The sequence below is a fragment of the Sorghum bicolor genome, chromosome 5 (genome assembly GCF_000003195.3).
Source record: "Sorghum bicolor cultivar BTx623 chromosome 5, Sorghum_bicolor_NCBIv3, whole genome shotgun sequence".
In the NCBI taxonomy this organism is placed as follows: Eukaryota; Viridiplantae; Streptophyta; class Magnoliopsida; order Poales; family Poaceae; genus Sorghum; species Sorghum bicolor.
In genome coordinates, this window is record NC_012874.2 from 46708858 (window position 1) to 46780946 (window position 72089).

Below are 72089 nucleotides of genomic sequence, written 5' to 3' on the forward strand. Positions count from 1 at the left end.
GAAATCAATTTGGATACACCCGATGGACCTCCTTGATGATGTGTGTCACATGGAATCTTGCTTCAGTACACTTGGAGATATTGTTAGTTTTGGTGCAAGATAGGTGCACAGTTTGCACCTAATGCACCATAGTCTAAGAAACCATTTTGGACGCACTTGTTGGCACTTCGACGTGAAGGGGCTCAAGTGGATGCTCGGTTTGATCTATTTGGAGATAGTGCTAATCTTGATGCAAGATAGAAGCATGGTCTGCATGGAACGTACCATATGCTTAGAAATTAATTTGGACACAACCGATAGAACTCTTTGATGACGTGTGTCATATGGAATCTTGCTTTGGTGTGCTTAGAGATAGTATTAGTTTCGGTGCAAGATATGTGCACGGTTTGCGCCTAATGCAAAAAAGTCTAATAAACCATTTTGGAAGCACCTGTTAGTACTCCTTGGTGAAGAGGCTCAAGTGGAGGCTCGGTTTAGTCTGTTTAGAGATAGTGCTAATATTGATGCAAGATAGGTGCACGATTTGCATGGAACATACCTTATGCTCAGAAATCAATTTGGACGCACCAGATGGAACTCCTAGATGACATGTGTCTTATGGAATCTCACTTCGGTCCGTTTAGAGACAGTGTTAGTTTCAGTGCAAGATAGGTGCACGGTTTGCACCTAATGCACCATAGGATAAGAAACCGTTTTGGACGCACCCGATGGTACTCCTAGGTCAAGGGGCTAAAGTGAAAGCTCGGTTTGGAGATAGTGCTAATCTTGATGCAAGATAGATGCACAGTTTGCATGGAATATACGATATGCTCAGAAATCAATTAGGACGCACCTGATATAACTCCTTGATGATGTGTGTCATATGGAATCTTGCTTCGGTTCGTTTAGAGACTATTAGTTTTGGTAGAAGAAATGTGCATGGTTTACGCCTAATGCACCATAAGCTAAGAAACCATTTTAGACGCACTTGATGGTACTCGTAGTTGAAGAGGCTCAAGTGGAGGCTCGATTTGGTCTGATCGGATATAGTGCTAATCTTGATGCAAGATAGTTGCACAGTTTGAATGGAACGTACCATATGTTAAGAAATCAATTTGGACGCACACAATGGAACTCCTAGATGACGTGTCTCACATGGAATCTCACATCGCTCTATTTGGAGACAATGTTAGTTTCGATGCAGATAGGTGCATAGTTTTGCCTAATGCACCATAGTCTAAGAAACCATTTTTGACGCACCTGTTTGTACTCCTAGATGAAGAGGCTCAAGTGGAAGCTCGGTTCAGTCTGTTTGGAGATAGTGCTAATCTTGATGCAAGATAGGTGCACGGTTTGCATGGAACATACAATATGCTTGGAAATCAATGTGGATGCACCCGATGGAACTCCTTGATGACGTGTGTCATATGGAATCTCGCTTTGGTCTGTTTAGAAACAGTGTTAGTTTCGGTGCAAGATATGTGCATCCTTTGTGCCTACTGCACCATAGTCTAAGAAACCATTTTGGAAGCACCTGTTGGTACTTCGGTGAAGAGGCTCAAGTGGAAGCTCGGTTTGATCTGTTTGGAGATAGTGCTAATCTTGATGCAAGATAGGTGCATGATTTGCAAGGAACATACCATATGCTTAAAAATCAATTTGGACGCACCCAATGGAACTCCTAGATGACGTGTGTCATATGGAATCTTGCTTTTGTCTGTTTGTAGACATTGTAAGTTTTAGTGCGAGATAATTGCACAGTTTGCGCCTAATGCACCATAGTCTAAGAAACCATTTTGGACGCACTATTTGGTACTCTTGGATGAAGAGGCCCAAGTGGAAGCTTGGTTCGGTCAGTTTAGAGATAGTGCTAATACTTATGCAAGGTAGGTGCATGCTTTGCATGGAACATACCATATGCTTGGAAATCAATTTGGATGCACCCGATGGACCTCCTTGATGACATGTGTCACATGGAATCTTGCTTCAGTCCACTTGGAGATATTGTTAGTTTTGGTGCAAGATAGGTGCACAGTTTGCACCTAATGCACCATAGTCTAAGAAACCATTTTGGACGCACTTGTTGGTACTCCGAGCTGAAGGGGCTCAAGTGGATGCTCGGTTCGATCTATTGGGAGATAGTGCTAATCTTGATGCAAGATAGATGCATGGTCTGCATGGAATGTACCATATGCTTAGAAATTAATTTGGACACACCGATAGAACTCTTTGATGACGTGTGTCATATGGAATCTCGCTTTGGTGTGCTTAGAGATAGTATTAGTTTCGGTGCAAGATAGGTGCACGGTTTGCACCTAATGCACCATAGGATAAGAAACCGTTTTGGACGCACCCGATGGTACTCCTAGGTCAAGGGGCTAAAGTGAAAGCTCGGTTTGGTCTGTTTGGAGATAGTGCTAATCTTGATGCAAGATAGATGCACGGTTTGCATAGAACATACGATACGCTCAGAAATCAACTAGGACGCACCAGATATAACTCCTTGATGATGTGTGTCATATGGAATCTTGCTTCGGTTCGTTTAGAGACTGTTAGTTTTGGTAGAAGATATGTGCATGGTTTACGCCTAATGCACCATAAGCTAAGAAACCATTTTAGACGCACTCGATGGTACTCGTAGTTGAAGAGGCTCAAGTGGAGGCTCGATTTGGTCTGTTCGGATATAGTGCTAATCTTGAAGCAAGATAGTTGCACAGTTTGAATGGAACGTACCATATGTTTAGAAATCAATTTCGACGCACCCAAAGGAACTCCTAGATGACGTGTGTCACATGGAATCTCGCTTCGCTCTGTTTGGAGACAATGTTAGTTTCGATGCAGATAGGTGCATAGTTTGTGCCTAATGCACCAGAGTCTAAGAAACAATTTTTGACGCACCTGTTTGTACTCCTAGATGAAGAAGCTCAAGTGGAAGCTCGATTCGATCTGTTTGGAGATAGTGCTAATCTTGATGCAAGATAGGTGCACGGTTTGCATGGAACGTACAGTATGCTTGGAAATCAATGTGGATGCACCCGATGGAACTCCTTGATGACGTGTGTCATATGGAATCTCGCTTTGGTCTGTTTAGAAATAGTGTTAGTTTCGGTGCAAGATATGTGCATGGTTTGTGCCTACTGCACCATAGTCTAAGAAACCATTTTGGAAGCACCTGTTGGTACTTCGGTGAAGAGGCTCAAGTGGAAGCTCGGTTTGATCTGTTTGGAGATAGTGCTAATCTTGGTGCAAGATAGGTGCATGATTTGCAAGGAACATACCATATGCTTAAAAATCAATTTGGACGCACCCAATGGAACTCCTAGATGACGTATGTCATATGGAATCTTGCTTTTGTCCGTTTGTAGACATTGTAAGTTTTAGTGCAAGATAATTGCACAGTTTGCGCCTAATGCACCATAGTCTAAGAAACCATTTTGGACGCACTATTTGGTACTCTTGGATGAAGAGGCCCAAGTGGAAGCTTGGTTCGGTCAGTTTGGAGATAGTGCTAATACTTATGCATGGTAGGTGCATGCTTTGCATGGAACATACCATATGCTTGGAAATCAATTTGGATGCACCCGATGGACCTCCTTGATGACGTGTGTCATATGGAATCTTGCTTCAGTCCATTTGGAGATATTGTTAGTTTTGGTGCAAGATAGGTGCACAGTTTGCACCTAATGCACCATAGTCTAAGAAACCATTTTGGACGCACTTGTTGGTACTCCTAGGTGAAGGTGCTCAAGTGGATGTTCGGTTCGATCTATTTGGATATAGTGCTAATCTTGATGCAAGATAGATGCATGGTCTGCATGGAACGTACCATATGCTTAGAATTTAATTTGGACACACCCGATAGAACTCTTTGATGACGTGTGTCACATGGAATCTCGCTTTGGTGTGCTTAGAGATAGTATTAGTTTCGGTGCAAGATATGTGCACGGTTTGTGCCTAATGAACCATAGTCTAAGAAACCATTTTTGACGCACCTATTTGTACTCCTAGATGAAGAAGCACAAGTGGAAGCTCAGTTCGGTCTGTTTGGAGATAGTGTGATGAGGACATCAACACCATCGTTATATCCGCACCTACACCAGTTGGTCCTCTTACTCATGCTCATGCCCGTCAACTCAACCTTCAAGTAAGTTCAGTTTTAAACTCTTGTAAATCATATTTAGACAATGGAGACACGTGCACTTTCGTGTTTCTCAGGAATAATGGACAAGATCAGTAAGGGAAGGTTCAACTGCATTCGGAATTTGAGGCAACACCAACTTCAAGGGCTGATTGCATATGGAAAGAGTGATAACTTAACAAAGGTGATTGTAGATCAGGTCCAAGCCTCCACAACATCCTCTATCAAGTTACCACGTCGCTTCTAAAGCAAGGAAACAAAGAGTCCAAACCCAACACGTTCTGGGAGTTGGATTCGGACTGGAAAATAACTCTAACTTGTATGGATCACCACGGCGTCATATGGACTCCAACTGGGACGTTCCTATACTTGTTGGAAAGCTCATGAAGTCTACTTTCCAATAGGTCTAACCACATATCTATGCAGCTTATGAGTCGGGCGCAGTCCTTGTTTTTGAGCCGACACCTTTTTCTGTTTTGGTGCTGCGTCACCCTATTTTGGACCAATGGCCCATGTATCAAGTTGAGTCCATTAGGGACGCGTCCTAGGGTTGGAGGATGACTCTAGCACCCCTTTGGTCGTCCTCCCCTCTATTTATTTACATCTAGAGCCGCCATGAACAACTGGGTTTTGATTAGATAAAGTTTAGCCTTCGCTACTTGCTTGTAAACGCGCGTGCTGATCCAGCCGCCCGTCTTCTTGTTTTTGAAACCCCACTTCATTAGAGATTGAGTTTGAAACCTTCATTTATATCTAGTAATTTAGTACTTGTTCTACTTGTTCTTGCTGGTTCTTCGATTGCTTGCAGGACGAGTGCCCTAGTGGCCGGGTGTTGCGCTCCACAAGATCGTGACAGCCATTGGAGGCGGTGTATTGGTTGCTAAGGCGCGGCCTTAGAAGGCTGTAGTCGGGCCGTGAACATCATCTCCATTCACTAATCGAGTTATCCAGCGCCTCTCATCGAAAGATGAGGCGAAAACCCTAGTGGGTTCACATCATAGTGCTAATCTTGATGCAAGATAGGTGCACGGTTTGCATGGAACATACAATATGCTTGGAAATCAATGTGGATGCACCCGATGGAACTCCTTGATGACGTGTGTCATATGGAATCTCGCTTTGGTCTGTTTAGAAACAATGTTAGTTTCGGTGCAAGATATGTGCATGGTTTATGCCTACTGCACCATAGTCTAAGAAACCATTTTGGAAGCACCTGTTGGTACTTCGGTGAAGAGGCTCAAGTGGAAGCTCGGTTTGATCTGTTTGGAGATAGTGCTAATCTTGATGCAAGATAGGTGCATGATTTGCAAGGAACATACCATATGCTTAAAAATCAATTTGGACGCACCCAATGGAACTCCTAGATGACGTGTGTCATATGGAATCTTGCTTTTGTCCGTTTGTAGACATTGTAAGTTTTAGTGCAAGATAATTGCACAGTTTGCGCCTAATGCACCATAGTCTAAGAAACCATTTTAGACGCACTATTTGGTACTCTTGGATGAAGAGGCCCAAGTGGAAGCTTGGTTCGGTCAGTTTGGAGATAGTGCTAATACTTATGCAAGGTAGGTGCATGCTTTGCATGGAACATACCATATGCTTGGAAATCAATTTGGATGCACCCGATGGACCTCCTTGATGATGTGTGTCACATGGAATCATGCTTCAGTACACTTGGAGATATTGTTAGTTTTGGTGCAAGATAGGTGCACAGTTTGCACCTAATGCACCATAGTCTAAGAAACCATTTTGGACGCACTTGTTGGTACTTCGACGTGAAGGGGCTCAAGTGGATGCTCGGTTCGATCTATTTGGAGATAGTGCTAATCTTGATGCAAGATAGATGCATGGTCTGCATGGAACGTACCATATGCATAGAAATTAATTTGGACACAACCGATAGAACTCTTTGATGACGTGTGTCATATGGAATCTCGCTTTGGTGTGCTTAGAGATAGTATTAGTTTCGGTGCAAGATATGTGCACGGTTTGCGCCTAATGCAAAAAAGTCTAATAAACCATTTTGGAAGCACCTGTTAGTACTCCTAGGTGAAGAGGCTCAAGTGGAGGCTCGGTTTAGTCTATTTAGAGATAGTGCTAATATTGATGCAAGATAGGTGCACGATTTGCATGGAACATACCATATGCTCAGAAATCAATTTGGACGCACCAGATGGAACTCCTAGATGACATGTGTCTTATGGAATCTCACTTCGGTCCGTTTAGAGACCGTGTTAGTTTCAGTGCAAGATAGGTGCACGGTTTGCACCTAATGCACCATAGGATAAGAAAGCGTTTTGGACGCATCCGATGGTACTCCTAGGTCAAGGGGCTAAAGTGAAAGCTCGGTTTGGAGATAGTGCTAATCTTGATGCAAGATAGATGCACGGTTTGCATAGAACATACGATATGCTCAGAAATCAATTTGGACGCACCTGATATAACTCCTTGATGATGTGTGTCATATGGAATGTTGCTTCGGTTCGTTTAGAGACTATTAGTTTTGGTAGAAGAAATGTGCATGGTTTACGCCTAATGCACCTTAAGCTAAGAAACCATTTTAGACGCACTCGATGGTACTCGTAGTTGAAGAGGCTCAAGTGGAGGCTCGATTTGGTCTGTTCGGATATAGTGCTAATCTTGATGCAAGATAGTTGCACAGTTTGAATGGAACGTACCATATGTTAAGAAATCAGTTTGGACGCACCCAATGGAACTCCTAGATGACGTGTGTCACATGGAATCTCACATCGCTCTATTTGGAGACAATGTTAGTTTCGATGCAGATAGGTGCATAGTTTGTGCCTAATGCACCATAGTCTAAGAAACCATTTTTGACGCACCTGTTTGTACTCCAAGATGAAGAGGCTCAAGTGGAAGCTCGGTTCGGTCTGTTTGGAGATAGTGCTAATCTTGATGCAAGATAGGTGCATGGTTTGCATGGAACATACAATATGCTTGGAAATCAATGTGGATGCACCCGATGGAACTCCTTGATGACGTGTGTCATATGGAATCTCGCTTTGGTCTGTTAGAAACAGTGTTAGTTTCGGTGCAAGATATGTGCATGGTTTGTGCCTACGGCACTATAGTCTAAGAAACTATTTTGGAAGCACCTGTTGGTACTTCGGTGAAGAGGCTCAAGTGGAAGCTCGGTTTGATCTGTTTGGAGATAGTGCTAATCTTGATGCAAGATAGGTGCATGATTTGCAAGGAACATACCATATGCTTAAAAATCAATTCGGACGCACCCAATGGAACTCCTAGATGACGTGTGTTATATGGAAACTTGCTTTTGTCCGTTTGTAGACATTGTAAGTTTTAGTGCAAGATAATTGCACAGTTTGCGCCTAATGCACCATAGTTTAAGAAACCATTTTGGACGCACTATTTGGTACTCTTGGATGAAGAGGCCAAAGTCGAAGCTTGGTTCGGTCAGTTTGGAGATAGTGCTAATACTTATGCAATGTAGGTGCATGCTTTGCATGGAACATACCATATGCTTGGAAATCAATTTGGATGCAACCGATGGACCTCCTTGATGACGTGTGTCATATGGAATCTTGCTTCGGTCCATTTGGAGATATTGTTAGTTTTGGTGCAAGATAGGTGCACAGTTTGCACCTAATGCACCATAGTCTAAGAAACCATTTTGGACGCACTTGTTGGTACTCCTAGGTGAAGGGGCTCAAGTGGATGCTCGGTTCGATCTATTTGGAGATAGTGCTAATCTTGATGCAAGATAGATGCATGGTCTGCATGGAACGTACCATATGCTTAGATATTAATTTGGACACACCCGATAGAACTCTTTGATGACGTGTGTCATATGGAATCTCGCTTTGGTGTGCTTAGAGATAGTATTAGTTTTGGTGCAAGATATGTGCACGGTTTGCGCCTAATGCACCATAGGCTAAGAAATCATTTTGGATGCACCTATTGGTACTCCTAGGTGAAGAGGCTCAAGTGGAAGCTCGGTTCGGTCTATTTGGTGATAGTGCTAACCTTGATGCAAGATAGGTGCATGGTTTGCATGGAATGTCCAATATGCTCGGAAATAAATTTGGATGCACCCGATGGAACTCCTAGATGATGTGTGTCATATAGAATCTCGCTTCAGTCTGTTTGGAGACAATATTAGTTTCAGTGCAATATAGGTGCACAGTTTGCACCTAATGCACCATAGTCTAAGAAACCATTTTGAACGCACCTGTTCATACTCCTAGGTGAAGAGGCTCAAGTGGAAGCTCGGTTTGGTCTGTTTCGAGATAGTGCTAATCTTAATGCAAGATAGGTGCACTGTTTGCATGAAACATACCATATGCTCAGAAATCAATTTGGACGCACCCGTTGGAAGTCCTAGATGACGTGTATCATATGGAATCTCGTTCGGTCTGTTTGGAGAGTGTTAGTTTTAGTGCAAGATAAGTGCACGGTTTGCGCCTAATGCACCATAGGCTAAAAAACCATTTTGGACACACCCGATGTTACTCCTAGGTGAAGAGACTCAAGTGAAAGCTCGGCTCAGTCTATTCGGAGATAGTGCTAATCTTGATGCAAGATAGGTGTACAGTTTGCATAGAAAGTACCATATGCTCAGAAATCAATTTGGACGCACCTGATGGAACTCGTAGATGACGTGTGTCATATGGAATCTCTCTTTGGTCTGTTTTAAGACAGTATTAGTTTTGGTGCAAGATAGGTGCACAGTTTGTGCCTAATGCACCACAGTCTAAGAAACCATTTTGAACGCACCTGTTGGTACTCCTAGGTGAAGAGGCTCAAGTGGAACCGGTTTGGTCTGTTTCGAGATAGTGCTAATCTTAATGCAAGATAGGTGCACAGTTTGCATGAAACATACCATATGCTCAGGAATCAACTTTGACGCACCCGTTGGAACTCCTAGATGACGTGTCTCGTATAGAATCTCGTTCGGTCTGTTTGGAGAGTGTTAGTTTCAGTGCAATATAGGTGCACGGTTTGCGCCTAATGCACCATAGGCTAAAAAACCATTTTAGACACAACCGATGGTACTCCTAGGTGAAGAGGCTCAAGTGAAAGCTCGGTTCCGTCTATTTGGAGATAGTGCTAATCTTGTTGCAAGATAGGTGTACAGTTTGCATGGAAAGTACCACATGCTCAGAAATCAATTTGGACACACCTGATGGACCTCATAGATGACGTGTGTCATATGGAATCTTAGTTTGGTCTATTTGAAGACAGTGTTTGTTTTGGTGCAAGATAGGTGCATAGTTTGCGCCTAATGCACCATAGTCTAAGAAACCATTTTGGAAAATCTGTTGGTACTCAAAGGTGAAGAGGCTCAAGTGGAAGCTTGGTCCAGTCTGTTTGGAGATAGTGCTAATTTTGATGCAAGATAGGTGCATGGTTTGCATGGAACGTACCATATGCTTGGAAATCAATTTGGACGCACCCCGATGGAACTCCTAGATGATGTGTGTCATATGGTATCTCACTTCGGTTCGTTTGGAGACAGTGTTAGTTTCGCTGCAACATAGGTGCACAGTTTGCGCTTAATGCACCAAAGTCTAAGAAACCATTTTGGACGCACCTATTGGTACTTCTAGGTGAAGTGGCTAAAGTGTAAGCTCGGTTTAGTCTATTTGGAGATTGTGCTAATCTTGATGCAAGATAGGTGCACAGTTTGCACGGGACATACCATATGCTCGAAAATCAATTTGGACGCACCCGTTGGAACTCCTAGATGACATGTATCATATGGAATCTCGTTCGGTCTGTTTGGAGAGTGTTAGTTTCAGTGCAAGATAGGTGCACGGTTTGTGCCTAATGCACCAGAGGCTAAAAACCATTTTGGACACACCCGATGGTACTCCTAGATGAGGAGGCTCAAGTAAAAGCTCCGTTCGGTCTATTTGGAGATAGTGCTAATCTTGATGCCAGATAGGTGTACAGTTTGCATGGAAAGTACCATATGCTCAGAAATCAATTTGGACACACCTGATGGAACTCGTATATGACATGTGTCATGGAATTTCGCTTTGGTCCGTTTGAAGACAGTGTTAGTTTTGGTGCAAGATAGGTGCACAGTTTGCGCCTAATGCACCATAGTCTAAGAAACCATTTTGGAAAATCTGTTGGTACTCAAAGGTGAAGAGGCCCAACTGGAAGCTTGGTCCGGTCTGTTTGGAGATAGTGCTAATTTTGATGCAAGATAGGTGCATGGTTTGCATGGAACGTACCATATGCTTGGAAATCAATTTGGACGCACCCGATGGAACTCCTAGATGATGTGTGTCATATGGTATCTCACTTTGGTTCGTTTGGAGACAGTGTTAGTTTTGCTGCAAGATGGGTGCACAGTTTGCTCTTAATGCACCAAAGTCTAAGAAACCATTTTGGACGCACCTATTGCTACTTCTAGGTGAAGAGGCTGAAGTGGAAGCTCGGTTTAGTCTATTTGGAGATTGTGCTAATCTTGATGCAAGATAGGTGCACAGTTTGCACGGGACATTACCATATTCTCGGAAATCAATTCGGACGCACCCGATGGAACTCCTACATGACGTGTGTCATATAGAGTCTCGTTTCGGTCTGTTTGGAGACAGTGTTAGTTTCGGTGCAAGTTAGGTGCACAGTTTGTGCCTATTGCACCATAGGCTAAGAAACAATTTTGGACGCACCCGATGGTACTCTTAGGTAAAGGGGCTTAAGTGAATGCTCGGTTTGCTCTGTTTGGAGATAGTGCTAATCTTGATGTAAGATAGGTGCACGGTTTGCATGGAATGTACCATATGCTCAGAAATCAGTTTTGATGCACCCGATAGAACTCTTAGATGACGTGTGTCATATGGAATCTCACTTCGGTCCACTTGGAGATAGTGTTAGTTTCGGTGCAAGATAGGTGCACGGTGTGCATGAAACGTACCATATGCTTGAAAATCAATTTGGACACACCCGATAGAACTCCTAGATGATGTGTGTCATCTCATATCTCACTTTGGTCAATTTGGAGAATTGTTAGTTTTCGTGCAAGATTGGTGCACGGTTTGTGCCTAATACACCATACTCTAAGAAACCATTTTGGACGCAACTGATGGTACTCCCCGCTGAAGAGGCTCAAGTGGAAGCTCGGTTCGGTCTATTTGGAGATAGTGCTAATCTTGATGCAAGATAGTTGCATAGTTTGTATGGAACGTACCTTATGCTCAGAAATCAATTTGGTCGCATCTAATAGAACTTCTAGATATGAACCTTATGTGTGTCATATGTAATCTTGTTTTGGTCCATTTGGAGAAAGTGTTAGTATCGGTGCAAGATAGGTGCACGGTTTGCGCGTAATGCACCACAGGCTAAGAAACCATTTTGGACGCACCCGATGGTACTCCTAGGTGAAGTGGCTCAAGTGAAAGCTCGGTTCAGTCCATTTAGAGATATTGCTACTCTTGATGCAAAATAGGTGCACAGTTTACATGGAACGTACGGCTTCCTATTTGGGGTTGAGGTTGGCGCCGATCGTCAGTGCTTTGTCGTCGGAGCCGTTGGTGTCGAGCGGGATTTTCTTCGTGCCCTCCGCTAGTTCAAATTTGCCCGCCTGACATTTAGGCTCTGGAGCCTCAGCGGCGAGGGCCTCGAGCTTCGAGGCAAGTTCGGTGGAGCTCTCAACGGCTTCTCCATACTCGACGCACTCGACGTCGCACTGGTATGCATGCTCGTAGGAGGAGCTAACGGTGATGACTCCCTTGGGTCTGGGCATCTTCAGCTTCAAGTAAGTGTAGTTGGGGATAGCCATGAACTTGGTGTATCCCGGTCGTCCGATGATGGCGTGGTATGTGCCGTGAAATCCCACCACTTCGAAGGTGAGAGTTTCCTTCCTAAAGTTGGCCGCCGTGCTGAAACAGACTGGCAGGTCGATTCGACCTACCGGTAACGTATTCTTCCCTGGCACGACGCCATGGTAACCGCCCGTGCTTGGTTGGAGCTGCGCCCTTTCGATGCCAAGGAGGTCGAGGGTCTCGAGGTAAATGATGTTCAGGCTACTACCGCCGTCCATTAGGACCTTCGAGAGCCTGGTGTTGACGATGATAGGGTCGATGACAAGCGGGTAGACGCCGGGAGCGACCACCCTGTCGGGGTGGTCGTCGCAGTCGAAGGTGATGGGGGTGCTCGACCAGTTGAGATACTGGGGCACCGCCATCCTGGAACGTACCATATGCTCAGAAATAAATTTGGATGCACCCGATGGAACTCCTAGATGATTTGTGTCATATGGAATCTCGGTTCAGTCCGTTTGGAGACAATATTAGTTTCACTGCAAGATAGGTGCACAGTTTGCACTAATGCACCATAGTCTCAGAAACCATTTTAAACGCACCTGTTGGTACTCCTAGGTGAAGAGGATCAAGTGGAAGCTCGGTTTGGTCTGTTTCGAGACAGTGCTAATCTTAATGCAAGATAGGTGCACAGTTTGCATGAAACATACCATATGCTCAGAAATCAATTTGGACACACCCGTTGGAACTCCTAGATGACATGTATCTTATGGAATCTTGTTCGATCTGTTTGGAGACTGTTAGTTTCAGTGCAAGATAGGTGCACGGTTTGTGCCTAATGCACCATAGGCTAAAAACCCATTTTGCACACACCCGATGGTAATCCTAAGTGAAGAGGCCCAAGTGAAAGCTCGGTTCGGTCTATTTGGAGATAGTGCTAATCTTGATGCAAGATAGGTGTATAGTTTGCATGGAAAGTACCATATGCTCAAAAATCAATTTGGACGCACGTGACGGAACTCATAGATGACGTGTGTCATATGGAATCTTGCTTTGGTCTGTTTCAAGGCAGTGTTAGTTTCCGTGCAAGATAGGTCCACAGTTTGCGCCTAATGCACCGTAGTCTAAGAAACCATTTTGGAAAATCTGTTGGTACTCAAAGGTGAAGTGGCTCAACTGGAAGCTTGGTCCGGTCTGTTTGGAGATAGTGCTAATCTTGATGCAAGATAGGTGCATGGTTTGAATGGAACGTACCATATGCTCAAAAACCAATGTGGATGCACCTGATGGAAATCCTAAATGACGCGGGTCATATGGAATCTCGCTTCGGTCTGTTTGGTGATAATATAAGTTTTGGTGCAAGATAGGTGCACCGTTCGCGTCTAATGCACCCGCAGTCTAAGAAACCATTTTGAACGCACCTGTTGGTACTCCTAGGTGAAGAGGCTCAAGTGGAAGCTCGGTTCGTTCTGTTTCAAGACAGTGCTAATCTTAATGCAAGATAGGTGCATAGTTTGCATGGAACGTACCATATGCTCAGAAATCAATTTGGACACACCTAATGGAACTCCTAGATGACGTGTGTCATATGGAATCTCATTCGGTCTGTTTGGAGACAATATTAGTTTTAGTGTAGGATAGGTGCATAGTTTGCGCCTAATGCACCATAGTCTAAGAAACCATTTTGAATGCACCTATTGGTACTCCTAGGTGAAGAGGCTCAAGCGGAAGCTCGGTTCAGTCTGTTTCGAGACAGTGCTAACCTTAATGCAAGATAGGTGCACAGTTTGCATGGAATGTACCATATGCTCAGAAATCAATTTAGACGCACCCGTTGAAACTCTTAGATGACGTGTGTCATATGGAATCTCGTTTGATCTGTTTGGAGAGTGTTAGTTTTAGTGCAAGATAGGTGCACGGTTTGAGCCTAATGCACCATAGGCTAAAAACCATTTTGGACACGCCTGATGGTACTCTTAGGTGAAGAGGCTCAAGTGAAAGCTCAGTTCAGTCTATTTAGAGATAGTGCAAATCTTGAAGCAAGATAGGTGTACAGTTTGCATGGAACATACCATATGCTCGGAAATCAATTTGGACGCACCCGATGGAACTCCTAGATAACGTGTGTCATATGGAATCTCACTTTGGTCCTTTGAAGACAGTATTAGTTTCGGTGCAAGATAGGAGCACAGTTTGCGTCTAATGCACCATAGTCTAAGAAACCATTTTGGAAAATCTATTGGTACTCTAAGGTGAAGAGACTTAAGTGGAAGCTTGGTCCACTCTGTTTAGAGATAGTGCTAATCTTGATGCAAGATAAGTGCACGATTTGCATGGAACATACCATATGCTCAGAAATCAGTTTTGATGCACCCGAGAGAACTCTTAGATGACGTGTGTCATATGGAATCTCACTTCGGTCCACTTGGAGATAGTGTTAGTTTCGGTGCAAGATAGGTGCACGGTGTGTATGAAACGTACCATATGCTTGAAAATCAATTTGGACACACCCGATAGAACTCCTAGATGATGTGTGTCATCTGATATCTCACTTTGGTCAATTTGGAGAAATGTTAGTTTTGGTGCAAGATTGGTGCACGGTTTGTGCCTAATATACCATACTCTAAGAAACCATTTTGGACGCAACCGATGGTACTCACCGCTGAAGAGGCTCAAGTGAAAGCTCGGTTTGGTCTATTTGGAGATAGTGCTAATCTTGATGCAAGATAGTTGCATAGTTTGCATGGAACGTAACTTATGCTCAGAAATCAATTTGGATGCATCCGATAGAACTTCTAGATGATGTGTGTCATATGTAATCTTGTTTTGGTCCATTTGGAGAAAGTGTTAGTATCAGTGCAAGATAGGTGCACGGTTTGCGCGTAATGCACCGCAGGCTAAGGAACCATTTTGGACGCACCCGATGGTACTCCTAGGTGAAGTGGCTCAAGTGAAAGCTCGGTTCAGTCCATTTAGAGATAGTGCTACTCTTGATGCAAAATAGGTGCACAGTTTACATGGAACGTACCATATGCTTAGAAATCAATTTGGACGCACCCGATGGAACTCCTAGATGACGTGTGTCATATGAAATCTCACTTTGGTCTATTTGAAGATAGTGTTACTTCGGTGCAAGATAGGTGCACAGCTTGCATCTAATGCACCATAGTCTAAGAAACCATTTTGGACGCACCTATTGGTACTTCTTGGCGAAGTGGCTAAAGTGGAAGCTCGGTTTAGTCTATTTGGAGATTATGCTAATCTTGATGCAAGATAGCTGCACAGTTTGCGCGGGACATACCATATGCTCAGAAATCAATTTGGACGCACCCGTCGGAACTCCTAGATGACATGTAACATATGGAATCTCGTTCGGTCTGTTTGGAGAGTGTTAGTTTCAGTGCAAGATAGGTGCACGGTTTGCGCCTAATGCACCATAGGCTAAAAATCATTTTGGACATACCCGATGGTACTCCTAGGTGAAGGGGCTCAAGTAAAAGCTCAGTTCGGTCTATTTGGAGATAGTGCTAATCTTGATGCAAGATAGGTGTACAGTTTGCATGGAAAGTACCATATGCTCAGAAATCAATTTGGACGCATCCGATAGAACTTCTAGATGATGTGTGTCATATGTAAACTTGTTTTGGTCCATTTGGAGAAAGTGTTAGTATCGGTGCAAGATAGGTGCACGGTTTGTGCGTAATGGACCGCAGGCTAAGAAACCATTTTGGACGCACCCGATGGTACTCCTAGGTGAAGTGGCTCAAGTGAAAGCTCGGTTCAGTCCATTTAGAGATAGTGCTACTATTGATGCAAAATAGGTGCACAGTTTATATGGAACGTACCATATGCTCAGAAATCAATTTGGACGCAACCGATGGAACTCCTAGATGACGTGTGTCATATGAAATCTCGCTTTGGTCTATTTGGAGACAGTGTTAGTTTTGGTGCAAGATAGGTGTACAGTTTGCGCCTAATGCACCATAGTCTAAGAAACCATTTTGGAAAATCTGTTGGTACTCAAAGGTAAAGAGGCTCAAGTGGAAGCTTGGTCCGGTCTGTTTGGAGATAGTGCTAATCTTGATGCAAGATAGGTGCACGGTTTGCATGGAACATACCATATGCTCAGAAATCAATTTGGACGCTCCCGATGGAACACCTAGATGACATGTGTCATATGAAATCTCGCTTTGGTCCGTTTGAAGACAGTGTTAGTTTCGGTGCAAGATAGGTGCACGGTGTGCATGAAACGTACCATATGCTTGAAAATCAATTTGGACACACCCGATAGATCTCCTAGATGATGTGTCATCTGATATCTCACTTTGGTCAATTTGGAGAAAGTGTTAGTTTTGGTGCAAGATTGGTGCACGGTTTGTGCCTAATACATCATACTCTAAGAAACCATTTTGGACGCAACCGATGGTACTCCCCGCTGAAGATGCTCAAGTGGAAGCTCGGTTTGGTCTATTTGGAGATAGTGCTAATCTTGATGCAAGATAGTTGCATAGTTTGCATGGAACGTAACTTATGCTCAGAAATCAATTTGGACGCATCCGATAGAACTTCTAGATGATGTTTGTCATATGTAATCTTCTTTTGGTCCATTTGAAGAAAGTGTTAGTATCAGTGCAAGATAGGTGCACGGTTTGCGCGTAATGCACCGCAGGCTAAGAAACCATTTTGGACGCACCCGATGGTACTCCTAGGTGAAGTGGCTCAAGTGAAAGCTCGGTTCAGTCCATTTAGAGATAGTGCTACTCTTGATGCAAAATAGGTGCATAGTTTACATGGAACGTACCATATGCTTAGAAATCAATTTGGACGCACCCGATGGAACTCCTAGATGACGTGTGTCATAAGAAATCTCGCTTTGGTCCATTTGAAGATAGTGTTACTTTGGTGCAAGATAGGTGCACAGCTTGCATCTAATGCACCATAGTCTAAGAAACCATTTTGGACGCACCTGTTGGTCCAAGGTGAGGAGGCTCAAGTGGAAGCACGGTTCGGTCTATTTGGTGATGGTGCTAATCTTGATGCAAAATAGGTGCATGGTCTGCATAGAATGTACAATATGCTTGGAAATCCATTTGGATGCAACCGATGGAACTCCTAGATGACATGTGTCATATGAAATCTCGCTTTGGTCTATTTGGAGATAGTGTTAGTTTCGGTGCAAGATAGGTGCACAGTTTGCGCCTAATGCACCATAGTCTAAGAAACCATTTTGGATGCACCTATTGGTACTCCGAGGCGAAGAGGCTCAAGCGGAACCTCGGTTCAGTCTATTGGGAGATAGTGCTAATCTTGATGCAAGATAGGGGCATAGTTTGCATGGAACGTACCACATGCTCGAAAATCAATTTGGACGCACCCGATGGAACTCCTAGATGATGTGTGTCATTTGAAATCTCACTTCGGTCTCTTTGGAGACAGTGTTAGTTTTAGTGCAAGAAAGGTGCACGGTTTGCGCCTAATGTACAATAGGCTAAGAAACAATTTTGGACGCACCCAATGGTATTCCTAGGTAAAGATGCACAAGTGAAAGCTTGGTTTGGTCTGTTTGGAGATAGTGCTAATCTTGATGCAAGATACGTGCATGGTTTGCATGTAACATACCATATGCTTAGAAGTCAATTTGGATGCACCCGATAGAACTCCTAGATGACGTGTGTCATATGGAATCTCACTTTGATCCATTTGGAGATTGTGTTAGTTTCGGTGCAAGATAGGTGCATGGTTTGCGCTTAATGCACCATAGGCTTAGAAACCATTGTGGAAGCACCCGATGAAGCAGCTCAAGTGAAAGCTTAGTATGATCTATTTGGAGATAGTGTTAGTTTCAGTGAAAGATAGGTGCACGGTTTGTGCCTAATGCACCATAGTCTAAGTAACCATTTTGGACGAACCCGATGGTACTTCTAGCTGAACAGGCTCAAGTGGCAGCTCGGTTCGGTCTATTTGGACAAAGTGCTAATCTTGATGCAAGATAGGTGCACAGTTTGCATGAAACATACCATATGCTCAGAAATCAATTTGGACGCACCCGATGCAACTCCTAGATGACGTGTTTCATATAGAATCTCGTTTTGGTCCGTTTGGAGACAGTGTTAGTTTCAGAAAAGATAGGTGCATAGTTTGTGCCTAATACACCATAGCCTAAGATGATGTGTGTCATTTGAAATCTCACTTCGGTCTCTTTGGAGACAGTGTTAGTTTTAGTGCAAGAAAGGTGCACGGTTTACGCCTAATGCACAATAGGCTAAGAAACAATTTTGGACGCACCCAATGGTATTCCTAGGTAAAGATGCACAAGTGAAAGCTTGGTTTGGTCTATTTGGAGATAGTGCTAATCTTGATGCAAGATACGTGCATGGTTTGCATGGAACATACCATATGCTTAGAAGTGAATTTGGATGCACCCGATAGAACTCCTAGATGACGTGTGTCATATGGAATCTCACTTCGGTCCATTTGGAGATTGTGTTAGTTTCGGTGCAAGATAGGTGCATGGTTTGCGCTTAATGCACCATAGGCTCAGAAACCATTGTGGAAGCACCCGATGAAGCAGCTCAAGTGAAAGCTTAGTATGATCTATTTGGTGATAGTGCTAATATTCATGTAAGATAGGTGCACGGTTTGCATGGAAAATGTGCTTAAAAATCAATTTGGACGCACCTAATAGAACTCCTAGATGATGTGTGTCATCTGATATCTTGCTTTGGTCTATTTGGAGATAGTGTTAGTTTCAGTGAAAGATAGGTGCATGGTTTGTGCCTAATGCACCATTTTCTAAGTAACCATTTTGGACGAACCCGATGGTACTTCTAGCTAAAGAGGCTCAAGTGGAAGCTCGGTTCGGTCTATTTGGACAAAGTGCTAATCTTGATGCAAGATAGGTGCACAGTTTGCACGAAACATACCATATGCTCAGAAATCAATTTGGACGCACCCAATGCAACTCCTAGATGACGTGTTTCATATAGAATCTCGTTTTGGTCCGTTTGGAGACAGTGTTAGTTTCGGTGAAGATAGGTGCATAGTTTGTGCCTAATACACCATAGCCTAAGAAACCATTTTGGGCGCACCTATTGGTACTCCTAGATGAAGAGGCTCAAGTGCAAGCTTGGTTCGGTCTGCTTGGAGATACTGCTAATCTTGATGCAAGATGGGTGCACGGTTTGCATGGAACATACCACAAGCTCAGAAATCAATTTGGATGCATCCGATGGAACTCCTAGATGACGTGTGTCATATGGAATTTCACTTTGGTCCGTTTGAAGACAGTGTTAGTTTCGGTGCAAGATAGATGTACGGTTTACGCCTAATGCACCATAGGCTAAGAAACCATTTTGAATGCACCTGTTGGTACTCCTAGGTCAAGAGGCTCAAGTGGAAGCTTGGTTTGGTCTGTTTGGAGATACTGCTAATCTTGATGCAAGATAGGCGCACAGTTTGCATGGAACATACCATATACATGAAAATCAATTTGGACACACCTCATGGAACTCCTAGATGATGTGTTTCATATAGAATCTCACTTCGGTCTGTTTGGAGACAGTGTTAGTTTCGGTGCAAGATAGGTGCACAGTTTGTGATTAATGCACCATAGCCTAAGAAACCATTTTGGGCGCACCTGTTGGTACTCCTAGATGAAGAGGCTCAAGTGCAAGCTCGGTTCGGTTTGCTTGGAGATACTGCTAGTCTTGATGCAAGATAGGTGCTCGGTTTGCATGGAACGTACCATATGCTCGAAAATCAATTTGGACGCACCCGATGGAACTCCTAGATGACGTGTGTCACACGGAATCTCGCTTTGGTCTATTTGGAGATAGTGTTAGTTTTGGTGCAAGATAGGTGCACAGTTTGCGTCTAATGCACCATAGTCAAAGAAACCATTTTGGACACACCTGTTGGTCCAAGGTGAGGAGGCTCAAGTGGAAGCTCGGTTCGGTCTATTTGGTGATGGTGCTAATCTTGATGCAAGATAGGTGCACGGTTTGCATGGAACGTACCATATGCTCAGAAATCAATTTGGACACAACCGATGGAACTCCTAGATGACGTGTGTCATATGAAATCTCGCTTTGGTTTATTTGGAGACAGTGTTAGTTTTGGTGCAAGATAGGTGCACAGTTTGCGCCTAATGCACCATAGTCTAAGTGATGAGGACATGAGTACCATCAATAGAAGAGGACAAGCTTGAGTCGAGGACGACTCAAATGCAAGAAGGGGAGGATGATGAGGACATGAGCACCATCAATACATCCATGCCTCAGATTCATATGCATGATAACTCAACTATCTAGTGAGTTCATTCCTGAGTTATTTGTTGTATTATTTAGACCGTGGAAACCCGTGCACCTTTGTTTTGGCCAGGAATAATGAGGAGGAACCGCAAGGAAGCATATTCGCGATGGGCTAAATTTGGACTGCAGAAGGGTCTCAACTTGTGGTGGCCACTAAGACTACATACGGTGACCGATTTTTCAAATACACGGTGGAAAGCTTATGAAGTCTATTTTCACATGGATCCAGTCCCATGTCCATATCTATAATGAGGCGGCCGCAATCGTCGAGTTACTCCAGAGACCTTTCTGTGGACAGCTTCATTCAATAAGCAACTCCATGCATGCATGATATGGATATTATTGTTTTCTTTTGTTTTTAGTGAGTCGAGGGATTAGCACCGCACACTCTGGTTGCTCTCTCTTGTAAATAAAGGCTTCTACAGCCAGAGACACAAGGCGGGTTTTGTTTTGTTGTAAGTTTAGCCATTGCTACTTCCTTGTAGACGCATGTGTCGACTAGACCATCCGTTCTACTTGATTCAAAACCCCATATTGTTATCGTGATTCATATCAGATCCTTCTTGTATTATTTGGCAATTGAGTGCCTGTTCTATCTGTTCTTGCATGTTCTTCGATTGCGTGCAGGAATTACCCTAGTGGTTTGGTTGGTTGTGATCAACAAGATCGTGATCAACCGCTGGAATTGGTGTATCGATCGCTAAGGCGCAGCGTCCTTGGACGGTTGTAGTCGGATCGTGAACGTCGCTCTAGAGAATTCGAAGTTATCCATCTCCACCGAAAGATCGGGACACCCATACTCTTATAACCCCATATTGTTATCGTGATTCATATCAGATCCTTCTTGTATTATTTGGCAATTGAGTGCCTGTTCTATCTGTTCTTGCATGTTCTTCGATTGCGTGCAGGAATTACCCTAGTGGTTTGGTTGGTTGTAATCAACAAGATCGTGATCAACCGCTGGAATTGGTGTATCGATCGCTAAGGCGCAGCGTCCTTGGACGGTTGTAGTCGGATCGTGAACGTCGCTCCAGGGAGATCGAAGTTATCCATCTCCACCGAAAGATCGGGACATATAACACTCCAAATTTTTGAATTTCAAATTTTAGTTTAAATTTGACTTAATTTTGGCTCAATTTGAATTTCTGGGAAATTATTAAATAATTTACAAAATTAAGTAAAATTAAATATAAGGTAGAAAACTTGTTCGTGTGCATTCATGCCGCTGCATTTATTTTTGTTTGACTTGCTTGCTTGTGCTTGAATTATTTTGTTGCAAGAAAGAAAAATTTAGAAGAAACTGTCTCTGTTTAAAAAAAAAGAAAGAAAGGGGAGAGCCCCCACCTGGGCCGATTCTCGGCCCAGCCCCCGCGCGCGCCCCCCCTCTCCTCGCTTCGGCCCAAGCCGCGGCCCAGCAGCGCCCCTGCCGCCCGCTGCCACTGACGGGTGGGGCCCACCCGTCAGGGTCGCCCCCTACCTCCGTCCGAGTCGGAAACGGCCGCCGCCGTTCGTTCCGACTTCCGCGCCCGCGCAATCCGAGGACCCGGGCCACCCTAGCCTATTTAAGGCATCCCTCAGCCGCGCACGCGTCCCTAAGTCCTAACCCTAGCCGCCAACTCGCCGAGCTCGCGCCGCCGCCATCGAAATCCGCGCCGCCGCCGTCGAGCTTCTCTTTGCCGTCGACGTTTAGCGAAGGTGAGACCTCCATCGCGTTCGCCTCGCCGAGCCGCGCGCAACCGTGCCCTTGGCGTGCCCCATGGTGCCCCGGTTAGCCGCCCCCGCGAGCTCCGGCCCGCGCCAATGGCGCCGCCGCTCGCCGCGCCACCGCCCGGCCGGCGCACCGCCCCTGCTCCGGCGCGCGGTCCACCGTGGACCGCGGCCCAGCGCCCCCGTGCGGCCGGTCCACGTGGACCAGGTCCACGCAGCCGCCAGCCCCGCTCTGCAGGCGCGGTCCACCATGGACCGCGGCCTCCCCTGCCCCGCGCCCCGGTCTACAGCATAGTGCTGTGGACCGGCCACTCACCGGCCGCCACGTGGCCAGCCAAGCTGGCCAGCCCGCACGCCCCTGCCGTTTTGCAAAAAGGCCCCTGCGTTTTTCTAAAATTAACCCGCCATCCTATGCAGTTTAAAATAATTAAGTTTATGCCCTTAGTTTTTGCAGTTTAACCCCTGGCTCGGTTAGAATTTATTTATTTAATCCAAAATGAGTTTTAATTCAGTTTTAATTAGTTTTAGTTACGAAAAATAGTTCAGTTTATCTGCAGAAATGCCATTCAACTTGTTTTAGCCATAACTTTTGCGTCGTAACTCCGATTTAGGTGATTCTGGTTGCTATGGTTTCGTTTCGTCGAGAAGAATACAGTAGTGCAGTTGCTTTCTGCTATGCAGTTTAAAATAATTAAGTTTATGCCCTTAGTTTTTGCAGTTTAACCCCTGGCTCGGTTAGAATTTATTTATTTAATCCAAAATGAGTTTTAATTCAGTTTTAATTAGTTTTAGTTACGAAAAATAGTTCAGTTTATCTGCAGAAATGCCATTCAACTTGTTTTAGCCATAACTTTTGCGTCGTAACTCCGATTTAGGTGATTCTGGTTGCTATGGTTTCGTTTCGTCGAGAAGAATACAGTAGTGCAGTTGCTTTCTGTTTTCGCATGCTTTGGTGTACTATTTCTGATTAAGTTTGTTTGCTTGCATGTATTGTTCCTATGATTGATGATTGTCGCGTATAGCCAACGAGACGTTCGTGAAGGAAGAGGTTCAGTATCCCGCTAAGTTCGAGCAACCCGACTTCGATCAAGGCAAGTGCAGACACCGTTTGATCATTTTGAACCTACTCATTAATGTCATTTACTTTATATGCATGTGTCCAATGAATGCAAACCCTAAGGACATAACTAGCTTTACTTACTATTCCTCGTTCACCTGGGGTTATGTATATGGGTAGACTAGGCCATACTAGGTTTGCTTAGCTGCCCTACTCATCTTATACACATGTTTAAACAAGAATTACTCTCTACTCAACTTGATGCTTAAATTGTGCTGAACCTTTGGTCACTGTGGTGATGGCGATGATGGATGCTTACGAGCATCGTGATGATGGTGGTGAAAGGGGGAGCGGGTACCGTTGGTGGTCCGGTTTGCCGGGCGTACCCGTCTCTGCTCTCCGTAAGGACTTAGTCAGGGAGCGGCCCCCCTAGGACTTACAGTGCAGCTCCAAGCTATATGGGCTCTGACTTGACTAATTAGCAGGACCTCCACTGGTAGGGTGTTACTTTCCGGGTAGGCGTAAGGAATGTAGCTTGGGTATTCATATTAAGAGGTCGGTCAGTTCGGGGTCCCATTGCTATGGGCACGGCTGCCGCGCGCCCCGGCAAAAACTTACGAGTGGCATCCTATTAGTTGGACCCTGTGAAAGGTCTCGTAGTGAAACCCTGCCTGCTCACCTTGGTAGTGTTTTGGGGAGTCGCGACCCCGGGCAAATGGGAATCACGACTTGGAGTGAACGTGCACACCTCTGCAGAGTGTAAAACTGATATATCAGCCGTGCTCACGGTCACGAGCGGCCCAGACCCTCACTTGATGAGCAAATTGGATTCACTGGTTACTTGGAGATGGAACTTGGCGAGGTTGCTACCTCGTGTTTTTGGCGGAATGGCTATTCTGTGTTGGCAGGATTGCTATCCTGTGTTAATAATAGGGGTTAATCCCTGGATTACTATAATAATTAGGATAGTCTTTTAAAGATGCTAATTACTACTTACACTAATTAAGGGTTGGGTTTATGCTACTCATATTTAGTAATAGGTTGTTCTAATAATAGTCATAATTAAAAGTGATCAACTAAAATGCTACCGCAGTCAAACCAAGTCAGCTTTACCTTGTTTTAAGCCTTGCATGTCATTTACTTTCTGTCTGTGCTTGCTGAGTTCGACATGAGCTCACCCTTGCTATAATCATTAAAGGTTGCTCGGACGATCAGGAGTACAATTGTGACTTCCCTGAGGACTACCCTGAGTCTCCTGGTTGTTGGGCTCGTGTGGTTCTGCCGTCGACCTTCCTGTGGCAAGGTGGTCCTGCTACGTCAGCGTTTAGTTTCCCCTTTATTTATGAAACAATTTAGCTTATGTTTCCCCTTCGCACTTTGATAAACCTTTGGCTTGTAATAATGGTACTTTTACTCTCATTTATGTAATTTGTTTGAACACTGTGTTTTGTACCATTGATGATGTCGGTCCATGTGTGTGAATTTGAGATCCTGGCGCACATGCGATTTGGCACCCGAATGCTCTCTTACATCCGGGTGTGACAGGAGTGGTATCAGAGCCGTGTTGACCGTAGGATCACGTAGCCTAGCTAGAAACAGCCGTTTAGATTGTCCCTTTTGGGTGGAATACACCATTGGATCTATCAACTACCTTACTAACCTGTCTCATTAGACTTTATCTATTAGCCTTATCTACTTACTTTTACTAACAAGTTCAGTTTATTCACTTGCTTTCTGCATTTATTACCTTGTTATCATTTATTGCTTTCTATTTCTCAAATTGCATTTATATTTTTGTTTCAACTTTTACTACTTGTTATTTGGACCTTTCTTTTATACCTTGTCATTTATTATCATTCTATTCATATTACCTTCTTGTACCTTGTCTTTCTTTTATTACTTGAATTATGTTTATTTTCTGCCTTGACAATAAATTTCATTACCTTGTTTTCACTTTATACCTTCATTACTTGCTTTTATATCTTACTATAAATACCACCAAAGTTCATATTGTCCATCCATTGTATAATCTTGGTTCATCTTCATTACACATACACTTTTACCTTCATGTATGTTATTCATTTATCTATCATTGTCATGATCTATTAACCGTTTCCTGCATGTCTATGATCTTATGCATAAGTAGATGACTCGCCATCTGACCTGCCGCAAGAGCGTTATTCGTTTCCGCCCTGTTCAAGCCGTGGAGTTCGCGTTGACTGGTCGCGTGGATAACATCGTGTTCCAGCCTAACCAGGACCTTGATGACGGTGATAACCTCCAAGACGCGGAACCCTATGAAGGACAACAACCACCTCAAGCTCTGGTGGTGCATGGAAGGGCGCCTTGCTGGGCACCTGGAGGAGATGATCCCTTCGGTGATGATGACATGGATGATGATGATGATGAGGATGCACCTGGAGGACCCAGAGGACCCAGAGGACCCGGTGGACCTGGAGGTCAAGATGGACTTTTTGCTGCTGATGATGGGTGGATTGTGACAGTCTGCACCAAGGATGGTGGAGAGTGTTTCTTCCACAGCGAGCTGAAGCGTCTCCTTGACTAGCAGCTGGGACATGGCATGTTCTCAGTGGAGTACCGCAGTGAGCACTGGAGTCACCCAGACTACCCGGTGTATTGGAAGGTCTGGGCACACGTCGGCAGGCCTAACCCGACGTTAAGGGCAGTGAGGATCATGTCCATACATGAAGCTGTGGCTGAGAGGTCTACCCAGATGGCGGGCATTAATGATGCTGCTCGCCAGGCTTTTTACGCATACCGTGATCACTTCTTCGAGGAGATCAGCCAGGATGAGCACCGCTACTACCCTCGCCGTCGCCGTGGAGAGTTGGCAATGACTATTGCTTCCACCACTGATGAGCAAGACCCCCGCGTGCACAGGACTGTCAAGCTGGTGGCGGTCACTAACACCGAGCTCAACAGTTCACTAGTGGAGCTGAAGCAAGTCAGGAAGGAGCTGGACGACGCCAGGAAGAGGATAGCGCAGCTGGGGGCTCAGATCACTGGAGTGCCACCGCCTTCACCTAAGTGGCCTGCTTTCTCTCCGCCCCGTGAAGACCCAGCCTATGGAGATGCCAGCGCTCGTACTAATATAGAATAGGAGCTATTCCCAGCTTAGTAATAAATAGTGCCACGCTTAGGACGTTAGCACGATCTTAGTTATGCGAGTCTGGTGCTTAGTCGTTTGCTTAGTGTGCTTTGCTTGGTCTGTGTGAGAACTTGATTTATTATTGTGTTAATGGTGTGATTTGGTTCTTTGTAATGAATGCGATGAGTTGTGGGTCATGTCCACAACGCATCAAGAACAAGATTAAGTATTAAGTTTATCTGAGATAGTTAGTTTGGGTTATCCTCGGTCTCTTTTATTTGTGCTTTATCATATTTCATATCGCTTTATCTTATCAGTCTTACTTTATCATGATCAGTTCAGTATCTATATATTACATCTGTTATGAGTACTGTGTTTATCAACTGAGAAAGGAAAGTGACTATCAGCTGGATCATACTTTGAGGAAAGATTATTACATTACAGTTTACATTACAGCTTAGGTTTACACATATGAACTACATCTGATTTTATTATATTATTTCTATACACCAGATGCCTGTCAACACCCGGAGCAACACCAACGGAGGAGACGACGGGCAGGCCCACAACCACAACAATGGTCGTAGCTAATCCTACCGAGCCCTCTCGCGCGGGGAAGCAGCCACAGGACGCCTAGAGCGGCTCATGATGTGCCTGCTGGATTTGTGATATAGAAGAAGAAGGAGTTTCTGTCTCTGAAGCAGGACTCCATGACAGATTGTGAGTACCGTGACAAGTTCACTCAGTTGTCGCGGTATTGCCCCAATGAAGTGGAGAATGATGAAGACAAGCAAGATCACTTTCTGGAAGGTTTGAATGACGGTCTGTCCTACATGATGTTGAATGTCAAGTATGCCAGTTTCCAGGAGATGGTGGACAGGGCATTGGTGCTTGAGAGCAAGCGCCGTAAGATGGAGGACAAGAAGAGGAAGTATAACTCCTCTCAGCAGCAGGTTGGTGCCAGCCGTCCCCGCTACAACAATCAGCAGGGCCCTCAGTCTCGCCCTGCATATCAGTCAGGTAACCAAGGACAGCAGCAGAATGTCAGGTACAGCAATCAGAGTCAGCAGACGAGCCAGCGCTACAACAACAACCAAGTGCAGCGCCCCGCTAGTCAGGTGCCTCGTCAGAATGCCCCAGCACCTTCAGGCTCTCGCCAGAACTCCAACATTGTCCCAGTGAAGCCCAATGTCAACCCCACCCCCATTGGAAATACCTGCTTCAAGTGTGGTCAGCCTGGACACTACGCGAATGCTTGCCCCCAGAAGCAGAAGAACAACAATGGAAGGGTGAATCATGTGAAGCTGGAAACTGCTGAGGAGGCTCCAGATGTGGTAGTTGGTACGTTCCTCGTCAACTCTTGCCCAGCTACTGTTTTGTTTGATACTGGAGCATCACATACTTTTATAAGTGCACAGTTTGTTGAGAAACATAGTATAGCCACATGTACCATGCAAAACACCATGATAGTTAAATCACCTGGGGGGAAGATGCATACTAATACCTTGTGTCCGGGAATGAGCATTACAATAAGGGGGGTAGATTTTCCTGTCAATCCTATTGTGTTGGGTTCAGAAGGTTTAGATATGATATTGGGAATGAGATGGTTGTCCAAGTTTAAGGGTACTATTCAGTGTGCTGAGAAGACAGTGGCTCTAACAGCACCTAGTGGGAACAGAATTGAGGTCAGAGTTTCTATGTCACCTAGCAGTGAAGGAACAGTTTACCATGTGAGCAGTGGGTCAGTAGAAGATATTCGAGTTGTGAAAGAATTCCCTGATGTGTTCCCAGAGGATTTGCCAGGTATGCCACCTGAACGTGAGATTGAATTTGTTATTGATTTATTACCTGGTACTGCACCCATATCTAAGAGACCTTTTAGAATGGCTGTTAATGAGTTAGAAGAACTTAAGAAACAACTAAGGGAGTTACAGTCTAAGGGGTATATCCGTCCTAGTTCCTCACCTTGGGGAGCTCCAGTTATCTTTGTAGAGAAGAAGGATGGGACACAGAGGATGTGTGTAGACTATAGGTCTTTGAATGAGGTCACAATTAAGAATAAATACCCTTTGCCTAGAATAGAGGACTTGTTTGACCAGTTAAAGGGAGCTTGTGTGTTTTCCAAGATAGATCTGAGGTCAGGTTATCACCAGTTGAGGATTAAACCCAGTGATATTCCAAAGACTGCTTTCACCACTAGATATGGACTTTATGAGTATACAGTTATGTCTTTTGGGTTAACTAATGCTCCAGCTTACTTTATGTATCTGATGAATAAAGTTTTTATGGAGTATTTGGATAAGTTTGTGGTAGTCTTTATTGATGATATCTTGATCTACTCGAAGACTGTGGAAGAACATGAGGGACACCTGAGGCTCGTGTTGCAGAAGTTGAGGGAACATCAGCTCTATGCCAAGTTGAGTAAGTGTGACTTCTGGTTGAAGGAAGTGTCCTTTCTTGGTCATGTCATTTCAAATGGTGGAGTGGCTGTCAGTCCGAAGAATGTGGCAGATGTTCTTAAGTGGAGTCCGCCTCAGACTGTTGGAGAGATCAGAAGCTTTCTTGGAATGGCTGGTTACTATCGGAGATTCATTGAAGGATTTTCCAGTATTGCCAAGCCCATGACTGCTTTGTTAGAGAAGGGTAAGCCATTCAAGTGGAATGAACAGTGTCAGGCTAGTTTTGAGGAGTTGAAGAAGAGGTTGACTACTGCACCAATTTTGACTTTGCCGGATGTGACTAAAAGCTTTTCTATCTATTGTGATGCTTCCAAGCAAGGTTTGGGATGTGTATTGATGCAAGAGGGAAAAGTGATTGCCTATGCATCTAGACAGTTGAAGAAACATGAGGTGAATTATCCAACTCATGATCTTGAGTTAGCAGCTGTGGTCCATTCACTGAAGATCTGGAGACACTATATTCTGGGTCATAAGTGTGATATCTACACGGATCACAAGAGTCTGAAATACATCTTCACTCAGAATGACTTGAACCTGAGGCAGAGGAGATGGTTAGAATTGATCAAGGACTATGAACTGGAGATTCATTACCACCCTGGCAAAGCTAATGTGGTTGCTGATGCGCTGAGTAGAAAGAGTCAAGTGAATATGTTGGAAGCCACGGAGTTACCAAAGGAACTACTGGCAGAATTTGAGTATCTCAACTTGGGGTTTGTTGCCAACACCCAAGGTACTTCCATGGACATAGAACCAACTCTTGAGCAAGAGATCAGAAAAGGTCAGAAAGAGGATGAAGAGATCAAAAAGATACTTAAGCTGATAGAGGAAGGTAGAGCACCTGGATTCAAAGTTGATCAAGAAGGGATTGTTTGGCACAAGGACCGATTGTGTGTGCCTGATATTCAGAGAATCAAGGATGTGATACTGAAGGAGTGCCATGAATCTGCTTACTCTATTCATCCAGGAGGTACTAAGATGTACCAGGACTTGAAACAAAACTTTTGGTGGCCTGGTATGAAGAAAGATATTGGTGAATATGTGGCATTGTGTGACACCTGTCAGAGAGTGAAAGCGGAACATCAGAGGCCAGCAGGGTTGTTGCAACCGTTGAAGATACCTGAGTGGAAGTGGGATGAGATCAGCATGGACTTCATAGTGGGATTGCCGAAAACCCAACGAGGTTATGACTCAATATGGGTTGTAGTAGATCGATTGACCAAGGTAGCTCATTTCATACCGGTCAGAACAAACTACCGTGGAGATCAGTTAGCAGAAAAGTATATGGAACGGATTGTGTGTCTGCATGGAGTTCCTAAGAGGATTGTGTCTGATAGAGGTACACAGTTCACATCAAAGTTTTGGGAGAAGTTACATGATGCTTTGGGAACCGAGCTCAGATTCAGTACTGCTTATCACCCTCAGTCCGATGGTCAGACAGAGAGAGTCAACCAGATAGTAGAGGATATGCTCAGGTCTTGTGCTTTACAGTATGGAGATAGTTGGGATGCTAGTTTGCCCTACGCCGAGTTCTCCTATAACAATAGTTATCAGACTAGTCTTAAGATGACTCCTTTTGAAGCCTCGTATGGAAGAAAGTGTAGGACTCCATTGTTCTGGAACCAGACTGGTGAGAGGCAAGTATTCGGCCCTGATTCATTGAGAATAGCCGAAGAAAGGGTTCAGTTCATCCGACAGACTCTGAAAGCAGCTCAGTCTAGACAGAAGAGTTATGCTGATGTGAGACGAAGGGAACTTGTGTTTCAGGCAGGTGACTATGTGTACCTGAAAGTGTCTCCAATGAGAGGCCTGAAGAGGTTCAATGTCAAGGGAAAGCTAGCTCCAAGATATGTTGGTCCTTTCAAGATCTCGGAAAGAAAAGGAGAAGTGGCTTATCAGCTTGAGTTGCCTGCTAGTTTATCTAATGTGCACAATGTTTTCCATGTCTCCCAATTCAAGAAATGCTTGAGAGTGCCTGAGGAACAGTTGCCACTAGAGGAACTGGATTTACAGGATGACCTAACCTATGAAGAGAGTCCTATCAAAGTTCTGGACACAGCAGAGAGAATTACCAGGAGTAAAACTATCAGGATGTGTAAAGTACAATGGAAACATCACTCTGAGGAAGAAGCAACCTGGGAAAGAGAAGATGATCTGAAATCTAAATACCCTCAGTTATTCCCTGATTTATCCTAATCTCGAGGACGAGATTCTTTTAAGGGGGGTAGGTTTATAACACTCCAAATTTTTGAATTTCAAATTTTAGTTTAAATTTGACTTAATTTTGGCTCAATTTGAATTTCTGGGAAATTATTAAATAATTTACAAAATTAAGTAAAATTAAATATAAGGTAGAAAACTTGTTCGTGTGCATTCATGCCGCTGTATTTATTTTTGTTTGACTTGCTTGCTTGTGCTTGAATTATTTTGTTGCAAGAAAGAAAAATTTAGAAGAAACTGTCTCTGTTTAAAAAAAAGAAAGAAAGGGGAGAGCCCCCACCTGGGCCGATTCTCGGCCCAGCCCCCGCGCGCGCCCCCCCCCTCTCCCCGCTTCGGCCCAAGCCGCGGCCCAGCAGCGCCCCTGCCGCCCGCTGCCACTGACGGGTGGGGCCCACCCGTCAGGGTCGCCCCCTACCTCCGTCCGAGTCGGAAACGGCCGCCGCCGTTCGTTCCGACTTCCGCGCCGCGCGCAATCCGAGGACCCGGGGCCACCCTAGCCTATTTAAGGCATCCCTCAGCCGCGCACGCGTCCCTAAGTCCTAACCCTAGCCGCCAACTCGCCGAGCTCGCGCCGCCGCCATCGAAATCCGCGCCGCCGCCGTCGAGCTTCTCTTTGCCGTCGACGTTTCGCGAAGGTGAGACCTCCATCGCGTTCGCCTCGCCGAGCCGCGCGCAACCGTGCCCTTGGCGTGCCCCCTGGTGCCCCGGTTAGCCGCCCCCGCGAGCTCCGGCCCGCGCCAATGGCGCCGCCGCTCGCCGCGCCACCGCCCGGCCGGCGCCCTGCCCCTGCTCCGGCGCGCGGTCCACCGTGGACCGCGGCCCAGCGCCCCCGTGCGGCCGGTCCACGTGGACTAGGTCCACGCAGCCGCCAGCACCGCTCTGCAGGCGCGGTCCACCATGGACCGCGGCCTCCCCTGCCCCGCGCCCCGGTCTACAGCATAGTGCTGTGGACCGGCCACTCACCGGCCGCCACGTGGCCAGCCAAGCTGGCCAGCCCGCACGCCCCTGCCGTTTTGCAAAAAGGCCCCTGCGTTTTTCTGAAATTAACCCGCCATCCTATGCAGTTTAAAATAATTAAGTTTATGCCCTTAGTTTTTGCAGTTTAACCCCTGGCTCGGTTAGAATTTATTTATTTAATCCAAAATGAGTTTTAATTCAGTTTTAATTAGTTTTAATTACGAAAAATAGTTTAGTTTATCTGCAGAAATGCCATTCAACTTGTTTTAGCCATAACTTTTGCGTCGTAACTCCGATTTAGGTGATTCTGGTCGCTATGGTTTCGTTTCGTCGAGAAGAATACAGTAGTGCAGTTGCTTTCTATTTTCGCATGCTTTGGTGTACTGTTTCTGATTAAGTTTGTTTGCTTGCATGTATTGTTCCTATGATTGATGATTGTCGCGTATAGCCAACGAGACGTTCGTGAAGGAAGAGGTTCAGGATCCCGCTGAGTTCGAGCAACCCGACTTCGATCAAGGCAAGTGCAGACACCGTTTGATCATTTTCAACCTACTCATTAATGTCATTTACTTTATATGCATGTGTCCAATGAATGCAAACCCTAAGGACATAACTAGCTTTACTTACTATTCCTCGTTCACCTGGGGTTATGTATATGGGTAGACTAGGCCATACTAGGTTTGCTTAGCTGCCCTACTCATCTTATACACATGTTTAAACAAGAATTACTCTCTACTCAACTTGATGCTTAAATTGTGCTGAACATTTGGTCACTGTGGTGATGGCGATGATGGATGCTTACGAGCATCGTGATGATGGTGGTGAAAGGGGGAGCGGGTACCGTTGGTGGTCCGGTTTGCCGGGCGTACCCGTCTCTGCTCTCCGTAAGGACTTAGTCAGGGAGCGGCCCCCCTGGGACTTACAGTGCAGCTCCAAGCTATATGGGCTCTGGCTTGACTAATTAGCAGGACCTCCACTGGTAGGGTGTTACTTTCCGGGTAGGCGTAAGGAATGTAGCTTGGGTATTCATATTAAGAGGTCGGTCAGTTCGGGGTCCCATTGCTATGGGCACGGCTGCCGCGCGCCCCGGCAAAAACTTACGAGTGGCATCCTATTAGTTGGACCCTGTGAAAGGTCTCGCAGTGAAACCCTGCCTGCTCACCTTGGTAGTGTTTTGGGGAGTCGCGACCCCGGGCAATCACGACTTGGAGTGAACGTGCACACCTCTGCAGAGTGTAAAACTGATATATCAGCCGTGCTCACGGTCACGAGCGGCCCAGACCCTCACTTGATGAGCAAATTGGATTCACTGGTTACTTGGAGATGGAACTTGGCGAGGTTGCTACCTCATGTTTTTGGCGGAATGGCTATTCCGTGTTGGCAGGATTGCTATCCTGTGTTAATAATAGGGGTTAATCCCTGGATTACTATAATAATTAGGATAGTCTTTTAAAGATGCTAATTACTACTTACACTAATTAAGGGTTGGGTTTATGCTACTCATATTTAGTAATAGGTTGTTCTAATAATAGTCATAATTAAAAGTGATCAACTAAAATGCTACCGCAGTCAAACCAAGTCAGCTTTACCTTGTTTTCAGCCTTGCATGTCATTTACTTTCCGTCTGTGCTTGCTGAGTTCGACATGAGCTCACCCTTGCTACAATCATTAAAGGTTGCTCGGATGATCAGGAGTACAATTGTGACTTCCCTGAGGACTACCCTGAGTCTCCTGGTTGTTAGGCTCGTGTGGTTCTGCCGTCGACCTTCCTGTGGCAAGGTGGTCCTGCTACGTCGGCGTTTAGTTTCCCCTTTATTTATGGAACAATTTAGCTTATGTTTCCCCTTCGCACTTTGATAAACCTTTGGCTTGTAATAATGGTACTTTTACTCTCATTTATGTAATTCGTTTGAACACTGTGTTTTGTACCATTGATGATGTCGGTCCATGTGTGTGAATTTGAGATCCTGGCGCACATGCGATTTGGCACCCGAATGCTCTCTTACATCCGGGTGTGACAGGACACCCTCGTCCTTATTACTAAGAAACCATTTTGGAAAATCTGTTGGTACTCAAAGGTGAAGAGGCTCAAGTGGAAGCTTGGTCCGGTCTGTTTGGAGATATTGCTAATTTTGATGCAAGATAGGTGCATGGTTTGCATAGAACGTACCATATGCTCGGAAATCAATTTGGACGCACCCGATGGAACTCCTAGATGATCTGTGTCATATGGTATCTCACTTCGGTTCGTTTGGAGACAGTGTTAGTTTCGCTGCAACATAGGTGCACAGTTTGCGCTTAATGCACCAAAGTCTAAGAAACCATTTTGGACGCACCTATTGGTACTTCTTGGTGAAGTGGCTAAAGTGGAAGCTCGGTTTAGTCTATTTGGAGATTATGCTAATCTTGATGCAAGATAGCTGCACAGTTTGCACGGGACATACCATATGCTCGGAAATCAATTTGGACACACCCGTCGGAACTCCTAGATGACATGTAACATATGGAATCTCGTTCGGTCTGTTTGGAGAGTGTTAGTTTCAGTGCAAGATAGGTGCACGGTTTGCGCCTAATGCACCATAGGCTAAAAATCATTTTGGACATACCCGATGGTACTCCTAGGTGAAGAGGCTCAAGTAAAAGCTCGGTTCGGTCTATTTAGAGATAGTGCAAATCTTGATGCAAGATAGGTGTACAGTTTGCATGGAAAGTACCATATGCTTAGAAATCAATTTGGACGCACCTGATGGAACTCCTAGATGACGTGTGTCATATGGAATTTTGCTTTGGTCCGTTTGAAGACTGTGTTAGTTTTGGTGCAAGATAGGTGCACAGTTTGCGCCTAATGCACCATAGTCTAAGAAACCATTTTGGAAAATCTGTTGGTACTCAAAGGTGAAGAGGCTCAAGTGGAAGCTTGGTCCGGTCTGTTTGGAGATAGTGCTAATCTTGATGCAAGATAGGTGCATGGTTTGCATGGAACGTACCATATGCTCGGAAATCAATTTGGACGCACCCGATGGAACACCTAGATGATGTGTGTCATATGTTATCTCACTTCGGTTCGTTTGGAGACAGTGTTAGTTTCGCTGCAAGATAGGTGCATAGTTTTCTCTTAATGCACCAAAGTCTAAGAAACCATTTTGGATGCACCTATTGGTACTTCTAGGTGAAGAGGCTAAAGTGGAAGCTCGGTTTAGTCTATATGGATATTGTGCTAATCTTGATGCAAGATAGGTGCATAGTTTGCACGGGACATTACCATATTCTCGGAAATCAATTCGGACGCACCCGATGGAACTCCTACATGACGTGTGTCATATAGAGTCTCGCTTCGGTCTGTTTGGAGACAGTCTCAGTTTCGGTGCAAGATAGGTGCACAGTTTGTGCCTAATGCATCATAGGCTAAGAAACAATTTTGGACGCACCCGATGGTACTCCTAGGTAAAGGGGCTTAAGTGAATGCTCGGTTTGTCTGTTTGGAGATAGTGCTAATCTTGATGTAAGATAGGTGCACGGTTTGCATGGAATGTACCATATGCTCAGAAATCAGTTTTGATGCACCCGATAGAACTCTTAGATGACGTGTGTCATATGGAATCTCACTTCGGTCCACTTGGCGATAGTGTTAGTTTCGATCCTAGATAGGTGCACGGTGTGCATGAAACGTACCATATGCTTGAAAATCAATTTGGACACACCCGATAGAACTCCTAGATGATGTGTGCCATCTCATATCTCACTTTGGTCAATTTGGAGAAAGTGTTAATTTTGGTGCAAGATTGGTGCACGGTTTGTGCCTAATACACCATACTCTAAGAAACCATTTTGGACGCAACCGATGGTACTCCCCGCTGAAGAGGCTCAAGTGGAAGCTCGGTTTGGTCTATTTGGAGATAGTGCTAATATTGATGCAAGATAGTTGCATAGTTTGCATGGAACGTAACTTATGCTCAGAAATCAATTTGGACGCATCCGATAGAACTTCTAGATGATGTGTGTCATATGTAATCTTGTTTTGGTCTATTTGGAGAAAGTGTTAGTATCGGTGCAAGATAGGTGCACGGTTTGCGCGTAATGCACCGCAGGCTAAGAAACCATTTTGGATGCACCCGATGGTACTCCTAGGTGAAGTGGCTCAAGTGAAAGCTCGGTTCAGTCCATTTAGTGATAGTGCTACTCTTGATGCAAAATAGGTGCACAGTTTACATGGAACGTACCATATGCTTAGAAATCAATTTGGACGCACCCGATGGAACTCCTGGATGACGTGTGTCATATGAAATCTCGCTTTAGTCCATTTAAAGATAGTGTTACTTCGGTGCAAGATAGGTGCACAGTTTGCATCTAATGCACCATAGTCTAAGAAACCATTTTGGACGCACATGTTGGTCCAAGGTGAGGAGGCTCAAGTGGAAGCTCGGTTCGGTCTATTTGGTGATGGTGCTAATCTTGATGCAAAATAGGTGCATGGTTTACATAGAATGTACAATATGCTTGGAAATCCATTTGGATGCAACCAATGGAACTCCTAGATGACATGTGTCATATGAAATCTCACTTTGGTCTATTTGGAGATAGTGTTAGTTTCGGTGCAAGATAGGTGCACAGTTTGCGCCTAATGCACCATAGTCTAAGAAACCATTTTGGATGCACCTATTGGTACTCCTAGGTGAAAAGGCTCAAGCGGAACCTCGGTTCAGTCTATTGGGAGAAAGTGCAAATCTTGATGCAAGATAGTGGCATAGTTTGCATGGAACGTACCACATGCTCGAAAATCAATTTGGACGCACCCGATGGAACTCCTAGATGTTGTGTCATTTGAAATCTCACTTCGGTCTCTTTGGAGACAGTGTTAGTTTTAGTGCAAGAAAGGTGCACGGTTTGCGCCTAATGCACGATAGGCTAAGAAACAATTTTGGACGCGCCCAATGGTATTCTTAGGTAAAGATGCACAAGTGAAAGCTTGGTTTGGTCTGTTTGGAGATAGTGCTAATCTTGATGCAAGATACGTGCACGGTTTGCATGGAACATACCATATGCTTAGAAGTCAATTTGGATGCACCCGATAGAACTCCTAGATGACGTGCGTCATATGGAATCTCACTTCGGTCCATTTGGAGATTGTGTTAGTTTCGGTGCAAGATAGGTGCATGGTTTGCGCTTAATGCACCATAGGCTCAGAAACCATTATGGAAGCACCCGATGAAGCAGCTCAAGTGAAAGCTTAGTATGATCTATTTGGAGATAGTGCTAATATTCATGTAAGATAGGTGCACGGTTTGCATGCAAAATGTGCTTAAAAATCAATTTGGACGCACCTAATAGAACTCCTAGATGATATGTGTCATCTGATTTCTTGCTTTGGTCTATTTGGAGATAGTGTTAGTTTCAGTGAAAGATAGGTGCAAGGTTTGTGCCTAATGCACCATAGTCTAAGTAACCATTTTGGACGAACCCGATGGTACTTCTAGCTGAAGAGGCTCAAGTGGAAGCTCGGTTCGGTCTATTTGGACAAAGTGCTAATCTTGATGCAAGATAGGTGCACAGTTTGTAGGAAACATACCATATGCTCAGAAATCAATTTGGACGCACCCGACGCAACTCCTAGATGACGTGTTTCATATAGAATCCTGTTTTGGTCCGTTTGGAGACAGTGTTAGTTTCGGTGAAGATAGGTGCATAGTTTGTGCCTAATACACCATAGCCTAAGAAACCATTTTGGGCGCACCTGTTGGTACTCCTAGATGAAGAGGCTCAAGTGCAAGCTTGGTTCGGTCTGCTTGGAGATACTGCTAATCTAGCTGCAAGATAGGTGCACGGTTTGCATGGAACGTACCACATTCTCAGAAATCAACTTGGACGCACCCGATGGAACTCCTAGATGACGTGTGTCATATGGAATTTCACTTTGGTCCGTTTGAAGACAGTGTTAGATTCGGTGCAAGATAGGTGTACGGTTTACGCCTAATGCACCATAGGCTAAGAAACCATTTTGGATGCACCTGTTGGTACTCCTAGGTCAAGAGGCTCAAGTGGAAGCTTGGTTTGGTCTGTTTGGAGATACTGCTAACCATGATGCAAGATAGGCGCACAGTTTGCATGGAACATACCATATATATGAAAATCAATTTGGACACACCTGAGGGAACTCCTAGTTGATGTGTTTCATATAGAATCTCACTTCGGTCCGTTTGGAGACGGTGTTAATTTCGGTGCAAGATAGGTGCACAGTTTGTGCCTAATGCACCATAGCCTAAGAAACCATTTTGGGTGCACCTGTTGGTACTCCTAGATGAAGAGGCTCAAGTGCAAGCTCGGTTCGGTCTACTTGGAGATACTGTTAGTCTTGATGCAAGATAGGTGCTCGGTTTGCATGGAACGTACCATATGCTCGAAAATCAATTTGGATGCACCCGATGGAACTCCTAGATGACGTGTGTCATATGGAATCTCGCTTTGGTCTATTTGGAGATAGTGTCAGTTTTGGTGCAAGATAGGTGTACAGTTTGCACCTAATGCACCACAGTCAAAGAAACCATTTTGCACGCACCTGTTGGTCCAAGGTGAGGAGGCTCCAGTGGAAGCTCGGTTCGGTCTATTTGGTGATGGTGCTAATCTTGATGTAAGATAGGTGCACGGTTTGCATGGAACGTACCATATGCTCATAAATCAATTTAAACGCAACCGATGGAACTCCTAGATGACCTGTGTCATATGAAATCTCGCATTAGTCTATTTGGAGACAGTGTTAGTTTTGGTGCAAGATAGGTGCACAGTTTGCGCCTAATGCACCATAGTCTAAGAAACCATTTTGGAAAATCTGTTGGTACTCAAAGGTGAAGAGGCTCAAGTGGAAGCTTGGTCCGGTCTGTTTGGAGATAGTGCTAATCTTGATGCAAGATAGGTGCACGGTTTGCATGGAACATACCATATGCTCAGAAATCAATTTGGACGCTCCCGATGGAACACCTAGATGACATGTGTCACATGAAATCTCGCTTTGGTCCGTTTGAAGACAGTGTTAGTTTCGGGGCAAGATAGGTGCACAGTTTGTGCCTAATGCACCATAGTCTAAGAAACCATTTTGGAAAATCTGTTGGTACTCAAAGGTGAAGCGGCTCAAGTGAAAGCTCAGTATGATCTATTTGGAGATAGTGCTAATCTTGATGTAAGATAAGTGCACGGTTTGCATGCAACGTACCATGTGCTTAAAAATCAATTTTGACGCACCTGATAGAACTCCTAGATGATGTGTATCATCTGATATCTTGCTTTGGTCTATTTGGAGATAGTGTTAGTTTCAGTGAAAGATAGATGCACGGTTTGTGCCTAATGCACTATACTCTAAGAAACCATTTTGGACACACTCGATGGTACTCCTAGCTAAAGAGGCTCAAGTGGAAGCTCGGTTCGGTCTGTTTGGAGATAGTGTTAATCTTGATGCAAGATAGGTGCACAATTTGCATGAAACATACCATATGCTCGGAAATCAACTTGAACGCACCCGATGGAACTCCTAGATGACGTGTGTCATATGTAATCTCGCTTTGGTCCATTTGGAGATAGTGTTAGTTTCGGTGCAAGATAGGTGCACGGTTTGCGCCTAATGCACCATAGGCTAAGAAACCATTTTGGATGCACCTATTGGTACTCCTAGGTCAAGAGGCTCAAGTGGAAGCATAGTTTGGTCTGTTTGGAGATACTGCTAATCTTGATGCAAGATAGGAGCACAGTTTGCGTGGAACATACCATATACTTGAAAATCAATTTGGACGCACCTGATGGAACTTCTAGATGACGTGTTTCATATAGAATCTCGCTTCGGTCCATTTTAAGACAGTGTTAGTTTTGGTACAAGATAGGTGCACAGTTTGTGCCTAATGCACCATAGCCTAAGAAACCATTTTGGGCGCACCTATTGGTACTCCTAGATGAAGAGGCTCAAGTGCAAGCTTGGTTCGGTCTGCTTGGAGATACTGCTAACCTTGATGCAAGATAGGTGCACGGTTTGCATGGAACGTACCATATGCTCAGAAATCAATTTGGACGCACCCGATGGAACTACTAGATGATGTGTGTCATATGGAATCTCGCTTTGGTCTGTTTGGAGATAGTGTTAGCTTCGTTGCAAGATAGGTGCACGGTTTGCGTCTAATGCACCATAGTCTAATAAGCCATTTTGGACGCACCAGTTGGTCCAAGGTGAGGAGGCTCAAGTGGAAGCTCAGTTCGGTTTATTTCGTGATGCTGCTAATCTTGATGCAAGATAGGTGCACAGTTTGCATGGAACGTACCATATGCTCAGAAATCAATTTGGACGCACTAGATGGAACTCCTAGATGACGTGTGTCATATGAAATCTCGCTTTAGTCTGTTTGGAGAAAGTGTTAGCGTTGGTGCAGGATAGGTGCACAGTTTGCACCTAATGGCTCTCAAAAAAGTTTACGCTTAATGCACCATAGTCTAAGAAACTATTTTGGATGCACCTGTTGGTACACCTAGGTGAAGAGGCTCAAGTGGAAGCTCGGTTTGGTCTCTTTGGAGATAATGCTAATCTTTATGCAAGATAGTTGCACAGTTTGTATGGAATGTGCCATATGCGCGGAAATCAATTTGGACGCACCCAGTGGAACTCCTAGATTGCGTGTGTCATATGGAATCTCGCTTCGATCTGTTTGGAGTCAGTGTTAGTTTCGGTGCAAGATAGGTGCACAGTTTGCACCTAATGCACCATAGCATAAGAAACCATTTTGGACGCACCTATATGTACTCCTAGGTGAAGAGGCTTAAGTGGAAGCTTGGTTTAATCTATTTGGAGATACTGCTAATCTCTATGCAAGATAGGTGCACGGTTTGCATGGAACGTACCATATGCTCAGAAATCCATTTGGAAGCACTCGATGGAACTCTTAGATGACATGTGTCATATGGAATCTTGCTTTTATCTATTTGGACATAGTGTTAGTTTTGGTGCAAGATAGGTGCACAGTTTGTGCCTAATGCACCATAGTCTAAGAAACCTTTTTGGACGCACCTGTTGGTACTCCTAGGTGATGAGGCTCAAGTGGAAGATCGGTTCAATCTGTTTGGAGATAGTGCTAATCTTGATGCAAGATAGGAGCAAAGTTTGCATGGAAAGTACCATATGCTCGAAAATCAATTTGGACGCACTCGATGGAACTCCTAGATGATGTGTGTCATATGGAATCTTGCGTCGGACCATATGGAGACTGTTAATTTTGGTGCAAGATAGGTGCACAGTTTGTGCCTAACGCACCATAGCCTAGGAAACCATTTTGGATGCACCTGTTGGTACTCCTAGGTGAAGAGGCTCAAGTGGAAGCTTGGATTCGGTCTATTTGGAGATACTGCTAATCTTGATGCAAGATAGGTGCACGGTTTGCATGGAATGTACCATAAGCATGGAAATCAATTTGGACGCACCCGATGGAACTCCTAGATGTCATGTCTCATATGTAATCTCGTCTTGGTCCACTTAGAGATAGTGTTAGTTTCGATGCAAGATAGGTGCACGGTCTGTGCTTAATGCACCATACTCTAACAAACCATTTTGGACACACCTAATTGTACTCCTAGCTGAAGAGGCTCAAGTGGAAGCTCGGTTTGATTTGTTTGGAGATAGTGCTAATCTTAAAGCAAGATAGGTGCACGGTTTGCATGGACATACCATATGCTCGAAAATAAATTTGGACGCACCCAATAGAACTCCTAGATGACGTGTGTCATATGGAATCTCACTTCGGTCCATTTGAAGATAGTGTTAGTGTTAGTGCAAGATAAGTGTACGGTTTGCGCCTAATGTACCATAGGCTCAAAAACCATTGTGGAAGCACCCGATGGTACTCCTAGGTGAAGAGGCTTAAGTGAAAGCTCGGAACGATTTGGTTGTAGATAGTGCTAATCTTCATGTAAGATAGGTGCACGGTTTGCATGGAATGTACCATATGCTTGAAAATCAATTTGGACGCACCCTATAGAACTCCTAGGTGATGTGTGTCATCTGATATCTCGCTTTTTCTGTTTGTAGATAGTGTTAGTTTCAGTACAAGATAGGTGCATGGTTTGTGCCTTGTCGGGGTATAAACCCCTATACCCTTACGGCTAGGCTTGGGCCAGGAGGCTTGGCCCATTACGAGACAAGTTCGAGGCTTGATCCGACAGCTCGGACTTTCGCGCAAGGAAACGAGATGTGGAGATCAAGAAAGATTCTCGTCGGTTAGAATAGGAATTGATATCGAACTATCTATGGCAATTGTAACCGACTAGGATTAGTTTCTAGATCTGTAACCCTGCCCTCCGGACTATATAAGGAGAGGCAAGGGACCCCCCTAGGACATGATTATTCTCTCAACACAAATCAATACAACCAGACGCAGGACGTAGGTATTACGCCAACTCGGCGGCCGAACCTGGATAAAAAGCTTGTGTGTCTTGCTTCACCATCGAGTTCGTAGTTTGCGCACCGTCTACCGATAAACTACTACCGTGGGTATACCACAAGGTAGACTGCCGACCAGCTTTCGTCGACAGTGGCGCGCCAGGTAGGGGGTGTGCGTACAACTTCTCTGACGAACAAGATGGTCATCGTTCCAGCTTCCGCGGCCGTGCCCGAAGGCCTCACGTTCACCGTCGGCCAGATCATGTGGACGACGCACGGCGGCGGTCTCATGACCATGGTTTCAGAAGGAACCCAGATCCAATCTGGGATGACGGCGGCATCGGCTCCGACCACACGGATGCTGGTACCGAGCACCCGACCACCACTCCCGCGCTATAAGGGAAAGAAGATCGACGGCTTGGATCTTCTCCGAGCACTTGATCGCGCTGATTCCAAGCTTCTCGAAGCTTCCCAACTAGTAGATGGGATCTTACGTCGACCTGATCAAGCCGCACTGGCAGATTTTTTCAACTCCTACCGGCCAACTCGTGTCGTCACACACGAACAGCTAGGGGTGACTCTGACGATAACCTCCACGCCCTCGGGACGGTCCGTCAAGATCAAGGCTGATCCGGAGGAAGGGTATCCTTGCGGTCTGAATAACTCGGCCTCTCTCTACTCACGGCACGTCCAATCCCTTTTCAACGAGGCGGGTTGGCTGCCAAAGTGGAACGGTCGACCAGCTCTTCACCACATCAACATGGTCATGGTCCAAGAACTACGGGATGGCCAGGCTTCCAGCACAAATTCGAGCACTGGTTCTGTTCCCACTGAAGTCATAAACTCTGAAAACGAGGACTATGATCTGGATTTGCCTCCATATCCTCCGGGTTTCCCTCGTTTCCCGGTCTTCCCACCTCGGCGAGGAGATATCGTTTTCAACGTTAGCGCCGACGAGCCGGTTGTTGATGGAGAAACAGACGAGCAGAGGCAGCTCCGCGAGCAGCGCAACGCCGACCGTGCCCGACGATGCGCAGACCAGGAACGCCAATTCCCGCCGCATAATCTCAGCGACGCTTTCGACATAGTCGGGGATCAGCAAGTCTACAAAACGCCAATCGCCAATGTGGCTGTCGCCATGGCCAATTTAGATCGACTCCCTGATACTCCCGAGAGCCAGGGCGTCCGATCCAGCGTTCGGACACATCTGATCGCTGCTATGGGGCAAACAGCCACTCTGCTCAAAAGAGTCCAAGCCGTCTCTTATATAGAGGCCTCCTCCGACCAGACTCAGCGCAGCCGGACCTCACCACAGCCCAGCGGGCACCACCGCGACCTTTCCCCCAACGATCATCGAAAAGACTCACGGCGTGGCGATGGCGGTCGGGATGCTGGCGGTCGCCACGAGCAGAATCATGGGCGTGGTCAGGAAGTAAACCAGCACAGGGATCTTCGATACAACATCCCTCCCAAAGACGCCCGAGACCGCATCAACAGGCGCGCCACGGAGAGAGCAGTCCACGAAAACCTGCGTCGTATCGAATATGATGCAACACATGGCCCCCCGGGCCTGAGGCAGTTCTCCTCACACCTCCGCCAGGTCGTGTGGCCCCGCAATTTCAAGCTCGAGAAACTCAAAAAATACGACGGCAAGGAAAATCCGGAAAACTGGATCACTCTTTACGAGATCGCCGTCCGATCAGCAGCAGGAGATGAGCACGTCAAGGCCAACTACTTCCCAGTAGTCCTCGACCAGGCTGGTCACCAGTGGCTCCTTGGCCTGCCCGAGGACTCCTTCGACTCTTGGGAAGAGCTATGCCAGGCTTTCATCGACAATTTTATCGCCACATGCGAGCAGCCTAGAAACAAGTACGACCTCGAAAGGATAAGGGACAGGAAAAACAAGCCTCTGCGCGATTACATCCGACGATTCTCGGATATGCGCCTTAAGATCCCGAAGATTTCCCACGACGAGGCCATATCTGCTTTCATCAAGGGGCTGCGCTTCCATGAAGCACTGAGGAACAAGCTGTTGCGCAAAAGGCCAACAACGATGGCTGAGCTCCTCGCCACGGCTAAAAATTACGCCGACGCCGACGACGCAGAAAAACTCATCCGGGACGATGCGAGAGGTCCCGACCAGCCTCCCCGGCGAGATGATAGTCGCGGTCGTTTCGACAACAGGAACCACCGCTGTTCTGACAACCGTGATCACAGGGAAGGTTGGGATAGGCGGCGCGACAATCGCGATGATTTCAGAGGAAAGCGCCCCCGCGACCATGACCACGAAGTGAATACAGTCAAACGCCCCAACGGGCGGCGGGACTACCAAGAAGACTACAACAAAACGTTGAAGGGACCGTACCAACTGCATCCAAAGTTCAACCATACCATGGAAGAGTGCCGTGTCCTCAAAAACATCTATACACGGCGGGCCGCCCAAGACGACTCCGCCAAGAAAAATGGAAAACAAGACGGGCGCGACCACGAAGACGAGGACGAGGACCAAGATAGGGACCCACAGCATCAATATGTCAGTCCCACTGACGTGGTCCACTCCATCTTCGGGGGCAAGGTCTCCATCGAATCTAAGCTAGAAAGAAAGCTATTAAAGAGAGCCTTCCTCAACATAGACAGCACGGACGGCCTGATCGCAGATCCGAAATTCCCCCTGTGGTCACACAGAGAGATCTCCTTCAGCAGGAAGGATCAGTGGGCCGCCATCCCAGAACCAGGTCGTTTCCCTCTAATCTTGGACTCTTGCATCAACAGCATCAGATTCGAGCGAGTGCTCGTGGACGGAGGAAGCTCCATTGACATCCTTTTCCGTAACAGCCTGCCTGCTCTCAAGTTATCTCCAGCACAGCTAAAACCCTACGATGCTCAATTCTGGGGAGTCCTACCCGGCCAGAGTTCAGTGCCCCTCGGACAGATAACATTGCCTGTCCAATTCGGCACGTCCGACCACTTCCGAACAGAGTTCGTCAACTTTGTGGTCGCCGACTTTGATGGGACTTACCACGCTATACTGGGCTGACCATCGCTGACAAAATTCATGGCAGTCCCGCATTACTCGTACCTGGTCCTTAAAATGCCTACGGAGAAGGGCATCCTAACCGTCAGAGGCAATGTCTACACTGCATATACTTGCGAGGAGGAGAGCTTCAAGATCACCGAAGCAATTGATCTCTCAATCCGCATGGCAGAAACAGCAACCCAAGCCGCACAGCTTCCTCCCGACCAGCTTCGACTACCCGAGCTGGAGACCGCCAGGAAGAATTCAAAATCCAAGGAATACAAGGAAGTGCAGCTGGTCGAAGGTAGCCCCGAGAAGACGGCCCTCATCGGGGCCCACCTGGACCCTAAATAGGAAGACGCGCTCGTCAGGTTTCTAAGGGACAACGTAAGCGTTTTCGCATGGAAACTCGCAGACATGCCCGGCGTCCCACGAAACCTGATCGAGCACTCCTTAAATGTCTCGAAGACCGCAAGACCCATCAAGCAAAAACTGCGACGGTTCGCTCGTGACAAAAAGGAGGCTATTAGGACAGAAATAACACGGCTTCTAGCAGCCGGATTCATAAAAGAAGTGTATCACCCCGATTGGCTTGCCAACCCGGTTCTTGTACCAAAAAAGATTAATGAATGGAGAATGTGCGTTGATTACACTGATCTCAATAAACACTGTCCTAAAGATCCTTTTGGTCTCCCTCGCATCGACGAGGTGGTCGACTCAACGGCCGGATGCGAACTCCTCTCTTTTCTAGACTGCTACTCTGGTTATCACCAGATCTCGCTAAGGGAAGACGATCAGATCAAAACGTCTTTCATTACTCCTTTCGGCGCATACTGCTACACGACCATGTCTTTCGGACTCAAAAATGCCGGTGCCACCTATCAAAGGGCCATCCAGCAATGCCTCCACGACGAGATTCGTGACGACCTCGTCGAGGCTTATGTAGACAACGTCGTCGTCAAAACAAGAGACGCCAGCACCCTAATCGACAATTTAGACCGAACCTTCAAAGCTCTAAACAAATATAAGTGGAAGCTCAATCCTAAAAAGTGCATCTTTGGGGTCCCCTCCGGTCTACTGCTCGGCAACGTCGTCAGCCGCGACGGCATACGGCCGAATCCCTCAAAAGTCAAAGCAGTGCTCGATATGAGACCACCCAAGAATGTTAAAGACATTCAAAAGCTTACCGGATGTATGGCCGCCCTCAGCCGCTTCATCTCCCGACTAGGAGAAAAAGGCCTACCCTTCTTCAAACTCTTAAAAGCGTCGAAAAAATTTTCCTGGACAGAGGAAGCTGACGCTGCGTTCACCCAGCTCAAGACTTTCCTCACCTCGCCGCCCGTTCTCACAGCGCCTCAACCCAATGAAGACCTACTTCTTTACATCACAGCAACCGACAGGGTTGTCTCCACGGCAATAGTGGTCGAGCGAGACGAGCCGGGCCACGTCTACAAGGTCCAGAGACCCGTCTACTTCATAAGCGAAGTCTTAAACGAGTCCAAGGCCAGATACCCACAAATACAGAAGCTCATATACGCCATCCTAATAACATCGCGGAAGCTAAAGCACTACTTCGACGGCCATCGGGTCTTGGTAACCACTAGCTTTCCCCTTGGGGATATTCTGCGCAATAAGGATGCCAACGGCAGAATCGTAAAATGGGCAATGGAATTATGCCCATTTTTCCTAGAATTTCAAAGCCGCACCACAGTCAAGTCTCAAGCCCTCGTCGATTTCATCGCAGAGTGGACGGATCTCAATGAGCCTCCCATTACCGACGTCTCCGACCACTGGTCAATGTTCTTCGACGGGTCCTTAAACATCAACGGCGCCGGTGCTGGAATACTTTTCGTGTCGCCTAACAAGGACAAACTACGCTACGTCCTTAGGATCCTGTTTCCGGCATCAAACAACGTCGCTGAGTACGAAGCATGCCTGCACGGCATACGACTCGCTGTTGAGCTGGGAGTTAAGCGCCTCTACGTCTATGGAGACTCCGCTTTAGTCATCAACCAGCTCAATAAGGAATGGGACGCAACCCACGAGAAGATGGACCTCTACTGCAAAGAAATTCGCAAATGGGAAGCCAACTTCTACGGCATAGAATACATCCACGTGGTCCGGGATAAGAATCAAGGAGCGGATGCGTTGTCAAAGTTGGGGTCATCTCGGGCCCAGATTCCGCGAGGTGTTTTCGTCCAGGACATCCATAAGCCAAGTGTGGGCTCCGGCCTGGTCGAAAAGCAACCTACTAAGGCAATGCTTGTAGACGACGCTACTCCGACAACCAGTAGTCGAGATTGGCGTACCCCGTTCATCAGATATATATCGAACGGGTCAGGCCTTCAGGATAAAACAGAGAACGAGCGCCTCATTCGACGATCAAAGAATTACATACTGGTGGACGGCAAACTTATGCGAAAAAATGCAAGTTCTGAAGTGCTGCTCAAGTGCATATCACAAGACGATGGCATCAAACTCCTCGACGACATACATGCTGGGTCCTGCGGCAACCACGCTGCCTCCAGAACGCTGGTCAGAAAGGCTTTCCGAGCAGGTTTTTACTGGCCAACCGCGGTCACCGACGCAGAAAAACTGGTCCGACACTGTGAGGGATGTCAGTTCTTCGCTAAAAGGACCCACGTACCTGCTCATGAGATTCAAACTATCCCGTCATCCTGGCCTTTCGCCTGCTGGGGGCTCGACATGATCGGGCCATTTAAACCGGCTCCTGGCAACTTCAAGTTCGTTTTTGTATTAATCGACAAGTTCTCAAAGTGGATTGAATACATGCCACTGGTCAAAGCAACCTCCGAGAAGGCTGTGGAATTCCTCAATCAAATCATACATAGATTCGGGATCCCAAATAGTATAATCACCGACCTGGGTACTCAGTTCACTGGCACCACATTTTGGGACTTCTGCGATGACAGAGGCATAGTCATAAAATACGTGTCAGTAGCTCACCCACGAGCAAACGGCCAAGTCGAGCGTGCGAACGGGATGATCATTGACGCCCTAAAGAAAAGGTTGTACACCGAGAACGACAGAGCACCTGGTCAATGGATGAAAGAGTTGCCGGTCGTGGTCTGGGGTCTCCAAACACAGGCTAGTTGGAACACCGGGGTGTCACCCTACTTCATGGTTTACGGCACCGAGGCAGTGCTTCCGTCTGATATAACCTACGGGTCTCTAAGGGTTGAAAACTTCGAGCAGTCAATGGCCGACAACACCAAGGAACTCGAAATCAATTACATGGAAGAAAAGCGTCTAAATTCATGCTTTCGAATAGCAAGGTATCTCGCAGCCATCAGACGATACCACAACAGGAACGTCAAGGACCGTTCTTTCGTGGTCGGCGATGTGGTACTCAGGTGGAAAACGAACCAAGAAGGAATGCACAAGCTGTCCACTCCCTGGGAAGGACCATTTGTGGTCGCTGAAGTCACAAGTCCTACATCCTACAGACTGGCGTATCCAGACGGGACACGCGTAGCTAACTCTTGGCACATAGACAAACTGCGCCGTTTTTATCCATAAGTTCGAGTAACTTTTTGCTTGTAAGTTTCTAGTATTTGGCAATAATAAAATGATGCGAACCCGCTAGGGTTTTTGCCTGATCTTTTGATGAGAGACGGGGATAAGTCGATTGGTGGATGGAGACGACGTTCACGGCCCGACTACAGCCCTCAAGACCGCGCCTTAGCAACCGATACACCACGTCCAACAGCCGTCACGATCTTGTGGAGTGCGACAACCAGCCCCTAGGGCTCCCGTCCTGCAAGCAATCGAAGAACTAGCAAGAACGAGGAAATAAGCACTGAATTTGCAAGATGAATTGAAGGTTTCGAACTGAATCTGAATCAACAATGGGGTTCCGAAGACAAGGAGACGGGCGGCTGATCCTGCACACGCGCCTACAAGCAAGTAGCGAAGGCTAAACTTGATCTAAACAAAACCCAACGACCATGGCGGCTCTAGAGGGATATAAGTAGATGGATTGACGACCAAAGAGGTGTTGGGGTCGTCCTCCAACCCTAGGACGCGTCCCTAATGGACCCAACTTGATACATGGGCCATCAGCCCAAAATGAGGTGACGCAGCACCCTGGACAGCAAGACCTATCAACGGTAATTGGATCATTGCCGCTGCTGCCGAACAGGTATTGACGTGGGACTTGATTCTTATGAAAGTAGACTTGATAAGCTTTCCAACAAGTCCTGAAGCGCCTGAATCCGAATCCGTATGCAACCGTGGTAACGGTCACAAGTTGGCGCTTTGCTGCTGTCCGAATCCAGCGAGCGTGAGTCCTTCTCCCTTCCGGTCTTCTCCTTGGTTCCTAATCAAAACAAGGGTGCACGCGTTTCCATTGTCTAAACAAGATGGACACGAGCTTATCAAGGAACTCACTTGATTATTAAGTTGACGAACACGAGCACGAGTAAGAGGACCAGCTATAGGTTGTGTCGGAGAGGATGTATCGCTGGTGTTGATGTCCTCATCATAAAAGTTTTCCTTTTTGGCTATACTTTGTTTACACGCAGAGTTTGCGACGAGAACAACAATGTCCTCTGCGATGGAAATTCTTAACGACTAACAATCAAACACAGTGATACATCACTCAGATAACTTTACAGCGCTCAAAATCATGGTCATGACAAAATCAAACTTTATTACAAACTTTACATACAAAGTTTACAATAAAACACCCTGACGGGCGGTCACTAGTCTACTCCTACAGACTATCCTACTAGGCCTACTGCTCGGGCTGATCACCCGCTTGGCCTTGCTACCCGAACGAAGGGGTCGGGGCCACCGGCGCCTGGCTGGTCGAGACCGCAGGCGTCGACCGCCCATCACCAGCAAGGGACGCCCCCGACAACTCCCTGGCTGACCTGTCCGAGCCCGGCTGGTCGGGGGGAGTGTCCGTCCCGCATAGATTGATGTCGCCGATCACCGTCGACGACAAGTCTAGCAGACCAGCCCGAAGCTCGTCCGCCTCCTGCGGGCCGACTTTCTTAGGGTACCCCTTCTCCAGCCTGGACAAGTCGACCAGGGGGTAGTGGGCGCGCACCATGCTGAGGATATGCGCGCCAGCGAACTCCCCGGCGTCCTTCACGAACTGCTGGAGCCAGTCCCACGCCCGTTGCGCCTTTTCAACTGGCGTCAGTCTCGGCGCGCGTGGCTGGCTCTCTGGAAGCTCGGGGCTGATCAAGTCCAGGACCGGGGCTACTCCTTTCCAAATCCTGCAACAATTAACCTTCCAGGAGTCCCGATCCTTGACCAGCTCGTCTAAGTGCTTCTTGGTATTCACCTTGAGCACTGCAAATCAAGCCAGATGTCAGTCTCAACATACCGAAAAGAGCGATAAGCGGCAAATAACCGGGGCGGCGCGTATTACCTGACAACTCCCGGTCCCTTTGGCCTAGTACCTCCCCTGCTCGGCGCCCGGCCTCCAGCGCCCCGGCAAGCTCTTGGCTGAGCTGCTCTTTCTCCTACCGAAGGCGCGCGACCTCCTCCTCCAAGTCTACACAAATAATCAACAGGTCAGCAAAGTCAACCACGCGGCTACGTACAGCTGCCTCGGAGTGTAAGACTGACCTGTCCGTTGCCGATACTGGTCGGCTAAGCGTCGGGTAAGCTCGAGACGGCGCTCTTCCTAAGCACTCATCTCGGCCACCTTTTCTCCAACTTCGGACCGCAGCCGGTCTACTTCCGTGGACAAGGCCTTGTTCTCAGCCACAATGCCCTCGATCTGGTCGAAGCACCGTTTCCGGTACTTCGTCGTCTTCATCGCGCCCTACAAGCAAGAGCATATGTCGAACACAGGAACACTACACATAGTTGTCGAGCAGCACACAGGACCACTTACCTTAACCTCGTCCACGAGACGCTTAGCCGCGCGTTCCACCCTCACGGCCTCCTCCGTCTCCGCGAGCTCTTCATGTCCAATGAAGTGGTCCCCGCGTTGGCGCCACACGTAGACGTGCTGACAGCCATCGCAGGGACGACCCTGGATCTCCTCCACGTCGTCGTCCAAGGCCTCCTGGGGCTCCTCGTTTGCCGCACGGCCTCCGGCTGCGGTCGAGGGCATCACTGGCCCCTGGTCTAGTCCAGGGGAGCCCACGGGCGAAGAGGCCCCTGCTCGGGGCAGTGTCGGGACCCTCCCTTCTACGGCTGGAGGCGTCGGGACTCTGCCCTCCTCCTCTGCAACAGTACTCGGGGGAGGGGTCCTTGCTGCCTCCCCATCCCTCGGCGGGGTGCTCGCGGCGGCACTCGCCGGGGCAGATTGTCCCTCGGCGCCTGTAGCAGCGGCTGTCGCCGCAGGCTGGTCTGTGGCCTATGGCGCAGCGTCTTCAGCAACGGCAGCAGGCTCGGACGTCGTCTGCTCTGTGACTTGGTCGGGGTTGACGTCCGACGCCGCGCTAAACAAAAAAGCAGCATTTTCAGCTACAGCAAAAAAAAATGCGCCAAGTACGTAAGTCGAACACTTACAGGTCTGATCGACGGTGGGTCGCGGTGAACCTCCTCCTAGCCCTGTCGGTCGGCGCCTGTGTCCCCGTTTCTGCGACGCGCGGCGCAGGAGGGTCGCTGGCCACCCGATCAGTAGTGGCCGTCGCATCGTCCGGACGGCTACGAGGCTTTCGGACCAGCGACGGTGCGGCCTCCTCCTCCTCGTCGTCGTCGTCGTCGGTGATCCAGACGAGCCGACGGCGCTTTGGCGCCTGGCTGCTCTCTGCCGGCAGCGTCGGCGCAGGTGAAGGATCTGCCGCCAATGGCCTTTTCCCCGCCACTCTCTCCTCAGTGGTCGGGACGGGGCGGGCCTGCTCCTCCTCACTGCTGGTGTACCGAGCACACCGAGCAGCGTCATCCTCCGGCGGGTCCTCCCCCACGGGATTCTCCATCCCAGGTGCCAGTGATACATACACCGTGCACCTGTCAACGTCTCCGATCTACAACAGTCATAAAGACAAGTCAGCAGCAGGAAAGAACAAAAATCAAGGAGGCACAACCAGAAATTAACATTACCTTAGGGGCTGGTCGCCCCAGCTTCAAAGCTTGCACCCGATCACTACCACGGATGAAGCTCCCGTCAGCAAAGTTGAACAGCTCGCTCAACAACTGCTGCACCTCCGTCTTCTCCAGGATCTCAGGCGTCATCCTGGTCGGGTCTTGGCTTCTAGCGTACTCGTACGCCGAGTGCACCCTCTTCTGGTAGGGCATCACCCGACGACAAATGAAGTTGCCGACCACACCTAACCCGTCCAAGCGCGACCAGTCGCTCAGCTTCATGAGGTCCGCTACTGATGTGAACCCACTAGGGTTTTCGCCCGATCTTTCGATGAGAGGCGCTAGATAACTCGATTAGTGAATGGAGATGACGTTCACGGCCCGACTACAGCCTTCTAAGGCCGCGCCTTAGCAACCGATACACCGCCTCCAATGGCTGTCACGATCTTGTGGAGCGCAACACCCGGCCACTAGGGCACTCGTCCTGCAAGCAATCGAAGAACCAGCAAGAACAAGTAGAACAAGTACTAAATTACTAGATGTAAATGAAGGTTTCAAACTCAATCTTTAATGAAGTGGGGTTTCGAAAACAAGTAGACGGGCGGCTGGATCAGCACGCGCGTTTACAAGCAAGTAGCGAAGGCTAAACTTTATCTAATCAAAACCCAGTTGTTCATGGCGGCTCTAGATGTAAATAAATAGAGGGGAGGACGACCAAAGGGGTGCTAGAGTCATCCTCCAACCCTAGGACGCGTCCCTAATGGACTCAACTTGATACATGGGCCATTGGTCCAAAATAGGGTGACGCAGCACCAAAACAGAAAAAGGTGTCGGCACGAAAACAAGGACTGCGCCCGACTCATAAGCTGCATAGATATGTGGTTGGACCCATTGGAAAGTAGACTTCATGAGCTTTCCAACAAGTATAGGAACGTCCCAGTTGGAGTCCATATGACGCCGTGGTGATCCATACAAGTTAGAGTTATTTTCCAGTCCGAATCCAACTCCCAAAACGTGTTGGGTTTGGACTCTTTGTTTCCTTGCTTTAGAAGCGACGTGGTAACTTGATAGAGGATGTTGTGGAGGCTTGGACCTGATCTCCAATCACCTTTGTTAAGTTATCACTCTTCCCATATGCAATCAGCCCTTGAAGTTGGTGTTGCCTCAAATTCTGAATGCAGTTGAACCTTCCCTTGCTGATCTTGTCCATTATTCCTGAGCAACACGAAAGTGCACGTGTCTCCATTGTCTAAATATGATTGACAAGAGTTTAAAGCTGAACTTACTTGAAGGTTGAGTTGACGGGCACGAGCATGAGTAAGAGGACCAGCTATAGGTTGTGCCGGAGAGGATGCAGGATATGTATCGCTGGTGGATGTAGGATATGTATCGCTGGTGTTGATGTCCTCATCATCCTCCCTTTCTTGCATTTGAGTCGTCCTCGACTCAAGCTCATCTTCCTCACCCAAATAAGGCTTCAAATCTGCAATGTTAAATGTGGGACTAACCCCAAAATCTGCAGGAAGATCAAGCTTATATGCATTCTCATTAATTCGTTGCAGCACTTTAAAAGGACCATCAGCTCTAGGCATCAATTTGGATTTTCTCAGTTCTGGAAATCTATCTTTTCGCAAATGCAACCAAACCAAATCCCCAGGTTCCAGAATCAATTGCTTTCTACCTTTATCTCCCAATTTCATACGAATCTGGTGGTACCCACTACGTAAATCAACTTTTGAAAGCACAACAGCACCACTCAGTTCATCTAGCATATCATCTAATCGTGGAATAGGATGTCGATATCGAATGGTGATATTATTAATAGCTCTACAATCAACACACATACGCCATGTTCCATCTTTCTTAGGCACTAAAATTACTGGAACAGCACAAGGACTAAGAGATTCTCGGACATAACCTTTGTCTAGTAGTTCTTGCACTTGTCGCTGAATTTCCTTTGTTTCCTCCGGGTTTGTCCTGTATGGTGCACGATTTGGCAAAACTGATCCAGGAATAAGATCAATTTGGTGCTCAATCCCGCGTAGTGGAGGCAGCCCCGCTGGTACCTCACTTGGAAACACATCAGAATACTCGTGCAAAACGTTAGCAACAGCAGGGGGCAAAGAACATTGCATATCCTCAACTGAAATCAAAGCATCCTTGCATATCAAAGCATAAGCAACAGAAGTGGATGCATTGAACTCATTAATATCTGATTTGGTAGCTATCATACAACGTCCTTTCAGTTTTATCTCATCTTTGTTACCAATTACAGATTTATCATTTTTATTGCTCTTGCTCTTTGCTTTAGTAGCCCTAGCAACATCAGTTTGCATAATAGTTTCAGGGGACATAGGATGCAACACAATTTTGCGATCATGGTATAGAAAAGAATACTGATTTGATCTACCATGATGCATAGAATCTCTATCAAATTGCCAAGGTCTACCTAGCAGAATATTACAAGCTTGCATAGGCACAACATCACATTCAACAATATCTTTGTAGGATCCGATGGAAAAATTAATTCTCACAAGTCTAGTTACCTTTGCCTTACCACTGTTGTTCAGCCATTGGATGTAGTAGGGATGCGGGTGTGGTTTGGTGTTGAGGGCAAGCTTCTGCACCATATCGCTGCTTGCCAAGTTGTTGCAGCTACCTCCATCAATGATCATGCGACAAGAACGCTCTTTGATGACACACTTTGTTTGGAATAAAATGTGTCGCTGATTTTGCTCCGCCATCTCCATTTGTGCACTAAGCACTCGCTGCACGATCAAGCTCTCATAGTGGTCCGCTTCACCTGCATTAATATGTTCTTCTATTTGATCTTCATTACCTGCATGGTCAGTCGCAAGCAGTGCAAGTGTATCCTCATCAAAATCACTAGCAGATGAGTACTCACCATCATCCCTGACAATCATAACTCGCTTGTTTGGGCAGTCACGCATCATGTGCCCATATCCCTTGCACCGATGACATTGTATGTTGCTTGTTCTACCCGTCGATGCCACGGATGAAGTACTCGCAGCAGGCTTTTGTATCGTCTTCGCAACTGAATTGGTGGGGGCAGCTCGAGCCTTGTCACTAGATGATGGAGTAGAAATACGTGTAGATGGAGTTGAAGCCATGTTTTGCTGCCATGAATTAGCCTTCCCTGCAGAAATATTACTCCTTGCGCTAGCACGTCGTCCCTGCACTTCCCTTTCAGCTTTATAAGCAAGATGAAACAAACGGGTTACATTATTGTATTCTTTGTAAGCGAGGATGTCCTGAATTTCCCGATTTAACCCACCCAAAAATCTAGCCATAGCCGGTTCCTCATCCTCCTCTAGGTTACAACGCAACATACCCGTTTGTAATTCCTGATAATATTCTTCTACACTTTTAGCACCTTGTCTTAATTGTTGCAACTTATTTATCATATCACGCGCATAGTAAGATGGAACAAATCTAGCTCTCATGGCCCTTTTTAGCGCATCCCAAGTTCTAGGTAAGTTATTAGGATTTTTCTTTCCATATTCTATCCACCAAACAGAAGCAAAATTTGTAAACTCACTAGTAGCAGCCCTAACACGTGTAGTCTCAGGAAATTCATGACATGCAAACTTTTGATCAACAGCAATCTCCCAAGTGATGTAAGCATCAGGGTCATATTTACCATCAAAAGGGGGTATCTTAAATTTAATCTTACTGAAAGCATCATCATTATTGTGTACCTCGCGTCGGCGGTTGCCACCCATACCTCTACGGTTGTGACGAAGGCGACGTCGATCACGAGTGTCTTGATCATCATGTTCAGTATCACCAGTGTAGTCATCTTCATGACTACCGTGCTCTCGATCTCCCTCCTTTTCTTCTTTATGCTTCTCTTTATCTTCGGTGTGGAAAGCATCAAATCGCCTTAGGAGAGCAGCAAGGCTTTTGTCCACACTAGCAACGGATTCCTCCAAACTTGTGAGCTTGTTGTTTGTGGCAATCTGCGTAGCCTCCAACTGCCCTAGCTTTTCATTTGTCACCTGCAAGTCGTTATCAAGTCCCTCTGTGTGCAGCTTCACTTTCCTTTCAAAATGTTGTATGATGCCCATAGTGCGAGGTGTAAGTGGTGTTTCGTTACCATCATCTGCCCCTGGCATGGTTCAAAGACAAAGACAACAAAAAGGCAAGTGAAGAAATAAAAGCCCTACAACTACTAGGATGTAGCTACAGCAAGTCGCTCACACTCAACCTGTAACACAAGTTCTTACCAATTCTTACCTTGCTTGATAGGAGGGGTCGTCTGCCAACAAGTGTACAGCAATGGACGAAGTGTATCAGTGCTGCAACACAAGACCTGTCAAGCTGTAGAGTATGTGGAGCTATAGGTGGGCTGAAACAAGGAACGAACTAGCACCACGTTAGTTATAAAAGCGAGCTGAATAAGCGTTCGACGATGGTACTGTGCTGGTCCTAGCCTAGACCGTGCTAGAGACGCGAGCCTGGACACAAAGGGAAAACACAGCACACCACTAGAAACAAAATGAGCAGCCCTACCGGAAACAAAAGGAACAACAATCCCCTCTTTTTTATTTTTTTCTTTCTTTCTTTCTTTCTTTTTCTTTATTTTTTTTCTTTTCTTTTTTTTTGGGGAACCTCAAAACCTGATTATATAAACAAAATAGTACAAAATATCACTTCACCACTCTCACCCTCTCACTAGAGTAAGGCTGAACCTCAAAATTCAATATATCTAGCACAAGTATGAAGTGCTATCTTTCCTTTTGGATCACGTTGATGGAAACACAGAATAGACCAACAAGTGGCTGCACCTATTATCAAGATCTACTCAAATTCCAACCCACAATAGATTGGACGCAGCTGTGACTAGATGGTGACAAGAACTCAAAACTCTAAAGGACTAAACTAAAACCAGCACTGGACACGACCGAAGCAAACACTCATTCAACCAGCCCTAACTAAGTAGTACTAGCCACGGCACAAAGAATTTATAGGATTATGGAAAACAAATCTGCTATATTTTTTTGTCTTTTTTTGGACTATAGGAAAAACAAACACGAAGAATTGGAAATCTCTCACCGATAAACCTTGCTCTGATTACCAACTGATGTGAACCCACTAGGGTTTTCGCCCGATCTTTCGATGAGAGGCGCTGGATAACTCGATTAGTGAATGGAGATGACGTTCACGGCCCGACTACAGCCTTCTAAGGCCGCGGCTTAGCAACCGATACACCGCCTCCAATGGCTGTCACGATCTTGTGGAGCGCAACACCCGGCCACTAGGGCACTCGTCCTGCAAGCAATCGAAGAACCAGCAAGAACAAGTAGAACAAGTACTAAATTACTAGATGTAAATGAAGGTTTCAAACTCAATCTTTAATGAAGTGGGGTTTCGAAAACAAGTAGACGGGCGGCTGGATCAGCACGCGCGTTTACAAGCAAGTAGCGAAGGCTAAACTTTATCTAATCAAAACCCAGTTGTTCATGGCGGCTCTAGATGTAAATAAATAGAGGGAAGGACGACCAAAGGGGTGCTAGAGTCGTCCTCCAACCCTAGGACGCGTCCCTAATGGACTCAACTTGGGCCATTGGTCCAAAATAGGGTGACGCAGCACCAAAACAGAAAAAGGTGTCGGCACGAAAACAAGGACTGCGCCCGACTCATAAGCTGCATAGATATGTGGTTGGACCCATTAGAAAGTAGACTTCATGAGCTTTCCAACAAGTATAGGAACGTCCCAGTTGGAGTCCATATGACGCCGTGGTGATCCATACAAGTTAGAGTTATTTTCCAGTCCGAATCCAACTCCCAAAACGTGTTGGGTTTGGACTCTTTGTTTCCTTGCTTTAGAAGCGACGTGGTAACTTGATAGAGGATGTTGTGGAGGCTTGGACCTGATCTCCAATCACCTTTGTTAAGTTATCACTCTTCCCATATGCAATCAGCCCTTGAAGTTGGTGTTGCCTCAAATTCTGAATGCAGTTGAACCTTCCCTTGCTGATCTTGTCCATTATTCCTGAGCAACACGAAAGTGCACGTGTCTCCATTGTCTAAATATGATTGACAAGAGTTTAAAGCTGAACTTACTTGAAGGTTGAGTTGACGGGCACGAGCACGAGTAAGAGGACCAGCTATAGGTTGTGCCGGAGAGGATGCAGGATATGTATCACTGCTGGATGTAGGATATGTATCGCTGGTGTTGATGTCCTCATCAGCTACCTGGCCGGTGAACTCTGGGTGGTCGGTCCAACTGACCCTCTTCTCGGGGATGTACCCCACGTCGCTGAATGTGGAGCTGCCCGGCTCTTCCCTAACGTAGAACCACTTCCTGTACCATTCGGTTAGGGAAGTGTTCCACGGGCAGTTTAGGTAACGGTTCACATTTCGTCACGAAGATTGAGGTATACTCCACCTGCAATCTTGGAGCCTCCAACCGCTCCCTTCTTCCTTAAACAAAAAAGATAACGAAAGAGATCGAAGTGCGGCTCTATGCCAACATAGGCCTCGCACAGGTGGATAAAGGTGGAGATGAGAAGGATTGAGTTCAGGTGCAGATTGCAAATCCTGATCTCATAATACAAAAGAAGCCCCTGAAGAAAAGGATGAAAAGGAACCCCAAAACCCCTCTTAATGAAATCCTCGAACACTACGATCTCACCGGCGCGGGGGTCGGGGTAGCTCTCCCCCTCCGGCGCCCTCCAGCCGCCGAGCTCTGGGCTGTGCAGTAGCCCCATATCGACGAGGTCACCGAGGGACTTTGCAGTGCTGCGAGATTTCTTCCATTCCTTGGCCATCAGCTCGGCCCTCTTCTTGGAGTCGCGCTTCGCCATTGGAGATGCGGGAGTGGTTTTGAGCTAGGAGGGTGCAGGTGATTCAAGAAGGCAAGAGCGGAAGGCTTGAAGGCAATGGCAGGGTAAGCAATGCGGGGGTAATGTCAGGATTTTATAAACCACAGCTCCACCCCTTCCACTTCCCGCATTCTTGGGAAGTGGGCGGGCCCAACGGCGGACGCAGCGCTTCGGTTTTCCATGATTATGAGATCAGGATTATGCGGCAGAGTTTTTGTACAAATTGATGGTTTCTTTTTCTCAAACCGTGCAAAGGGCGGCTGCACAGTTACCAGGCGCAACTTTTCACGCAACCATCTGACATTCCGTCAGGAGGTCTCGTCACGTCAATCATTTATGTGGTCAGATTTTTTCAAAATAAACAGACAAAAATTGGTAGAGAGTCAACAGTTCAAAGACTGCACCGACCACCGAGCACTTGATGCTCGGGGACTGGTCGCCCAGTCTATCAACTCGGAAATTCAAAGACTGCACCGACCACCGAGCACTTGATGCTCGGGGACTGGTCGCCCAGTCTATCAACTTGGAACTTCAAGGAATGCATTGACCACCGAGCACTTGGTGCTCGGGGAATGGTCGTCAAGTTTGTTGGGACTGCACCGACCACTGAGCACTTGATGCCCGGGGACTGGTCGCCCAGACTACTAGTTTGGGAATCTGCGGGTTGTACCGATCTCCGAGCATTGTACACCCGGGGACTGGTTGACCAGCTCGTCAAATGGATAAGTCTATCCGGTACTAAACGAGTATGAGATGCTCGGGGACTGGATAATTTTAATTTTTAGACCTTGCTACAAGGTTCATACTTCGCCTTCCAGCAAGCTCGGGGACTACATCGGTACGATGCATCTGGCGATGCATCTCACATTCAAAGTTATTTTGAGGACTTTTCTTTTGACCCTGGCACCACGTGCCTACGTCACCTACTACCAGGCTCGGGGACTAAGTGGGCACACTTCACCTTGCGGTGAATATGCTTGCTTTTTTGAGGTCTATACTTTTCAGAAAAGTAAAGTGGGCACACTTCACCAGGAAAGAAATCTTTTTTAATTTAGAGCACCATGCATTCTTCGAACAACCTGCTTCTTTGATGTCAATGTTGATCAACTGTCTTTTGAGTTGGTCAAAATACCGTTGCAACTGTTTGGGTGATTTTCCTGCTTATTGAAGACGTCAAGCCTAACTGATCGAAGAAGCTCAGGATGGCGTGTTACATCACAATACATGGTGCTCGGGGACTAGCTATGGGGGTATAAACCCCTATACCCTTACGGCTAGGCTTGGGCCAGGAGGCTTGGCCCATTACGAGACAAGTTCGAGGCTTGATCCGACAGCTCGGAGTTTCGCGCAAGGAAACGAGACGTGGAGATCAAGCAAGATTCTAGTCGGTTAGAATAGGAATTGATATCGAACTATCTATGGCAATTGTAACCGACTAGGATTAGTTTCTAGATCTGTAACCCTACCCTCCGGACTATATAAGGAGAGGCAAGGGACCCACCTAGGACATGATTATTCTCTCAACACAAATCAATACAACCAGACGCAGGACGTAGGTATTACGCCAACTCGGCGGCCGAACCTGGATAAAAAGCTTGTCTGTGTCTTGCGTCACCATCGAGTTCGTAGTTTGCGCACCGTCTACCGATAAACTACTACCATGGGTATACCCCAAGGTAGACTGCCGACCAGCTTTCGTCGACATGCCTAATGCGCCATACTCTAACAAACCATTTTGGATGCACCCGATTGTACTCTTAGCTGAAGAGTCTCAAGTGGATGCTTGGTTTAGTTTGTTTGGAGATAGTGCTAATCTTGATGCAAGATAGGTGCATGGTTTGCATGAAACATACTATATGCTCGAAAATCAATTTGGACACACCCGATGGAACACTGGATGACGTGTGTCAAATGAAATCTCGCTTTTGTCCGATAGGAGACAGTGTTAGTTTTGGTGGAAGATATGTGCACAGTTTGCGCCTAATGCACAATAGCCTAAGTAACCATTTTGGACGCACATGTTGCTACTCCTAGGTGAAGAGGCTCAAGTGGAAGCTTGGTTTGGTCTGTTTGGAGATACTGTTAATCTTGATGCATGATACGTGCACGGTTTGCATGGAACATACCATATGCTCGAAATCAATTTGGACACGCCCGATGGAACTCGTAGATGTTGTGTGTCATATGTAACCTCGCTTTGGTCCGTTTGGAGATAGTGTTAGTTTCGGTGCAAGATAGGTGCACGGTTTGTGCCCAATGCACAATACTCTAACAAACCCTTTTGGATGCACCCGATTGTACTCCTAAATGAAGAGGGTCAAGTGGAAGCTCCGTTTGGTGTGTTTGGAGATAGTGCTAATCTTGACGCAAGATAGGTGCACGGTTTGCATGGACGTACCATATGCTTGAAAAATCAATATGGACACACCCGATAGAACTCCTAGATGATGTGTGTCATATAATATCTAGCTTTGGTCTATTTGGAGATAGTGTTAGTTTTGGTGCAAGATATTTGCACGGTTTGTGCCTAATGCACCATACTCTAAGAAACCATTTTGGACGCACCCAATGGTACACTTAGCGAAAGAGGCTCAAGTGGAAGCTTGGTTTGGTCTATTTGGAGATAGTGTTAATCTTAATGCAAGATAGTTGAACAGTTTGCATGAAACGTGTCATTTGCTCAGAAATCAATTTGGACGCACCCGATGGAACTCCTAGATGACGTGTGTCATATGGAATCTCGCTTCGATCCATTTGGAAACTGTTAGTTTTGGTGCAAGATAGGTGCACAGTTTGCGCCTAATGCACCATAGTCTAAGAAACCATTTTGGACGCACCTATAGGTACTGTGAGGTGAAGAGGCTCAAGTGGAATCTCGGTTCGGTCTATTTGGAGATGGTGATAATCTTGATGTAAGATAGGTGCACAGTTTGCATGGGATATACCATATGCTCGGAAATCAATTTGGACACACCTGATCGAACTCCTAGATGACGTGTGTCATATGGAATCTCACTTTGATCCATTTGGTGATAGTGTTAGTTTTGGTGCAAGATAGGTGCATAGTTTGCGCCTAATGCACCATAGTCTAAGAAACCACTTTGGACGCACCTGTTGGTACTCCTAGGTGATGAGTCTCAAGTGGAAAATCAGTTCAGTCTGTTTGGAGATAGTGCTTATCTTGATGCAAGATAGGTGCACAGTTTGCATGGAACGTACCATACGTTCAGAAATCAATTTAGATGCACCCGATGGAACTCCTAGATCACGTGTGTCATATGGAATCTTGTGTCGGTCCGTTTGGGGACAGTTTTAGTTTTTGTGCAAGATAGGTGCACAGGTTGTGCCTAATGCAACATAGCCTAAGGAACCATTTTGGATGCACCTGTTGGTACTCCTAGGTGAAGAGGCTCAAGTGGAAGCTTGGTTCGGTCTGTTTGGAGATATTGCTAATCTTGATGCAAGATAGGTGCACAGTTTGCATGGAACGTACCATATGCTCGAAAATCAATTTGGACACACCCGATAGAACTCCTAGATGTTGTGTGTCAAATGTAATCTTGCTTTGGTCTGTTTGGAGATAGTGTTAGTTTAGGTGCAAGATAGGTGCACGGTTTGTGCCTAATGCACCATACTCTAACAAACCATTTTGGACGCACCAGATTGTACTCCTAGCTGAAGAGGCTCAAGTGGAAGATAGGTGCACAGTTTAGGTGCAAGATAGGTGCACAGTTTGCAAGGACATACCGTATGTTCGGAAATCAATTTGGACGCACCCAATAGAACTCCTAGATGACATCTGTCATATGAAATCTCACTTTAATCCGTTTGGAGATAGTGTTAGTTTCGTGTAAGATAGGTGCACGGTATGCGCCTAATGCACCTTAGGCTTAGAAACAGTTGTGGAAGCACACGATGGTACTCCTAGGTGAAGAGGCTCAAGTGAAAGCTTGGTACAATCTGTTTGGAGATAGTTCTAATCTTCATGTAAGATAGGTGCACTGTTTGCATGGAACATACCATATGCTTGAAAATCAATTTGGACGCACCTGATAGAACTCCTTGGTTGTGTGTGTCATCTAATATCTCGCATTAGTCTGTTTGGAGATAGTGTTAGTTTCAGTGCAAGATAGGTGCACGGTTTGTGCCTAATGCACCATATTCTAAGAAACCATTCTGGATGCACTCGATGATACTCCTAGCTGAAGCGGCTCAAGAGGAAGCTCGGTTCGGTCTGTTTGGAGATAGTGCTAATCTTGATGCAAGATAGTTGCACGGTTTGCATGGAACGTACCATATACTCAGAAATCAATTTGGACGCACCTGATGGAACTCCTAGCTGAAGAGGCTTAAGTGGAAAGCTTGGTTCGGTCTATTTGGAGATTGTGCTAATCTTGATGCAAGATAGGTGCATGGTTTGCATGGGTCATACCATATGCTTGAAAATCGATTTGGATGCACCTGATGGAACTCCTAGATGACGTGTGTCATATGGAATCTCGCTTCATCCGTTTGGAGACAGTGTTAGTTTCAGTGCAAGATAGGTGCACGATGTGCGCCTAATGCATCATAGCTTAGAGACAGTTGTGGAAGCACCCGATGGTACTCCTAGATGAAGAGGCTCAAGTGAAAGCTCGGTACGATCTGTTTGGAGATAGTGCTAATCTTCATGTAATATAGGTGCACGGTTTGTATGGAACATACCATATGCTTGAAAATCAATTTGGACGCATCCGATAGAACACCTAGATGGTGTATGTCATCTAATATCTCACTTTGGTATGTTTGGAGATAGTGTTAGTTTCGGTGCAAGACAGGTGCACGGTTTGTGCCTAATGCACCTTACACTAAGAAACCATTTTGGACGCACCCGATGGTACTCCTAGGTGAAGAGGCTCAAGAGGAAGCTCGGTTCGGTCTATTTGGAGATAGTGCTAACCTTGATGCAAGATAGTTGCACGGTTTGCATGGAACGTACCATATGCTTGGAAATAAATTTGGACGCACCTGATGGAACTCTTAGCTGAAGAGGCTCAAGTGGAAGCTTAGTTCAGTCTGTTTGCAGATAGTGCTAATCTTGATGCAAGATAGGTGCACGGTTTGCGTGGGACATACCATATGCTTGAAAATCAATTTGGATGCACCTGATGGAACTCCTAGTGACGTGTGTCATATGGAATCTTGCTTCGTCCGTTTGGAGACAGTACTAGTTTGAGTGCAAGATAGGTTCATGGTTTATGCCTAAAGCACCATAGCCTAAGAAACCAATTTGGACGCACCCGATTGTACTCCTAGCTGAAGAGGCTCAAGTGGGAGCTTGGTTCTGTTTGGAGATAGTGCTAATCTTGACGCAAGATAGGTGCACGGTTTGCATGGACGTACCATATGTTCGGAAATCAATTTGGACGCACCCGATAGAACTCCTAGATGACGTGTGTCATATGAAATCTCACTTTGATCCGTTTAGAGGTAGTGTTAGTTTCAGTGTAAGATAGGTGCACGGTATGCGCCTAATGCACCATAGGCACAGTTATGGAAGCAGCCGATGTACTCCTAGGTGAAGAGGCTCAAGTGAAAGCTCGGTATGATCTATTTGGAGATAGTGTTAATCTTCATGTAAGATAGGTGCACGGTTTGTATGGAACATACCATATGCTTGAAAATAAATTTGGACGCACCCGATAGAACTCCTAGATGGTGTGTGTCATCTAATATCTCGCTTTGGTCTCTTTGGAGATAGTGTTAGTTTCGTTGCAAGATAGGTGCACGGTTTGTGCCTAATGCACCATACTCTAAGAAACCATTTTGGACACACCCGATGGTACTCCTAGCTAAAGAGGCTCAAGAGGAAGCTCGGTTCGGTCTATTAGGAGATAGTGCCAATCTTGATGGAAGATAGTTGCATGGTTTGCATGGAATGTACCATATGCTTGGAAATCAATTTGGACGCACCTGATGGAACTCTTGGTTGAAGAGGCTCAAGTGGAAGCTTGGTTCGGTCTGTTTGGAGATAGTGCTAATCTTGATGCAAGATAGGTGCACGGTTTGCGTGGGACATACCATATGCTTGAAAATCGATTTGGATGCACCCGATGGAACTCCTAGTGACATGTGTCATATGGAATCTCGCTTCGTCCGTTCAGAGACAGTGTTAGTTTCAGTGCAAGATAGGTGCATGGTTTATGCCTAGTGCCCCATAGCCTAACAAACCAATTTGGACGCACCCAATTGTACTCCTAGTTGAAGAGGCTCAAGTGGAAGCTTGGTTTGGTCTGTTTGGAGATAGTGCTAATCGTGACGCAAGATAGGTGCACGGTTTGCATGGACGTACCATATGTTTAGAAATCAATTTGGACGCACTCGATAGAACTCGTAGATGACGTGTGTCTTATGAAATCTCACTTTGATCCGTTTCGAGATAGTGTTAGTTTTGGTGTAAGATAGGTGCATGGTATGCGCCTAATGCACCATAGGCTTAGAAGTTGTGGAAGCACCCGATGGTACTCCTAGGTGAAGAGGCTCAAGTGAAAGCTCGGTACGATCTGTTTGGAGATAGTGTTAATCCTCATGTAAGATAGGTGCACGGTTTGTATGGAACATACCATATGCTTGAAAATAAATTTGGACGCACCCGATAGAACTCCTAGATGGTGTGTGTCATCTAATATCTCGCTTTGGTCTATTTGGAGATAGTGTTAGTTTCGGTGCAAGATAGGTGCACGGTTTGTGCCTAATGCACCATACTCTAAGAAACCATTTTGGACGCACCGATTGTACTCGTAGCTGAAGAGGCTCAAGTGGAAGCTCGGTTCGGTCTGTTTGGAGATAGTGCTAATTTTGATGCAAGATAGGTGCACGGTTTGCGTGAAATGTACTTTATGCTCGGAAATCAATTTGGACACACCCGATGGAACTCCTAGATGATGTGTGTCAAATGAAATCTCGCTTTTGTCCGTTTGGAGACAGTGTTAGTTTTGGTGGAAGATCTGTGCACGGTTTGCGCCTAATGCACCATAGCCTAAGAAACCATTTTGGACACCTGTTGGACAAACCATTTTTGGACAACTTCCCAATCTTTCGATGAGAGATGCTTGGTAACTCGATTGGTGAAAGGAGTTGACGTTCACGGTCCGACTACAGCCCTCCAAGGCCATGCCTTAGCAACCAATACACCACCTCCAATGGCTGTCACGATCTTGTGGAGCGCGATAATCAGCCACTAGGGCACTCGTCCTGCAAGCAATCGAAGAACCAGCAAGAACAAGTACTGAATTACTAGATGTAAACAAAGGTTTCAAACTCAATCTCCAATGAAGTGGGGTTCCGAAAAAAAGAAGACGGGCGGCTGGATCAGCACGTGCGTTTACAAGCAAGTAGCAAAGGCTAAACTTGATCTAATCAAAACCCCACTGTGTGGCGGCGACTGTAGGGACCTTAAGTACCCTAAAGGACGACCAAAAAAGGTCTAGGGTCGTGGTTTAACCCTAGGACACGTCCCTAATAGACCTAACTTGATACATGGGTCATCAGCCCAAAATAAGGTGACACAGCACCTTAGACAGCAAGACCTCTCGACGGTAATTGGATCTTTTCCACTGCTGCCGAATAGATATTATCATGGGACTGGACTCATATGAAAGTAGACTTTATAAGCTTTCCAACAAGTCTTGAAGCACCCCAATGCGAATCCATATCCAACCGTGGTGACGGTCACAAGTTGGCACTTTGCTGCAGTCTGAATCCAGCCAACATGAGTCCTTTTCCCTTTCGGTCTTCTCCTTGGTTCCTAATCAAAACAAAAGTGCATGTGTTTCCAAGGTCTAAACAAGATGGACAAGAGCTTAAGAAGGAACTCACTTGATGATTAATTTGATGAGCACGAGCACGAGTAAGAGGACCAGCAATAGGTACTGGTGTCGGCAGCGTGGATGCATCGCCGGTGTTGATATCCTCATCATCCTCCCAATCTTGCATTTGAGTCGTCCTCGACTCAAACTCATCCTCTTCTCCCAAATATGGCCTCAAATCTGCAATGTTAAATGTGGGACTAACCCCAAAATTTGCAGGCAATTCAAGCTCATATGCATTGTCATTAACTTTCTTTAGCACTTTAAACGGTCCTGCAGCCCTAGGAATAATTTGGATTTCCGCAGTTCAGGAAATCTATCTTTTCTTAAATGCAACCAAACTAATTCTCTAGGTTCAAATTTCAATTCCTTTCTTCCTTTATCACCCGCAAGCTTATACTTAGCATTCATACGCTCTATGTTTTGCTTAGTTGTTTTATGCAATTTCAACATCAATTCAGCATGCTTAGTAGCATCAGAATTTACTATTTCAGAAGATGGCAAAGGCATTAAATCTACTAGAGCTCGAGGCAACTAACCATAAACAATCTGAAATGAGCACATTTTTGTAGTAGAATGCAGCGATCGATTATAAGCAAATTCAATATGAGGCAAACATTCTTCCCACATTTTAATGTTCTTTAAAATGGCTCTTAACATAGTTGACAAAGTTCTATTCACAACCTTAGTTTGACCATCAGTTTGGGGATGACATGTAGTAGAAAATAAAAGTTTAGTCCCCAATTTTGTCCACAAAGTCTTCCAAAAATGACTAAGAAATTTAGCATCACAATCAGAAACAATTGTGTTGGGTACACCATGCAAGCGAATAATTTCTCAAAAGAACAAATCAGCAATATGTGTAGCATCATTAGTTTTATGACATGGTATTGAATGTGCCATCTTAGAAAATCTATCAACAACCACAAACACACTATCATGTCCCCTCCTAGTCCTTGGTAACCCCAACACAAAATCCATAGATATATCCTCCCAAGGAGCATTAGGAATAGGTAGAGGTAAGTACAAACCATGCGGATTTGACCGTGACTTTGCCTTTTGACATATTGTGCATCTAGCAACAAACCTCTCCACATCTCTTTTCATCTTTCGCCAAAAGAAATGACCAGCAAGTATGTCCACTATCTTTTTGGCTCCAAAATGGCACATCAAGCCACCTCCATGTGCTTCCTGCAACAACAACAAACGAACAGAGCTAGCTGGAATGTACAGCTTGTTAGCTCTAAACACAAACCCATAATTAACGATGAATTGTTCCATCCTTTTCCATCTTTACAATGCAGTAACACATCTCTAAAATCAGCATCATTAACATATTGGTCTTTAATTGTTTCTAATCCAAAGATCTTGTAATCAAGTTGATTCAACAAAGTATATCTCCTTGACAAAGCATTAGCAATAATATTCTCCTTCCCTTTCTTGTGCTTAATAACAGAAGGAAAGGATTCAACAAATTATACCCATTTAGCATGTTTACGATTCAGTTTACCTTGACTACGAATATGTTTCAAAGATTCATGATCAGAATGTATAACAAACTCTTTGGGCCACAAATAATGCTGCCATGTCTCTAATGTTCGAACAAGAGCATAGAGTTCTTTATCATAAGTAGAATAATTGAGAACAGGCCCAGTTACTTTCTCACTAAAATATGCAATAGGTTTACCCTCTTGTAACAAAACACCACCCAAACCAATTCCACTAGCATCACATTCAAGCTCAAAAGTCTTATTAAAAGTAGGAAGTTGTAGGAGAGGTGCATGAGTTAGCTTATCTTTCAACATGTTAAAAGAATTCTCTTGTGCTTTACCCCATTCAAAAGGCACTCCCTTCTTTGTAAGCTCATTCAATGGTGCAGCAATGGTGCTGAAATCCTTCACAAAACGACGATAAAATCCAACAAGTCCTAGGAAACTGAGCTTTCTCTGGAGCCTCTTCAGCTAGGAGTACCATCGGGTGCGTCCTAAATAGTTTATTAGAGTATGGTGCATTAGGCAGAAACTGTGCACCTATCTTGCACTGAAACTAACACTATCTCCAAATAGACCGAACCAAGCTTCTATTTGAGCCTCTTCACCTAGGAGTTCCATCGGGTGCGTCCAAATTGATTTATGAGCATATGGTACGTTCCATGCAAATCGTGCACCTATCTTGCATCAAGATTAGTAGTATCTCCAAACAGACCGAACAAAGCTTCCACTTGAGCCTCTTCATCTAGGAGTACCAACAGGTGCGCCCAAAATGGTTTCTTAGGCTTTGGTGCATTAGGCTTAAACTCTGCACCTATCTTGCACTGAAACTAATACTTTCTCCAAATGGACAAAGCGAGATTCCATATGTCACACATCATCTAGGAGTTCCATCAGGTGCATCAAATTGATTTTCAAGCATATGGTATGTCCCATGCAAACCGTACACCTATGTTGCATCAAGATTAGGACTATCTCCAAACAGACTGAACCAAGCTTCCACTTGAGCCTCTTCAGCTAGGAGTTCCATCGGGTGCGTCCAAATTGAATTCTGAGCATATTGTACGTTCCATGCAAATTGTGCAATCTTGCATCAAGATTAGCAGTATCTCCAAATAGACCGAACCGAGCTTCCACTTGAGCCTCTTCAGCTAGGAGTACCATTGGGTGCATCCAAAATGGTTTCTTAGAGTATGGTGCATTAGGGACAAAACGTGCACCTATCTTGGATCAAAACTAACACTATCTCCAAACATACCAAAGCGAGATGTCAGATGACTCATACCATCTAGGAGTTCTATTGGGTGCGTCCAAATTGATTTTCTAGCATATGGTATATTCCATGCAAACCGTGCACCTATCTTACATGAAGAATAGCACTATCTCCAAACAGATCGTACCGAGCTTTCACATGAGCCTCTTCACCTAGGAGTACCATCGGGTGCTTCCACAACTATTTCTAAGCCTATGGTGCATTAGGCGCATACCATGCACCTATCTTACACTGAAACTAACACTATCTCCGAACGGATCAAAGTGAGATTTCATATGACACACGTCATCTAGGAGTTCTATCGGGTGCGTCCAAATTGATTTCCGAACATATGGCACGTCCATGCAAACTGTGCACCTATCTTGCGTAAAGATTAGCAATATCTCCATACAGACCAAACTGTGCTTCCACTTGAGCCTCTTCAGCTAGGAGTACGATCGGGTGTGTCCAAAATGGTTTGTTAGAGTATGGTGCATTAGGCACAAACCGTGCACCTATCTTGCACCTAAACTAACACTATCTCCAAACGTACCAAAGCTAGATTACGTATGACACACAACATCTAGAAGTTCCATTGGGTGTGTCCAAATTGATTTTTGAGCATATGATACGTTCCATGCAAACCGTGCACCTATCTTGCATCAAGATTAGCACTATCTCCAAACTAACCGAACTAATCTTCCACTTGAGACTCATCACCTAGGAGTACCAACAGGTGCGTCCAAAGTGGTTTCTTAGACTATGGTGCATTAGGCGCAAACTGTGCACCTATCTTGCACCAAAACTAACACTGTCTCCAAATGGATCAAAGTGAGATTCCATATGACACACGTCATCTAGGAGTTCGATCAGGTGCGTCCAAATTGATTTCCAAGCATATGGTATGTCCCATGCAAACTACACACCTATCTTGCATCAAAATTATCATCATCTCCAAATAGACCGAACAAGAGATTCCACTTGAGCCTCTTCACCTCACAGTACCAATTGGTGTGTCCAAAATAGTTTCTTAGACTATGGTGCATTAGGCGCAAACTGTGCACCTATCTTGCACCAAAACTAACAGTCTCCAAATGGATCGAAGCGAGATTCCATATGACACACGTCATCTAGGAGTTCCATCGGGTTCGTCCAAATTGATTTCTGAGCATATAGCACGTTTCATGCAAACTGTGCAACTATCTTGCATTAAGATTAGCACTATCTCCAAATAGACCAAACCGAGCTTCCAATTGAGCCTCTTCCGCCAGGTGTACCATTGGGTGTGTCCAAAATGGTTTCTTAGAGTATGGTGCATTAGGCACAAACCCTACAAATATCTTGCACCGAAACTAACACTATCTCCAAATAGACCAAAGCGAGATATCATATGACACACATCATCTAGGAGTTCTATCGGGTGCGTCCATATTGATTTTCAAGCATATGGTATGTTCCATGCAAACTGTGCACCTATCTTACATGAAGATTAGCACTATCTCCAGTACCGAGCTTTCACTTGAGCCTCTTCACCTAGGAGTACCATCGGGTGCTTCCACAACTGTTTCTAAGCCTATGGTGCATTAGGTGCATACCGGGCACCTATCTTACACCGAATCTAACACTATCTCCAAATGGACCGAAGTGAGATTTCATATGACACACGTCATCTAGGAGTTCTATCAGGTGCGTCCAAATTGATTTCCTAGCATATGGTACGTCCATGCCAATCGTGCACCTATCTTGCGTCAAGATTAGCACTATCTCCAAACAGACCAAACTGAGCTTCCACTTGAGCCTCTTCATTTAGGAGTACAATCGGGTGCGTCCAGAAGGGTTTGTTAGAGTATGGTGCATTAGGCACAAATCGTGCACCTATATTGCACCGAAACTAATACTATCTCCAAACGGACCAAAGCGAGGTTACATATGAGACACAACATCTAGGAGTTCCATCGGGCGTGTCCAAATTGATTTCGAGCATATGATACGTTCCATGCAAACCGCACACCTATCTTGCATCAAGATTAGCAGTATCTCCAAAAAGACCAAACCAAGCTTCCACTTGAGCCTCTTCACCTAGGAGTAGCAACAGGTGCGTCTAAAATGGTTTATTAGGCTATTGTGCATTAGGCGCAAACTGTGCACATATCTTCCACCGAAACTAACACTGTCTCCAACAGACCAAAGCAAGATTTCATATGACACACGTCATCTAAGAGTTCCATCGGTTGTGTCCAAATTGATTTTCGAGCATATAGTACGTTTCATGCAAACCATGCACCTATCTTGCATCAAGATTAGCACTATCTCCAAACAAACTGAACCGAGCATCCACTTGAGACTCTTTAGCTAGGAGTACAATCGGGTGCATCCAAAATGGCTTGTTAGAGTATGGTGCATTAGGCACAAAGCATGCACCTATCTTGCACTGAAACTAACACTATCTCCAAATAGAAAAAGCGAGATATTAGATGACACGCATCACCTAGGAGTCTATAGGGTGCGTCCAAATTGATTTTCAAGCATATGGTACGTTC